At 47.8% G+C, this 63,246-nt stretch overlaps 3 protein-coding genes and 1 non-coding gene across 6 annotated transcripts in view; 3 read left to right on the top strand and 1 right to left on the bottom strand.

Moving 5' to 3' along the window:
- The first annotated feature begins 6,642 nt into the window (after nucleotides 1-6,642).
- On the top strand, nucleotides 6,643-26,644 carry TBC1D25 (TBC1 domain family member 25). Its single transcript, XM_012471673.3, has 6 exons — nucleotides 6,643-6,849; nucleotides 8,250-8,359; nucleotides 11,485-11,639; nucleotides 22,225-22,352; nucleotides 22,489-22,677; nucleotides 22,949-26,644. Exons 1-6 carry the CDS (start codon nucleotides 6,727-6,729, stop codon nucleotides 24,305-24,307), a joined length of 2,064 nt encoding a protein of 687 aa, XP_012327096.1. The 5' UTR covers nucleotides 6,643-6,726; the 3' UTR covers nucleotides 24,308-26,644.
- Nucleotides 25,028-25,128, bottom strand: LOC135270011 (small nucleolar RNA U13). The gene has a single exon (XR_010338239.1). It is a non-coding gene; the product is annotated as a small nucleolar RNA U13 (small nucleolar RNA).
- A 7,859-nt stretch (nucleotides 26,645-34,503) lies between the features above and the next one.
- RBM3 (RNA binding motif protein 3) lies at nucleotides 34,504-38,332 on the top strand. Of its 2 annotated transcripts, XM_012471672.3 has the most exons (7): nucleotides 34,504-34,612; nucleotides 35,205-35,324; nucleotides 35,599-35,705; nucleotides 36,346-36,451; nucleotides 36,541-36,643; nucleotides 37,067-37,150; nucleotides 37,506-38,332. In XM_012471672.3, exons 2-6 carry the CDS (start codon nucleotides 35,222-35,224, stop codon nucleotides 37,125-37,127), a joined length of 480 nt encoding a protein of 159 aa, XP_012327095.1. In that variant the 5' UTR covers nucleotides 34,504-34,612; nucleotides 35,205-35,221; the 3' UTR covers nucleotides 37,128-37,150; nucleotides 37,506-38,332. The 2 variants fall into 2 exon arrangements, with proteins under 2 accessions (XP_012327095.1, XP_012327094.2); XM_012471671.2 differs by lacking the exon at nucleotides 34,504-34,612 and having other exon boundaries at nucleotides 37,067-37,146.
- Nucleotides 38,333-58,405: 20,073 nt separating this feature from the next.
- The window catches only part of WDR13 (WD repeat domain 13), a 12,635-nt gene continuing 7,794 nt past the window's right edge, over nucleotides 58,406-63,246 (top strand). The window contains exons 1-8 of one of the 2 annotated variants that reach the window (XM_012471665.3): nucleotides 58,406-58,509; nucleotides 58,853-58,932; nucleotides 59,521-59,761; nucleotides 60,163-60,272; nucleotides 60,395-60,525; nucleotides 61,434-61,741; nucleotides 62,596-62,776; nucleotides 62,869-63,010. In XM_012471665.3, coding sequence (XP_012327088.1) covers nucleotides 58,892-58,932; nucleotides 59,521-59,761; nucleotides 60,163-60,272; nucleotides 60,395-60,525; nucleotides 61,434-61,741; nucleotides 62,596-62,776; nucleotides 62,869-63,010 — 1,154 coding nt within the window. In that variant the 5' untranslated portion in view covers nucleotides 58,406-58,509; nucleotides 58,853-58,891. Of the gene's footprint in view, nucleotides 58,510-58,803; nucleotides 58,933-59,520; nucleotides 59,762-60,162; nucleotides 60,273-60,394; nucleotides 60,526-61,433; nucleotides 61,742-62,595; nucleotides 62,777-62,868; nucleotides 63,011-63,246 lie in introns of those variants that run through there. The other variant, XM_064364368.1, reaches the window with a different exon arrangement.

Genomic DNA, 63,246 nt, shown 5'->3' with positions numbered 1-63,246 from the left:
GACATACAATTCAGTCAGTAGTATCTCTCTATGCTCACCCCACTTGCTCCCCAATACTTAACCTCACAGACCCCCATCATATGCCCTGATTACTCAGCTCACAGATCCCCCTGCATTGCTGCCACATGGACACCCCAACACCTACCCTGTAGACTTCCCATCACAAACCCTAAGGATCCCTCATCACTCACCCCACAGGCCCCATCATGAACCCTACATATTCACGTCATTCACCTCACAGAGCCACATTACTTATCCAACAGACCCCACCCCTGGATCTTTCAGCTTATTGGCCCCTAGTCACTTCACTCACTGTACAGACTTACTCATCACTGACTCTACAAAGCTCTAATCACTCACCCCACTGACACCCATTGCTAACCCCACAGGTGCCTTCCACTCACCTCACAGATTCTCCATCTCTCATGCCACAAAGCCCCCTCACCTTGCAAGCTAGCACATCAGCACTCCTACAGCCCCCCAGTCATTCACCCACCACACAGATGCTCCCATCACCCCACAGAACCTCATCAGTCATCTACACATCCCCATTCCTCAAAGACCTTCACTTCCCCTATAGACTCGCCCCACAGCCCCCATCATTAACCATACAAAATCTTGTCACTTGCCACTTAGTACCCCATCATTCACTCCCTAGGCTCCCCGTCACCCTACAGACTCCTCCATCACTACCCCACAGATTCCTATCACTCAGTTTATTGTGCCCTGATCATACCTTCCATAGGCCCCATCGCTAACCTCACAAACCCTCATCCTCCCCTGTGTTCATTGGCTCTGGCTTCCATAACAAAATGCCATAGACCAAGTGGCTTAAACAATAAACTTATTTTCTCACAGTTTGGGAGGCTGGAAGGTCCAAGGGTAAGGTGCCATCAGGGTTGGTGTCTGGTGGGGCTTCTCTCCTTGGCTTGCAGATGGCTACCTTATCGCTGTGTCCTCACGTGGCCCTTTGTGCACTGACCCCCAGTGTCTCTGGTAATAGTATGAAATTACGTTCTAAATGAGTTTGCATCAATTTATAGTGTCACAAAGAATATATGTGAATATCTGTTTCCCAAAATCTTTGCCCATCTCAGAGGTAAAAATGTTAAATCATTGTTGTTATAATTTTTACTTTTTGAATACGAAGTGAAATTGAGCACATTTTCTTATATTCACAGGCAATTTTATTTTACTTTCATTTTTAAAAATAATTTTAACTCATATTCAGGGAGTACATGTGCAGGTTTGTCACATGGGTATGTTGCATGACACCAGTCTTGTAAGGACACCAATCCTGTTAAATTCGGGCCCCACCCTTATAACCTCATTTAACCTTAATTAGCTCCTTAAAGGTTCTATCTCAGATATAGTCACATTGGAGGTTAGGGCTTCAACATATGAATTTGGGGAGGAGGACATCATTCAGTTCATAACATTCCCACAGATGCCACAGCTCTCACCTCACAGAGCCCCCAGCACTCCTGCCACACACATTCCATCACTCGGCCTCTTGGCTTCCGATAAGCCACCCCGCAGACATCCCATCACTAATTCTACAGGTCCCCCATCACTCCCCAGACATGCCCCATCAACCCGTAAGATGCCCATCACTCCCTACAAACACATTTGTTCCGTAGATTGCCCATTATTGACCCCACAGAAACCCCATAACTCACCCCACAGACTTAGACCTCATCACTCACCCCCACAGGCCCCTATCACCTCAACATCTTCACCCTGAAGATCCCATGACTCACCCCAGAAGCCCCTCATTAGTCACCCTACCGGCCCCCATCACTGACCCCACAGACCCAGCACTCATCCTACAGATCCTCCTTTACTAACCCTGTAAGCACCCCATAACTCACCTTGCAGAACCCATCACTCAACCGAGTCCATCTCTCATCCCACAGGCCCCTTATCATCATACTACCATTCCATCCCTCAACTCACAGTCCTCCACCATTCACCATGTAACCCCACCACTCACCCACAGATGCCATCATTCAACCCACAGACCCCCATGACTTACCTCATAGTCTACCTATCATGCACCCACAGACCCCCATCTACCCCAGGGATCCCCCATCACTCTCCCCACAGACCTGTCATTCACCTAACAGATACCCCTCACTTACTCTACAGACCCCCATCACTCATCCTGCAGGCTGTCATTACCTTATAAACCCTCAGTCATAAAACAGTTGGGTACTTGAGAAGCTTTGAAGAGATGGAAAAGAATAAATAATAAAACCACAGATACCTGGAGACTGGCTTCAAATGACTCATGTAAGGCTAGGCATGATGGCTCACACCTGTAATCTCAACACTTTGGGAGGCCCAGGAGGGTGGATCACCTGAGGTTCAGGAGTTCAAGACCAGCCTGGCCCACATGGTGCAGCCCATCTGCACTAAAAATACAAAAGAATTAGCTGGGTGTGGTGGCAGGCACCTGTAGTCCCAGCTACTTGGGAGGCTGAGGCAGGAGAATCACTTGAACCCAGGGGGCAGAGGTTGCAGTGAGCTGAGACCGTGACATTGCACTCCAGCCTGGGCAACAAGAATGAAACTCCGTCTCAAAAATAAATAAAAAAGAAAAAAAAGAAATATCAAGGGACCTGTGGACTTCAGTTCAAATCCTGGCTCTGCTTAGGCCTACAGTATATAGCTTTGGAGAAATGCCTCACTGTTACGGTCAAAGCCCTGCATGATCTCACTCTATTCTCACCTTGTCTGCTGTCACTCGCCTATCATTCACTCTACTTAAAGCCATGCTGACCTCCTTGCTCTTCTTCAGACACAACAGGCATAGCTCCAAGTTCCATCCATTGTACTGCCTACTCTCTATGACACTACCCCCTTTGACCTTGAGCTTGAGCTTCTTTCTCCCTGGCTTTCAGTACCGTAATCTGTAAAATACTAAGAATAATAACACCTACCTGCTATGGTTCGAATGTTTGTCCCCTCCAAAACTCATGTTGAAACGAAATCTTTATTTTAACAGTATTAAGAAGGTGGGAAATCCGACTACAATATTTGAGAGATGGGACCTTGGGAGGTAATTAGGATTAGATTAGATGAGGTCATGAGGGTGGGGCATTAGCAGCTTTCTAAAAGGAGAAACAGATCTGAGCTAGCAAGGTCAGCCCCTCACCATGTGATGCCCTGCTCTGCCTCGCCACTCTACAGAGAGGCCCCACCAGCAGAAGGCCCTCACCAGATGTGACCCCTTGACCTTGGACTTCCCAGCCTCCAAACTGTAAGACATAAATTTCATTTCCTTCCTTCCTTCCTTTCTTTCTCTTTCTTTCTTTCTTCCTTCCTTCCTTTCTTTCCTTCTCTCTCTCTCTCTCTCTCTCTTTCTTTCTTTCTTTCAGACAGGGTTTCACTCTGTCACCCAGACTGGAGTGCAATGGCACGATCACAGCTCACTGCAGCCTCAAACTTCTGGGCATAAGCAATCCTCCTGCCTCAGCCTCCTAAGTTGCTAGGACAACAGGCATGCTGCCACGCCCAGCTAATGTTTTAATTTTTTTGTACAGACAGGATCTTGCTATGTTCCCGAGGCTGGTCTTGAACTGGCCTCAAACAATCCTCCCGCCTTAGCCTACCAAATTTCTTTATAAATTACCCAGTCTTGGGCATTTGATTATAGCAACAGAAAAATGGACTAAGATACTACCTCATAGGGTTTTTATGCAGATTATAAGAATTAATTTATGTAGACTGCCTAGCATACACTTTGTATTTGTTGAATGGAAGAATGAATAAACAAAAGAGAAAGTTCTCCCCAGGACTATGGCAAGGACCTCCTTTTTGATCTCCTTGCTTCCAGTATCTTTCCATCCAAGGTTCTCCCCAGGACCAAGATAGAGGCATCTGACCACATCATACCCCTGTCTAAACCTTTGCCCCAGTGCCCTCAGGATCGATTCCAAACTCCAGGCTAATGCTTTGCACATCCCACCCTATGATAAATGAAAAGCAGACTCTTACTCCTTGTTTCCATCAGAAAATCCAGCCATGCTATAGGTGATTTTGACTCTAAGCACGTGGAGCAAGAGAGACATGCCCATAACCCTCTTCTGGCTTTCAGAGAAAATCTCCATTATTTATACCTTCTAAAAATAGAGATATCTATTTAATATTAATACCAAGGCAACATGTTATTTTAAAAGACACCAAAATAGAATTGTAGACTTGCCTAAAAAGTTAACCTTAAGGGTAGCATCCATATGACACAGACACAATAGTTGAAGTGCTAATATCTTACAAGACTCCATTGTTGGAAATAACATTTGTAAGTGCAGCTTGTATTTTGTCCCAATCACACCCATGTTGTGCAATGAAGTGGGAAGAGTGCCCCTTTTTGCATTTTGCCATACATAAAGTTTCTCAGAAGAGTCTAAGATATATTCAGTAAATCAGCCAATATCTAGTAGACATATACTGTTTAAGAACAGGACCAACCTTAACATGTTATGAAGATTAAGTAAGACAAAAGCAAACTTTTGTGGGTTTTTTTTTTTTTTTTTGAATCAGGGTCTCTGTCACCCAGGCTGGAGTGTAGTGGCGTCATCACAGCTCCATTGCAGTCTGGACCTCCCAGGCTCAAGCAGTCCTCCCACCTCAGCCTCCCGAATAGCTAGCAGCACAGGTGCACACCACCACACCCAGCTAATTTTTAAAAAATCGTAGAAACAGGGACTTCCTTTGTTGTCCAGGCTGGTCTCAAACTCCCTGGCTCAAGTGATCCTCCCAACTCAGCCTCCCAAAGTGCTGGGATTACAAGTGTGAGCCACTGTGCCCAACTCAGTTTATTTTTTAAAATTTTTCTTCATTTATTCTTGGCTTTTTCCATTCATTGTTTTGAGCACTATGTGCTCAGCACATTACTAAGCCTTTTGCATGCTCTGCTGGGCATTTCCCATCTGCTGTTCCAGATCCATTATCCACCCTGCTCTGGGACCCCAGGAAGCTGATCTTTTACAGATGGTATCATTTAGGCTCCATTGATTGGTTCATAGTTGAGGCTGGCCACTTCTCTTTTAATGGGTCCCTGGCAGTCAGTACCAACATTTTAGTCAGGTTTCAAAGAAATCTCTAGACCAAGCTGGACAGAGGGCTCTTCCAATGATTTAGTGATTCCCCAAGATCTGAGAATGTGAAACTTGGAAAAGGGACACAAAGACCGGGGGTCCTTTGAGCTGGTTCCATAATGGCAGAGCTTTATAGACATGCTGCTGAGCTCCCTGGGGCTGTCTTGCTTTCTGTCTTCTGAAGGCTTGATTGTTAACTTCTCCCTGGGTTTCAGTTAGAAGCATTAGTGTCCTTCCTGGAGTGGAATTACCTGTAAGTTTTCCTCCTAGCTGTATAACTTGGGAAAGTATGATCTCGTCAAGTTTCAGACAACGGCAAACTAAAAAGCTAGAACTCCAGAGAGCATAAAAGTGTTTTTTTGGGATAAATTATTTAATGAAGTATAACATTCATACAGAAAGTACAAAAATCATCAATGTAGAAAATCTCCATGAATTTTCACAACGTGTAAAGCATTTTCCTTTTTCTTCTTTATCTGACTTTACTAAGTCAAGGCGTAAATTATTAATTTTTTTTGAGACAGGGCCTTGCCCTGTGGTGCAGGTTACTGCAGTGGTGTGATCACGGCTCACTGCAGCCTTGACTTCCTAAGCTCAGCTATCCTGCCGCTTCAGCCTCCGGAGTAGCTGGGATTGCAGGTGTGCGCCATTACGTCCAGCTAATTGTTTAATTTTTTTGTTAGAGACGGGGTCTTGCTGTGTTGCCCAGGCTGGTCTAGAACTCCTGGGCTCAAGCGATCCGCTCGTCTCGGCCTCCCAAAGTGTTGAGATTATAAGGCGTGAGCCCCTGCGCCCTGCCGAGTATATTTTTTAAAACACTTTGATCGGGGGCGGTGCTCACACCTGTAATCCCAACACTTTGGGAGGCCAAGACGGGCAGATCACTTGAGGTCAGGAGTTCGAGACCAGCCTGTGCAACATGGCTAAATCTGGTCTTTATAAGAAATACACAAATTGGCTGGGTGTGGTGGCGCGCACCTGTAGTCCCAGCTACTCGGGAGGCTGAGGCGGGAGGATCGCTTGGTCATAGCTCACTTTGAGGCTACAGTGAGCTGTGATCGCGCCATTGCACTCCAGCTTGGGTAACAGAGCGAGACCTTGCCTCAAAAAAAAAAAGGATTTTTTTCCGTTCAGTGGATTCATTTAAAGCGAGGGCCAACGATATTTGAAATATATGACATCATCTGTCAGCAGAGGCGTGAGGCAACGTGAGGCGGGGTGTGGGGTCTGACGTCATCACGCAGCAGCTTCCTTTCCCCGCCCATTTCTCTTGGCGAACGAGGTGTCAGTTTAACATACAGAAGTAGACTGTCAAAACAACCAAACCATGGGCCTGGGGGAGGCGGGGCCTCAGTAGGCGTCTGCTCGCTAGCTGAAATAAAGCAAAACGCCCTACTTTTGGCGGGTGGGACTCCGGGCAACGGGACTGCTGGCAACAGCATTCTAGGCGCAGGCGCAGAGACCTCAAGGCAGGGCTGGGTAGGCGGGGCGGGGAGGAGGGTCGCGCCGTGCCCTTTGCGCCTGCGCCCTAGCGTGAGGTGGGGCGGCGGGCTTCAGTACAGTAGGGTGCGTGCCGGGTTGGGGGCCGACTGTCTGCCGTCACCCTGAGACGGGCGGCGACGGGATGGCGGCAGCCTCCGGGGCCTCGGACTTGTCTGGCTCCGGAGCGCCCCCGCCCGGCGTGGGAGCTCAGGCGGCGGCGGCCGCTGAGGAGGAGGAGCGAGAGGTGGTGCGGGTCCGAGTCAAGGTGAGGCTGGCGGAGAGTCAGCCCAGCAGCTGGGGCATCCCAGGGGATGGGGAGGCGGTGGCTGTCATAGGATGGAGGGCGGGACCTGAGATTTGGGACAAAACCTGAGCGGCGAAGCTTGAGGGTTAAGTGATGGTGGCGAGGGGGAGGGAGGGCCTGAGAGCCTGGGAACCTTAGCGATGTACCCTGGGGCATGGGACTGAAAATGGAGAGACAGGGGTCTATGGGAAGAATGGGTGGAGCTTGTGGACAGAGGGGAGGGGCTATGGGGCGGGAGGAGGAGCCGCAGTAGTTGAGGGTGGGGTTCTGAGGTATGAGAAGATGCTGGCTGTGGAGTTAGTCAACTCGTTCAGTGTTGAGAGTGCACTTATGAGCAAGTCCCCACTTTGATGAGCTGATGGGCTCGTGGGAGGAGACAAAGAAATGAGATGCTTCGAACACTGAAATAATTAAAAAGGTTATGAACTAGGGAGTCACTTTAGCCAAGGTTATACAGGAAAATCCCCAGAGTATTGAAGGAGCAGAGACCTGAATAAAAGTAGTCAGCTATGTGCATTTTAGAAGGGAAGAGTATTCTAGGCAGTGGGAATAGCAAGGGCAAAGGCTAGGGGATGGGAATGAGCTTGGCATGTTTCCGTAGGTTCCTGATTGCTGGAGTGGAAAGAAGGAGGGGAAGAGTGGTAGGAGGTGAATAAGAGAGCTAAGACAGAGGCAGATCACCAAAGGCCTTTGGTGCGATGTTGAAGAAGAACGCTGTTGCAATAGTTCCAGCAAACGATGGCTCCAACCAACCAGTGGCACTGGCAGTGATGAGAAGAGGGCCCACACATCACTTCAGTGTAATAGAGCTCTAAGGTAGAAGTTTGACATTCAGAAAAAAGATGATGCCTGAGCTGGGAGTGAACCACGTGAAGAAAGTGGGAGGGATGTTCCAGATAGGGGGATCAGCACAGTCATTGGCCTGAAGTCAGGATGGGTTCAAGGTAACTTCTAACAGCTTGGTACTACCAGAGTGTAAAGTTCAAAAAAAACTGGTGAGATGCTGGCTGGGGCCCTGTAGGCCCACCTGCTGGGACCCTAGGGTTGCCATTGAAGAGATTTAAGCAGGGGAGTGTTGTAGGTAGATATGCTAGATTGGTTGCAGCATCATAGAGGACTGATTTAACAGCAACCAGACTGGACATGGTGATTCTGGCAACCATAGTTGAAGGGATATAGAAGAGGGATTGGGGGCCTGAACCATTGCAGTAGCCTCCTCCTCACTGGACACTGTGGTCCAGAACACCTGCCTTGATCTGGCCCCTGGCACCTCTCTGACTTTACCTTCTACCACTCTACACCTCACTCTTCAGCATGGTGATGAGGCTCCTAGTGGCTTACCCCATGTCTTCTCTCCCTAGAAATGTGAGAACTTCTTGGCGCCGGAGTTCCGCTCTTTTGCTGTAGATCCCCAGATCACCTCACTCGACGTGTTGCAGCACATCCTCATCCGAGCCTTTGATTTGAGTGGGTGAGTGGGAAGATGCTGGGGACTGGCCAGTAGGCCACCCACCTCTACAGTGGTTGTCTGGCCTTTGTTTGGTAGGGTTTTTGTTTATTTTGCTACTACAAATAATCCCACAGTGAACAGCCACATATGCATGTCTTGGAGTACAGTAGTCTCCTTTTATCTGTGGTTTTGCTTTCTGCAGTTTCAGTTACCCGTGGTCAACCTCAGTCTGCAAATATTACATACAATAAAATATTTTGAGAGAGAGACCACATTCATATTACTTTTATTACAGTTTACTGACAGTCCCCAACTTACAATAACTGGACTTAGGATTTTTCAACTTTACAATGGTGCAAAAGTGATATGCATTCGCTAGAAACTACTGTGAGCGCCCAGCCATTCTGCTTTTCACTTTCAGTAGTGTTCAATAAATTACAAGACATATTCAATACTATTATGTGTGTTAGATGATTTTGCCCAACTGTAGGCCGATGTAAGTGTTCTGAGCACATTTAAGGTAGGCGAGGCTAACTTCTGATGTTTGGTAGGTTACATATGTTAAGTGCATTTTCTTTTTTTTGAGATGGAGTCTCGCTATCACCCAGGCTGGAGTGCAGTGACACGATCTCAGCTTACTGCAGCCTCCACCTCCTGGGTTCAAGCAATTCTCCTGCCGCAGCCTCCCAAGTAGCTGGGACTACAGGCATGCACCACTACGCCCAGATAATTTTTTTTTTTTTTTGAGACAGAGTTTTGCTCTTATCCCCCAGGCTGCAGTGAGATGGCGTGACCTCGGCTCACTGCAACCTCTGCTTCCTGGGTTCAAGTGATTCTCCTGCCTCAGCCTCCTGAGTAGCTGGGATTACAGGCACCCACCACCACACTTAGCTAATTTTTGTATTTTTAGTAGAGACAGGGTTTCACCATATTGACCAGGCTAGTCTTGAACCCCTGACCTCAAGTTATCTGTCCACCTTAGCCTCCCAAAGTGCTAGGATTATAGTTATAAGGCACCGCAGCCAGCCCCAGATAATTTTTTGAACTTCTCTTTTTTTTTTTTTTTTTTTTTTTTTTTTGAGACAGTCTTACTCTGTTACCCAGGCTGGAGTACAGTGGCCTGATCTTGGCTCACTGAAGCCTCTGCCTCCTGGGTTCAAGCAATTCTCATGCCTCAGCCTCCTGAGTAGCTGGGATTACAGGTGTGCACCACCACACGCAGCTAATTTTCACCATGTTGGTCAGGCTGGTCTCAAACTCCTGACCTCAAGTGATCTACCCACCTTGGCCTCCCAAAATGTTGGGATTACAGGCGTGAGCCTCTGTGCCTGGCCAATTTTTTGTATCTTTAGTAGAGACGGGGTTTCACCACGTTGCCCAGGGCAGTCTCAAAGTCCTGAGCTCGAGTGATCTGCCCACCTCAGCCTCCCAAAGTGCTGGGGTTACAGATGAGCCACTTCGCCCAGCCAAATGCATTGTCAAGTTACAGTATTTCCAATTTATGATGCGTTTATTGGTATATGACTGTCATAAATCAAAAAGCATTTGTAGTGTCATAATTGTTCTATTATTGTTAATCTCTTACTGTGCCTAATTTATCAATTAAACTTTATCATAGGTATGTATATATATGAAAAAAACATAGTATATATAGGGCTTGGTACTATTTGCAGTTTCAGGCATCCACTGTGGGGTCTTGGAATGTATCCCCTGCAGATAAAGAGGGACTACTGTATTTGGAAACGTCCAGTCATGGAATAAATTCCTAGCAGTAGTATTGTTGGGTAAAAGGGTATTTGCTTTATAAAGTTTTAATGGGGCCGGGCGCGGTGGCTCACGCCTGTAATCCCAGCACTTTGGGAGGCCAGGGCGGGTGGATCACGAGGTCAAGAGATCGAGACCATCCTGGTCAACATGGTGAAACCCCCGCCTCTACTAAAAATACAAAAAAAAAAAAAATTAGCTGGGCATGGTGGCGCGTGCCTGTAATCCCAGCTACTCAGGAGGCTGAGGCAGGAGAATTGCCTGAACCCAGGAGGCGGAGGTTGCGGTGAGCCGAGATCGCGCCATTGCACTACAGCCTGGGTAACAAGAGCGAAACTCCGTCTCAAAAAAATAAATAAATAAATAAAGTTTTAATGGGTGTTTCCAAAATGCTTTCCAGACATGTTTTACCAATTTATGATCTCACCAGCGGCACATAAAATGCCTGTCTCCCTCACACCCTCACAAATACTAGCTACCGTAAAACTGCAAAATTTGCCAACCTGATAGCTGAAAAGTGGTGTCTCTTGGGGTTAGATGTGATGGTCATTTTGTTGTAGTGGTGGTTCTGGAGGAATACCTGCCCATGGTGAGAAATTCAAACTGTACAAAATTGTTGGGTATTTAGGATGCTTCTGTGGTTATGGTGAGTATCACGCAACAAACTTCTTTGCATAGTTGCACAAGTATAGCTGAAGAATAAATTCTTGTTATTTGACTTTTTTTTTTTTACTTTCTTACATAAACATTTTTGTTGTGAAAAATAACAAAGATTGCTTTATTTTTGTATGTAGTGAAAAGGTTGCTTTCTTCCTACTTCTATCCCCCATCTACCCTGTTACTGTCCCCATAGGGGACCAACTTTTTTTTTTATTTTTGAGATGGAGTCTTGCTCTGTCACCCAGCCTGGAGTGCCATGGGACGATCTTGGCTCACTGCAACCTCCATCTCCCGGGTTCAAGTGATTCTCCTGCCTCAGCCTCCTGAGTAGCTGGGAATACACTTGCACCACCACACCCGGCTAATTTTTTTGTATTTTTAGTGCAGACAGGGTTTCACCATGTTGGCCAGGCTGGTCTCAAACTCCTAACCTCAGGTGATCCACCCACCTTGGCCTCCCAAAGTGCAGAGATTATAGGCATGAGCCACCGCACCCAGCCAACATTTACCAGTTTCCAGTGTGACCTCCAATGTGTGTTTGTGTAACAAAGTGGGTATAAATGACCTCACCTCAGGCTGCCCATAATCCTTGGCACAGTCCCTTGCACATAGTAGGAAGTTGTTTTCAACACCATCTATATTACCTTCCTTGTTTTGGAAACTGTCCCTGAGGCCTCCAGGGCACCAGTGGCCCTGAGAGCTCCCTCGTATCCTCTGTCCAGGAAGAAGAACTTTGGCATCAGCTACCTGGGCCGGGACCGGCTAGGACAGGAAGCTTACCTCTCACTCCTATCTGACTGGGACCTCAGCACAGCCTTTGCTACTGCCTCCAAACCTTACCTGCAATTGCGTGTAGATATTCGGCCCTCAGAGGACAGTGAGTACCCAGTGCCCCCGGGAGCATTGCTCTGGGTTCCCCATAGGGTGATGCCACCCCTCACAATACACTCTCTCACAGTGGGATGGGCAGCAAGTTATCCTAGGTATAGATCCTGGCTCAGCCACTAGGCCTCAGTTTCTTCACTTGTAAAGAGAAAGCCGTATCTTAGAACCATTGTTAGGATTATATGGGGAAGTTCATATAAAATGCCTGGAACAGTGCATGACTGCATAATGAAGGCTCAGAAAGTGTTAGTTCTAATAATGATAATTATATTGTATTATACTATTATAACATATAACCTAGTAATGTATGTTTTAATTATGTATAATACAAATTTATAATATATAACAGTATAGCTTTAGCATCATGTATTTCCGTTATAATACCTAAATGTAACAATGCATGTTATAATAATGCTATGTGTGTTTATTCATTCACTCATTCTGCACCCATATTCATTTGTTTGTGTTCTTGCTCACTCATTCATTTGTTCCCTTGATCTCTCAGCCACTTTTTCTCTTCTCATCTTTGTTCCTCCACTCTTGCCTATTCTGGTCCCTGCGAGCACACAGATAAATTAAGACATGGTCTCAACATTTGATTACAGACCATACATTAGATAATTGTATTGTGTCGGTATTAAATTTCCTGGGTGCGTGCCATAGTCATTTTGTGCTACTATAACAGACTACCACAGACTGAGGAATTTGTAAGAAGAGAAGTTAATTTCTTACAGTTCAGAAGACTGGGAAGTCCAAGATCAAGGTGCTGGCAGGTTGTGTGTCTGGTGAGGGCTTTCTTGCTGTGTCCTCACATGACAGAAGAGCAGAAGAGAGTGAACACACACCCTCAACCTCTTTTAAGACCCCTAATCCACCAGATGTGGTAGCTCACGCCTGTAAGCCCAGCACTTTGGGAGGCTGAGGTGGGCAGATCACCTGAAGTCAGGAGTTTGAGACCATCCTGACCAACATGGTGAAACCCTGTCTCTGCTAAAAAAATATAAAAATCAGCCAGGTGTAGTGGCACATACCTGTAATCCCAGCTACTCGGGAGGCTGAGGCATGAGAATCACTTGAACCTGGGAGGTAGAGGTTGCAGTGAGCCAAGATCGTGCCACTGCACTCCAGCTTGGGTGACAGAGCGAGACTTCATCTCAAAAACAAAAAAGAGCCCTAATCCCATCCATGGGAGCTCTGCCCTCATTACTTAATCACCTCTTAAAGGCCTCACCTCTTAATATGATCACATTGGTAATTAAATTGCAACACATGAATCTGGGGGGACACATTCAAACCATAGCAGTGTGGTACTGGTATCATATCTACTGAAGGAAAATGTCCTTGTTCTTGGAAAAAACACAGTTAAATATGAAGGGGTAAAATGTCATGGTGTCTGCAAATAAGTTGGCAAAAATAATATGCTTATATATAGAGAGAGATAAAGCAAATGTGGCCCCAAAAAATGTTAATAGGGGATCTAGATGAAGTATGTATGGGTGTTCAGTGCATTCTTTTGTTATAGGGTATGAAATTTTTTTTTTTTTTTGAAACGGAGTCTTGCTGTTGCCCAGGCTAGAGTGCAGTGGCACAATTTCAGCTCACTGCAACCTCTGCCTTCCAGATTCAAGCACTTCTCCTGCCTCAGCCTCCCAAGTAGCTGGGATTACAGGTGCCTGCTACTGCACCCGGCTAATTTTTGTATTTTTAGTAGAGATGGGGTTTCACTATGTTGGCCAGGCTGGTCTCGAACTCCTGACCTCGTGATCCACCCGCCTTGGCCTCCCAAAGTGCTGGGATTACAGGCATGAGCCACCGCACCCAGTCTTGAAATTGTTTTAAATATTTGTGGAGTGGAAGATGTGATTCCCAGCCTCAAGGAGCTCACGTGCCCATTTGGGATGATTGGGGCACTTTATTGATGTCATAATGACATATAAATAGCTAATGTGTATTGAACACTTAGGGCCATTCTGTGCACATAATATTTTTTCATCTAATTGTGAAACTAATCCTATAGGGTAGGGACAATAATTTTCCCCATATTATAGATGAGGAAACTGAGGCTCAGAGAGGTGACAGGACTCATCCCAGTCATACAGACAATAAGTGGAAGAGCAGGATTTGAACCCAGGCAGTGGCTGAACTGGCTCGTTCTTAACCATTTAACTCTACAACATTTTGGACTTGTTAAAATTGGCAGCTTTGCAAAAAAAGAGACAGATGAGAGAGAGAAACAAGGGTCAGAGGGAAAGATAGTGACAGAGATGGGCAGGAAGCCAAATAGGAAAAGATAGGTAGTCAGACACATGGGAACCTCTGCCACTGAGTAGCCATCTGCTTATATCAGTCACTTAACTAATTACCTGGGCCTTGTTTTCCTCACCTGTAAAAAAGACACAATAACACTATTTCAGTAAAAAAAATCAAATCTGCGTGGCTGATAAACATGTGGAGAAAATCCCAAGTTCATGAGAACTGGGACTAATGCCAATAAAGCAGAGAGACAGACACCCAGGAGTCTGGCAGGAATACATCTTTAAAAGGTTATCTTTTTAGGCCACACACAGTGGTTCGTGCCTGTAATCCCAGCAGTTTGGGAGGCTGAGGCAGGCAGATCACCTGAGGTCAGGAGTTTGAGACCAGCCTGGCCAACATGGTGAAACCCTGTCTCTACTAAAAATACAAAAAATTAGCTGGGCATGGTGGCGGGCGCCTGTGAACTTCGCTACTTGGAAGGCTGAGGCAGGAGAATTGCTTGAACCCAGGAAGCAGAGGTTGCAGATCTCAAGACTGCACTCCAGCCTGGGCGACAGAGCTAGACTCTCTCAAAACAAAAACGAAAAACAAACAAAACATTTTTTTGTTTTTTTGGATTTTTTGAGACAGTCTCGCTCTGTCGCCCAGGCTGGAGTACAGTGGCGCAATCTCAGCTCACTGCAACCTCCGCCTCCTGGGTTCAAGCGATTCCCCTGCCTCAGCCTCCCGAGTAGCTGGGACTACAGGTGTGGACCACCATGCCCAGCTAATTGTTTTTTGTATTTTAGTAGTGATAGGGTTTCACCATGTTGGCCAGGATGGTCTCAATCTCTTGACCTCGTGATCAGCTCACCTTGGCCTCCCAAAGTGCTGGGATTACAGGCAGGAGCCACCATGCCCAGCTAATTGTTTTTTGTATTTCAGTAGAGACGGGGTTTCACCATGTTGGGCAGGATGGTCTCAATCTCCTGACCTTGTGATAGGCCTGCCTCGGCCTCCCAAAGTGCTGGGATTACAGGCATGAGACACCGCGCCCACCCAAAAAGTTATCTTTTTAAAGAGGATGAGCAGCTGGGCATGGTGGCTCACACCTGTAATCCCAGCACTTTGGGAGGCTGAGGTGGTCAGATCACCTGAGGTCAGGAGTTCAAGACCAACCTGGCCAACACGGTGAAACCCTGTCTCTACTAAAAATACAAAAATTAGCCAGGCGTGGTGGTGGACACCTATAGTCCCAGCTACTCGTGAGGCTGAGGCAGGAGAATCACTTGAACCTGGTAGGCAGAGGTTGCAGTGAGCTGAGATCATGCCACTGCACTCCAACCTGGGCAACAGAGCGAGACTCCATCTCAAAATAAATAAACAAATAAAGAGGATGAGCTTTCCAGTTTTTAATGAATTAGTTCCTTTCCTACTGTTTTCAGAAGCCCTCTGTCTTATTTACCAAATTCCTGCACATACATGGGTCTGTTTCTGAATTCCTGATTCTCTTATGTTGATCTTTTTTTAAAATTCTGAGCCAATTCTATCCTTTTTTTGTATACATATAAAGATGGGGTTTCACCATGGTGGCCAGGCTGGTTTTGAACTTCTGACCTCAGGTGATCCACCCACCTCGGCCTCCCAAAGTGCTAGGATTACAGGTGTGAGCCACCACACCCGGCCTTTTTTTTTTTTTAATTCTATGCTTTTTTAATCATTATAGTTATTTATTTATTTATTTATTTTGAGACAGGATCTCATTCTGTCATCCTGGCTGGAATGCAGTGGCCCGATCTCAGCTAACTGCAGCCTCCACTTCCCAGGCTCAAGCAATCGTCCCACCTCAGCCTCCTGAGTAGCTAGGACTACAGGGGCATGCCACCACGCCCAGCTAATTTTTGTATTTTTTGTAGAGACAGGGTTTCGCCATGTTGGCCAAGTTTCATCTTGTACTTTGGAACATCTTCCCCATCTATAAGCTTATACAAATAGCCTATCTTTTTTTCTGCTATGCTTATTGTTTTCTTTTTTACGTATAAATCTTTACTCTGGCTAGGCACGGTGGCTCACGCCTGTAATCCCAGCACTTTGGGAGGCCAAGGCAGGTGGATGCCTTGAGGTCAGGAGTTCGAGATCAGCCTGGCCAACATGGTGAAACCCCGTCTCTACTAAAAATACAAAAATTAGCCAGGCATGATAGCACACGCCTGTAACTCAGCTGCTCGGGAGGCTGAGGCAGAGAATCGCTTTAACTCAGGAGGCAGAGGCTGCAGTGAGCTGAGATCATGCCACTGCACTCCAGCCTGGGCAGCAGAGCGAGACTCCGTCTCAAAAAAAAAAAAAAAATCTTACTCTGTCAGCATTGTGATAAATAGACCTAGCTTTAAAAAAATCCAGATAGTCAATTATGCCAGCTTTATTTATTTATTTATGTATGAGACAAAGTTTCACTCGTCACCCAGACTGGAGTGCAATTGTGTGATCTTGGCTCACTGCAACCTCTACCTCCCAGATTCAAGCAATTCTCCTGCCTCAGCCTCCCAAGTAGTTGGGATTACAGGTGCCCACCACCATGCCTGGCTAATTTTTGTATTTTTAGTAGAGATGGTGTTTCGCCATGTTGGTCAGGCTGATCTCGAACTCCTGACCTTAGATGATACACCCGCCTCAGCCTCCCAAAGTTCTGGGATTACAGGCATGAGCCACTGTGCCTGGCCTGCCAGCATCATTTATTAAATAACACGTTTTCTGCAGTGATTCGAAATGCCACGTTTCTCATATATACAGTTCCCACATATACATGCTTGGATTTATTTCTGGGCTTTCTGTTGCATTCTACCAAAGGCTCTATTTGTCTACTGCTATGCTAACACCATGTTATTTTTATGACAGTGATTTTGTGGTCAATTTTAATAAGCTTTTGCCATCCTCCCACTGTTCTTTTTCTTAGCTATTCTTAAATGTGAATTCTTCTATAGAAACCTTAAGGTAATTTTATCCAGTTTCAGGAAAAACCCCCATTCAATTTCTGACTACCATTGCACTGAGTTTATATATTAATTTAGGATTTGGGAAGTTTGACAATTTTTTGATAAGGAAATGTTGTGTGTATCACAAATACTATGTAATACCAGAAGCAGGGGCTAGGCCCACAGCCCATAATGAAATACTTAGATATTTCTTCAGGGAAATGTGTGCATTTTCACACTATGTGGGTTATATAAAGACTATATATAGTTTCCTGTCAGTTCAGATCAGGTTTTGCTACTAGGTGAGTTTGCGCTTGTAGACACTCTTTGCCTGTTTTTTTTTTTTTTTTTTTCTGAGACAGAGTCTTGCACTGTTGTCCTGGAGGGCAGTGGTGCCATCTCGGCTCACTGCAAACTCAGCCTCCCAAATAGCTAGGATTACAGAAGCCTGTCACCATGCCTGGCTAATTTTTTTTGTATTTTTAGTAGAGATGAGGTTTTACTATGTTGGCCAGGCTGGTCTCGAACTCCTGGCCTCTCAATCCGCCTGCCTCAGCCTCCCAAAGTGCTGGAATTACAGGCATGAGCCACCATGCCTGGCTTCTTTGACTGTTTTATTAATGGGATGGGGGGGTTGGTTTTTATCAGTATAAAATGTCTCTTTTCATGTGAAATGCTTTTGGCCTTGAGTGGTGCTTTTTCTGACATTCCCATGGCTACTATTGTTTTCTGTTTGTGTTTGCCAGGTATACCTTTAGGATTCTTTAATTTTTAATCTTTTTGTGTCACCTTGTTTCAGGTATATCTCTCATACATCTCATAAAAACCTCATAGCAGAATTTATGCTTTTTAAGACAATTGACAGTGAAATATATATATATATTTTTGACACATAGTCTTGCTCTGTCACCCAGGCTGGAGTGTGGTGGCACGATCTTGGCTCACTGCAGCCTCTGCCTCCCAGGTTCAAGTAGTTCTCCTGCCTCAACCTCCCAAGTAGCTGGGATTACAGGCACACACCACCATGCACATCTAATTTTTGTATTTTTAGTAGAGACAAGGTTTTACTATGTTGGCCAGGCTGGTCTTGAACTCTTGACCTCAGGTGATCCACCAGCCTTGGTCTCCCAAAGTGCTGGGATTATAGGCATGAGCCACTGCACCTCACCCCAACAGTGAAATCTTTAGACCACTTTTTCTCCTTTAATCTTTCCCACCCTTTCTGGCCTTTAAAATGGAGTTTTGGAACACTTCTAATTCTTAATCATTTTCTGGTCCCTAACCCTTAACTTCTAGGTTTTGCTTAGACAGCTTTAATTTTTTTTTTCTTTTCTTTTTTTTTTTTTTGAGATGGAGTCTTGCTCTGTTGCCCAGGCTGGAGTGCAGTGGCATGATCTTGGAGTGCAGTGGCATGATCACTGCAACCTCCTCCTCCCAGGTTCAAACAATTCTCCTGCCTCAGCCTCCAGAGTTGCTGGGATAACAGAAGCATGCCACCACACCCAGCTAATTTTTTATATTTTTGGAGACAGGGTTTCACTATGTTGGCCAGGCTGGTCTCGAACTCCTGACTTCAAGTGATCCACCTCCCTCAGCTTTCCAAAGGGCTGAGAGTATAGGTGTGAGCCACCACGCCCAACCAATTTTTTTTTTTAATTCCAGGTTATCATTCTATTTTCTTACTAACCCACTAAGTAACTTATGTTTCAGGAATCCTAATGTAACATATATTACAAACCCCAATCGTTATCTTTGTCATTTTAATGATAAATATTAAAAAACCAGGGCCCTCCACCATTTACCTTCCTCTTTGTCTCTCCCTATCTTGAGCCCTTCTAGTCATGCAGGAGTCATTTGCTCAGACAACTTCTTTGTTCTCCTCCAAAAGGGTGCATGGGTTAGATGTACTCTAATGGTCAAAAATGTTTTTCTTTGGCTGAATAGATCTGTACTGTCTTGGCTGGGGGCAGGGCCCTTGGATCTCAGGCCTTTCTTCTTAGTGCTCCACAGGTGCTGTGAGCCACTGTTTGACTGCTTCCAGGGTTATGGAGCAGAAGTCTGTTGCTTGTCTGACCTTTCTATTGTAAGCAGCCATTCTTTGTCTCTGAAAGCTGCAAGAGTTTTTCTTTTTCTTTACTTTTCTTTCTTTCTTTCTTTTTTTTTTTTTTTTTTTGAGGCAGGTGTCTGTTGCCCAGGCTGGAGTATAGTAGCGTGATCTCGGTTCACTGCAACGCCTGCCTCCCAGGTTCAAACGGTCCTCCCACCCACCTCAGCCTCCTGAGTAGCTGGGACTACAGGTGTGCATCACCATGCCCTGCTAATTTTTATATTTTTGGGTAGAGACAGGGTTTTACCATGTTGCCCAGGCTGGTTTTGAACTCCTGGGCTCAAGTAATCCACCTGCCTTGGCCTCCTAAAGCTCTGGGATTAAGCTGGGCACGGTGGCTTATGCCTGTAATCCCAGCACTTTGGGAGGCTGAGGTGGGCAGATCATTTGAGGTCAGGAGTTCAAGACCAGCCTGGCCAACATGGTGAAACCCCGTCTCTACTAAAAATACAAAAATTAGCCAGGTGTGGTGGCGCACACTTGTAGTCCCAGCTACTCAGGAGGCTGAGGCAGGAGAATCAGTTGAACCCGGGAAGCAGAGGTTCCAGTAGCTGAGATTGCGCCACTGCACTGCAGCCTGGGTGATAGAGCAAGACTCCACCTCAAAAAAAAAAAAAATCCTGGAATTACAGGCATGAGCCATTGTGCCCAGGCTAAGAGTTTTTCTTTATTCTTAGAATTTGGACATTTTGGGCTGGACACGATTGTTCACGCCTGTAATCCCAGCACTTTGGGAGGCCAAGGTAGGCAGATCACTTGAGCTCAGGAGTTCAAGACAAGCCTGGCCAATGTGGTGAAACCCTGTCTCTACTAAAAATACAAAAATTAGCCAGGCATGGTGGTGCACCCCTATAATCCCAGCTACTCGGGAGGCTGAGGCAGGAGAATGGCTTGAACCCAGGAGGTGGAGGTTGCAGTGAGCCGAGATCATGCTATTGCACTCCAGCCAGGTGACAGAGCAAGACCATCTCAAAAAAAAAAAAAGAGAGAATTTGAGCATTTCGCCAATGTATGAATAGGGATTGGGGGGGCTGTTGTGTGTTGCTTGTTAGTTAACCCTATCTAAGACTTGGCGAGCCATTCCTTCATCTCAGAGAAATTTTCCTTCATACTTGTTCAGTTGTAACATCTCCACCTGATCCCTTTTCTCCCCTTTCATTTCCTATTATTTCTATACTAGGTCTCCTGGACTTGGCATCCAGGTCTCTCTTCTTTTTCACTCAAATCATCAAGGCTTAGCTCCATGCCTTGCAGTGGTTCTTCTGTTTGGACTTTTAGACCGTTACTGATTTTTCGTAATGTGACCTTCATTTTACCTGTTGAGTGTTTTAGTGCTCTGATTGATGTTTTAGAAAGACCATTCTGGCAGCTGTTGGGAGAGATTGGAGAGGAATACAGAGGAAGTGGGGACTGGTTAGGAGGCAGTTTCAGGTGAGAGATATGGTGGCTGAGACAGGGTGAGAAGATGGAGATGAGAGAACAGGTGGGATGGAAAAGAGCTTTACATGCAGAGGCCATAGGACTTGGCAGTGGTTTGGACCTGGGAGTTAAGAGAGTGGGAGGGGGTGGCCAGGCGTGGTGGCTCATGCCTGTAATCCAAGCACTTTGGAGGCTGAGGTGGGTGGATCACCTGAGGTCAGGAGTTCAAGACCAGCCTGACCAACATGGTGAAACCCCGTCTTGAAAAAAAAAAAAAAGAGAGAGGGAAGGGGGCAAAGATGTCTGTCAGGTTTCTGGTCTATTAAACAACTAAACAGGTAGAGATGCTATTTGTTGAGATGAGGAGCAGGGGGGGGCTATGTCTAGAGTGGATCTTGGGCTCCTCTCTTTGGACCCCTTAGGTTTGCAGTGCCCCATGAGGCATCCAGGGAAAAGCAGCGACATCCAGACGTGGCCTACAGTTTGCTTACCCGCTCAGCTCTGTGGGAGAATTGGGCTCCATGGGAATGCTGCTTAAGGATGGTATTTGCTTGCAAATGACAGTGGCTTAAACAAATAGAAGTTGATTGATTTCACAGAATGGAGTTTGAAAGTTAGCCACTTGGTCCGGGCACAGTGGCTCACGCCTGTAATCCTAGCACTTTGGGAGGCCAAGGCGGGTGGATAACCTGAGGTCAGGAGTTCAAGATCAGCCTGGTCAACATGGTGAAACCCCATCTCTACTAAAAATACAAAAAATTAGCCAGGCATGGTGGCAGGCACCTGTAATCCCAGCTACTCAGGTGGCTGAGGCAGGAGAATTGCTTGAACCCAGGAGGCAGAGGTTACAGTGAGCCAAGATTGCACCACTGCACTCCATCCTGAGCCACAGAGAGAGACTCTGTCTCAAAAAAAAAAAAAAAAAAAAAAAACTTACACGGCGTACCTGTTCCACTGTTGCACAAATATTTTATTTCTAAAGTACGTCTGGGCTGTAGACTAGGGTGAATGAGGTTCAGATCCCAGCCCTACCATTTCCTGGGCGTAGAATCTTTGTCACTTATTATTTGCTCCAAACCTTTTTGTCATCGTCTGTAAAATGAGAATGGTAACATTAGTGTACACTGTTTGTGGGAGGAGGACTGGCAGGAATATGAGAGTAGGAGTTGGAGCTCTTGAGCTTTGGGCCTGGCCTTCAAATTTCCACTCTTTCACTCACTAGCTAAGGGGCCTTGGCCAAATGCCTTATCCCAACTGTGTCTGTTTCCTCATAGAGAGTCACAGTAATAGTAGTGCTCCACCAATAGGATTGAAGTATTGCATGAGTCACTATTTCCAAAGAATTCAGAACAGTTCCTGACACACAGCACTATGGAGTGTTAGCTAGTATTATTTCTTATATTATTGTTGAGCGCTTGTCCTAGTGCTTGGCACATCGTAACTGCTCAATAAATATTACTTTATATCATTAAAATATTAGAGGCTGCCCAGTCATTTCCTGAGATACCTACTACAAACGAATTGTTCATGGTTGGTTGGTTTGTTTGTTTTTTAGATGGAGTCTAGCTTTGTTGCCAGGCTAGAGTGCAGTGGCACTGTGTTGGTCAGTCTGGTCTCGAACTCCTGACCTCAGGTGATCTGCCAGCCTCAGCCTCCCAAAGTGCTGGAATTACAGGTGTGAGCCACCACACCCGGCCTTGATTTTGTTTTTTACATGATTTGGATGATATAGGAAGAGGGACTGGGAGTCGTTGGTGGCCCGGCTTCAGTAGAAGGAGAGGAAGCCAGCCCTGAGGTCTGGGTTCTCATCCCCATTCTCATAGCACTTTGTTCTGTCTGCCCAGGCCCATTGCTGGAAGACTGGGACATAATCAGCCCCAAAGATGTCATTGGCTCTGACGTGTTGCTGGCTGAGAAACGGTCATCACTGACGACTGCTGCCCTGCCCTTTACACAGTCCATCCTCACTCAGGTGTTTTCAGGGACTCTGGGGACCCAGCTGTGGTTGGAGGGCAGGGCCTACCTGGCACCCTGGTTCTGAGCATGCTGGTTGGCATCTGCCCCTAGTCCACGTAGCTGATGGTGGCCTCCCTCCCTCCTTCTCATAGGTGGGCCGTACCTTGTCTAAGGTCCAACAAGTGCTGAGCTGGTCATATGGGGAAGATGTCAAGCCCTTCAAGCCACCCTTAAGCGATGCTGAGTTTCACACGTACCTGAACCATGAGGGCCAGCTCTCCCGACCTGAGGAGTTGCGCCTGCGGATCTATCATGGTGGTGTGGAGCCCTCACTGCGAAAGGTGAGCATCCTCAGTCATCTGTTGAGTCCATCACTGCTGTACTCATTCACAGCTCCTGAGACACATGCAGTCAGCCACACTGCTGTGGGTGGGGGTGGAGATGTTCCAAGGTAGGAAGCTGTCTTTCAGGAGGGGCGAGCAGTCAGAGGCCTAGCAGACTTATCAGAAGGAAGACAGAGGCCCAAGGCGGGGTGGGTGGGTGGTGACTGATAGACACTGGGGCGTGGCTCATCTGGAGAACTCCAGCCTTATTCCTTTCACCCCTGGCCAGGTGGTGTGGCGGTACCTGTTAAACGTGTATCCAGATGGACTGACAGGCCGAGAGCGGATGGACTACATGAAACGCAAGAGCCGCGAATATGAGCAGCTCAAGAGCGAGTGGGCCCAGCGAGCAAGCCCTGAGGACCTGGAATTCATCCGCAGTACAGTCCTCAAGGATGTGCTGCGCACTGACCGGGCCCACCCCTACTATGCAGGGCCCGAGGATGGCCCACATCTACGGGCGCTGCACGACCTGCTCACCACCTATGCCGTTACCCACCCACAGGTGTCCTACTGCCAGGGCATGAGTGACCTTGCCTCGCCCATCCTTGCTGTCATGGACCACGAGGGCCATGCCTTCGTCTGCTTTTGTGGCATCATGAAGCGTCTGGCCGCCAACTTCCACCCTGACGGCCGCGCCATGGCTACCAAGTTTGCACACCTGAAGCTGTTGCTGCGACACGCTGACCCTGACTTTTACCAATACCTACAAGAGGCAGGCGCTGATGACCTCTTCTTCTGTTACCGCTGGCTGCTGCTGGAGCTCAAGCGTGAGTTCGCCTTTGACGACGCCCTCCGCATGCTTGAGGTCACCTGGAGTTCACTGCCCCCTGATCCTCCTGAACATGAGGTAGAGCTGGTTGGACCCCCCAGCCAAGCAGACACTGGTTTTGGTGGCCACAGGGGGTGGCCCGTGAGACAGAGGCACATGCTGAGGCCTGCCGGTGGAGGAGGTAGTACCTTTGAAGATGCTGTTGACCACCTGGCCACAGCCAGCCAGGGACCTGGTGGTGGGGGGCGTCTCCTGAGACAAGCCAGCTTGGATGGTCTCCAGCAACTCAGGGATAACATGGGCTCCAGGAGGGGCCCTCTGGTCCAGCTGCCCCATCCAGCTGCCCTTATCAGCTCCAAGTCCCTCTCCGAGCCTTTATTGAACTCCCCAGATCCACTGCTCTCCTCCTTTTCCCACCCTGATTCCCCATCTTCCTCATCTCCACCATCCACCCAGGAGGCCTCTCCCACTGGTGATATGGCTGTAGGATCCCCCGTGATGCAAGAGGTAGGCTCCCCGAAAGACCCAGGGAAGTCCCTGCCACCCGTACCACCAATGGGCCTGCCCCCGCCCCAGGAGTTTGGCCGGGGAAACCCATTCATGCTGTTCCTCTGCCTGGCCATCCTGCTGGAACACCGCGACCACATCATGCGTAATGGGCTGGATTATAACGAGCTGGCCATGCACTTTGACCGCCTCGTGCGAAAACACCACCTAGGGCGCGTCCTGCGCCGGGCCAGGGCTCTCTTTGCTGATTACCTGCAGTCAGAGGTGTGGGACTCGGAGGAGGGGGCTGAGGCCACAGCTGCATCTTGATCAGGCTTTCTCTGGCCCTCCATTGGCCCCACCAGATCTCCATTCTTTGCCATGAGGGCCAACACATGATACCCCACCTCCCTGCCTGCCAGCCCTAGACCTGTTGGAGCGTAGAGCCCTTCCTCCCCAGGTCTAAGTATGTGGGGCTCTGCTTCAGCACTGCCCCACAGAGGCCATGGCCTCTTTATTCTGTTTCCGTTGTTTTGTTTTTAACAACTATACTTTGCACACATAAAGGTCACTGTGTGGTCTGTGTGTTTCTCTGCCCCCTCCCTGGGTTTTGCTGTAGATGGAGTCCTCAGGGGCCCTTTACCTGATGGAGGGGAAATACTTCACTTGGTGGAGGGAGGCTCTGGCTTCCCTGCTGTGGTGGGAAGAGTGGATGCTGCGAATCGGTTCCCGAAGATGAGCTCAAGTCAGGCACTGCTTGAGGAAGGCCTGAGTCTGTTTTTTGGTACATCCATCTGCCTGTAAGGGTCTGTATTATGTCTGTGAATATGTTTTCAGGACAGCCCCCCTGGATGAAAGATAAGAGTTCCTGGCTCAAACAAGGGCAAGATTCATTACTGAGATTGGGAAGTATGGGCTACTTAGAAACGTTAGACCAGCCACCCCTGGCATTCCACACGTCACCATTTCTAGGATCTTGACCTCTCTGTGAGGTTTATGCGCCAATGCTGGCAGCCCTGGGCAGGGGCCCTGGCCTCCTTTTGTTTTCCACTTCAGACAGGTAACTGCGGACATTAACAAGGTTTGAGGGAGGCATGTCTCACACGTGAGTGTGAAAGCCCACTCATCACATTGTTGAATTACAAAAGGATCTAGGGCTCCTATTCTTGTCACTTGCTTTGGAGCCAGTTTGAAGGACTGTGGCCTAGCCATGCCTAGGGCCCTAAACTGGGATTCCAGCTCATGGTACCTGTCTTAACTATTTCAGCAATAGAAACCACTTATTTACCTTCTCCATCTCACTAATAAGGACAAACATCAAGCACTGATAAAGCTCAGGCCTTAATAGAAGTCACTTAGTTATTTGGAGGATAATGATCAAAAAAAGGTCCTTTTTCCCACTGACATTCTCAGAGGGTGGGACTCTCTCACAGGCCAGGTGCTGTCATCTACAAAGGATGGGTGAAATAACTGGGGTCCTCAGGTCATGGTCTAGCCACGCCAGCTTCTCCCAAGTACCAATCAGGCTTGACCCTGCTTAGCTTCAGAGATCAGACAACATCCAGCATATTCAGGATGGTATGGCTGTGGACCGGGCTGGGTTCTGGCCAGAAGGTGTTGCACTAGGCAATGCTGCCAGAGATGAGGAGGCATCAGGGCAGTCATCCCCTCTGCTGTTTGCACCAAGAATACCATAGAAAGCTGAGGATGACCCTTAAAAGGCTCCCGTCACCCCCAGTGTTGGGGGGAAGTTGACTATTCCTCAAATGAAAGCCCAGTCATTTGAAGAGCAAGACATGACTATTCTGTGTCTAGGGAGCTCAAGCATTGGGGGTCTAATGAGTGCATTTTGTGGATATGAGTTCAGACTCCCCAAAGGACCACCCAACCGATGGGAGTGTCTGGCTTTCCAAGGTCCTGAAATGTCTGTCAGTAAACAGCCGATACCCTCTGGGATGCATTCTGTGATTAATGGAGTCACAGAATTTAATGGAATCACAGAATGCATAATCACAGAATGCCAATTCTGTGGCTAGTAGTTTGGGACTTCTCCGGGACAGAAGAGTCCTTACTGTGATTAGGAGGCTCAGATACCCTGAAGGGCAGAAACCTCCAATATTCCTCTAGGATACTTGGGGTTTATGGTTTCTGCAAAGATGGCAGACAGCAAAGCTACTGATTCTTTTGCCTAAAACCAACTCTGGAGAAACTAGAGAGGGAAACATGGGTTCTAGAAACTGCAGCATAGCAATGAGAGCCCCACGGGGAAATGGAAGGCTGTCTTTAACTGGTGTGTGTTTTGAGTGGTGGGGATGGCCAGAGGCAGCAAATAGAGAATAGGATAAGTTAGGGAAAAAGAGATTTAAGTTCTGGCTCTCACCTCTCCCCTATATTGCCTTGGGGAGGTCTTTGCCCCTTCATTGCAGAAATCATCCATACCACTGGTACACATGTCTAGGGGGCTAGGATCAGGGCAGCAGGGCCCTGCAGGGGAAAGAAATAAGCAGCCAGAGGAAATCAGTCCTCCACCTCTCCCCCTTCAGACACCTGGGCTGGTGGATTGGACCTAAGGAGACTGCCACCTGTTTTTTCGGTTTTGTTTTTTGAGATAGAGTCTTGCTCTGTAGCCCAGGCTGGAGTGCAGTGGCACAATCTCGGCTTACTGCAACCTCCGCCTCCCGGGTTCAAGTGATTCTCCTGTCTCAGCCTCCCAAGTAGCTGGGATTACAGGTGCATGCCACTATGCCTGGCTAATTTTTGTATATTAGTAGAGACGGGGTTTCACCTCGTTGGTCAGGCTAGTCTCGAACTCCTGACCTCAGGTGATCCATCCGCCTCGGCCTCCCAAAGTGGTGGGATTACAGGCGTGAGCCACCACACCAGGCCAAGACTGCCACTTCTTAAAGCAGTTTTCCGCCAATGATTTAAAGATGAACCCCCTACTAGGGGAATTGTCAGGTGTCCAAAGAGCAAGTGAGCGGGATAACTGTGCTTCTGTGGTGTCTGCAGCTGTCCACCCTCTGGTTCCTCTCTCATGCATCCTTTTACCCCTGGAGCTCCAGGTCATTGAGCTGACTCGAGTTGGGCCTTCAGCCTTTCCTTAGTATGTTCTATCAGCCAGGAGGGCAGATAACTTCAGGGGCATGTAAGTTCACCGCCAAAATAACCAAACACCAGGGCAGTATGACTTCCACCAAGGAAAAATAAACTGGACATTCTCTAGTGCTGGATAACAAATTACCCCAAACTTAGCCACTTAAAACATAACAGGGCTGAACACAGTAGCTCACACCTGTAATCCCAGCACTTTGAGAGGCCAAGGCAGGCAGATGATGAGGTCAGGAGTTAAAGACCAGCCTGGCCAACATAGTGAAACCCCATCTCTACTAAAAATACAAAAATTAGCCAGGCATGGTGGCACATGCCTGTAGTCCCAGCTACTCGGGAGGCTGAGGCAGGAGAATTGCTTGAACCCGGGATGCGGAGGTTGTGGTGAGCTGAGATCACGCCACTGCACTCCAGCCTGGGCAACAGAGCGAGACTGTGTCGCAAAAAAAAAAAAAAAAAAAGTCACAGTTTCTAGGCCAGGCGCAGTGGCTCAGACCCGTAATCCCAGCACTTTGAGAGGCCGAGGCGGGCAGATCACCTGAAGTCAGGAGTTCAAGACCAGCCTGACCAACATTGTGAAACCCCATCTTTACTAAAAATACAAAAAAATTAGCCAGGTGTGGTACGACATGCCTGTGATTCCAGCTACTTGGGAGGCTGAGGCAGGAGAATCACTTGAACCTTGCGGGCAGAAGTTGCAGTGAGCCAAAATTGTGACACTGCACTCTAGTCTGGGGGACAGAGACTCTATCTTAAAAAAGAAAAAACCCTACAGTTTCTGAGGGTCAGCAATCTGGAAGCAGCTTAGCTGGGTGGTTTTGACTCCGGGTCTCTCAAATTGGCAGCCAGGACTGCAGTCAGCTGAAGGCTTCACTTGGCTGACAGACCCCCTTCCAACATGGCCCACTCACAGGGCTGTTGGCAAGAGGCTTCAGTTTCTCACCACCTGAGCATCTCCGTGGGGCTCCTCACAACATGTCATCCTAACGAGCAGGTGAGACCATGACCAAGACGAAAGCCATAATGTCTATCAAAACCTCAGAAAAGACATACCATCACTTCTGCTGTATTTTGTTGGTCACATAGACCAACCCTAGTATAACATGGGAGGGGACTATACAGGGCGTGAATACCAGGAGGCAGGAATCATGACTATATTGGAAACTGGCTCCTGTACTGGGTAACGTATAATATCTGAAGCAGAAGTATTGAGACAGATGAAACATTTTAAGTAAGCATAATAAAAACTATTAGAATATAAAACAGGAACTAGAGATTATAAAAAGGACCCCCAAGAAATGTTAGGTGTGAGTATGATGGTAGAAAAAAAGCAAAACAGCCCAGTGCGGTGGCTCACACCTGTAATCCCAGCACTTTGGGAGGCCGAGGCAGGAGCATCACTTGAGCTCTAGAGTCTGAGACCAGCCTGGGCAACGTGGCAAAACCCCGTCTCTACATAAAATACAAAACATTGGCCGAATGTGGTGGTGCACCCCTATGGCCCTGGCTAATTGGGAAGCTGAGGTGGGAGGATCGCTTGAGTCCAGGAGGTTGAAGCTGCAGTGAGCTGAGACTGTACTACTGCACTCCAACCTGAGCGACAAGAGCAAGACCTTGTCTCAAAAAAAAAAAAAAAAACAAAACTGTAAATGGAGAATATGGAATGAGATGTCCCAATAGTAATTGCAAAAGTATTTGAAACACAGAGACCCTCATTGGATTAAAAAAAGTCCAACAGGATACACAAACAAAGATTTAGAAATGTTGAAAATGAAAGGATGAAGAAAGGATATAGCACACTAAAAGCCCAAAGAAAGCTGAGATGGCCATCCTAATAGCTAAGAAAATAGGCTGAGTGCAGTGGCTCTTGCCTGTAATCCCAGCACTTTAGGAGGCCGAGGCAGACAGATCACTTGAGGCCAGGAGTTCAAGACCAGCCTGGCCAACATGGTGCAACCCTGTCTCTACTAAAAACACAAAACTTAGCCTAGCATGGTGGCACGTGCCTATAGTCCCAGCTACTCAGAAGGCTGAGGTAGGAGAATCGTCTGAACCTGGGAGGCAGAAGTTGCAGTGAGCTGAGATTGCGCCACTGCACTCCAGACTGGGTGACAGATGGAGACTCTCAAAAAGAAAAAAAGTTGGTAAAAGAGCTGAGGAACAAACCCAAAGGACTGAGTCATAGAGGAAATAATATAAGGAAGGAAAAAGATACAATAGAGAATTGTAAAGTGATAATAAAGATTAACAAAATAGGCCGGGCGCAGTGGCTCACGCCTGTAATCTTAACACTTTGGGAGGCGAAGGTGGGCAGATCACTTGAGGCCAGGAGTTCGAGACCAGCCTAGCCAAAATGGTGAAACCCTGTCTCTACTAAAAATACAAAAATTAGCCAGGCGTGGTGGTGCATGCCTATAGTCCCAGGTACTCCGGAGGATGAGGCAGGAGAATTGCTTGAACTCGGGAGGCAGAGGTTGCAGTGAGCCAAGATTGCAAGATTGCACCACTGCACTTCAGCCTGGGTGACAGAGTAAGACTCTGTCTCAAAAAAAAAAAAAAGCTAGGGGCAGTGTCTCAGGCCTGTAATCCCAGCACTTTGGGAGGCTGAGGCGGGCAGATCACTTGAAGGTCAGGAATTTGAGACCAGCCTGGCCAAAATGGTGAAACCCTGCCTCTACTAAAAATACAAAAATTAGCCAGGCATGGTGGCAGGTGCCTGTAGTTCCAGCTACTCGGGAGGCTAAGGTAGGAGAATTTCTTGAACCTGGGAGGCAGAGGTTGCAGTGAGCTGAGATTGCACCACTGCACTCCAGCCTGAAGTGAAACTTCATCTCAAAAAAAAACAAAAAAGATGGTACTTTGAAAATAATTAATAATAATAGACCTTTGCCGAGACTGATTTAAAACAATGCAAAATGCATAATAAAGGAAAATTATAGACACGAAAAGGCTAAAAATTGTAAACTAATGCACTTGAAAACAGATGAAAAGCAAAAATTTCGGGAAACATTAAAATGTGCTCAAATGAATGCAAAAAGAAATAGAAAGCTTGGCCGGGCGTGGTGGCTCACGCCTGTAATCTCAGCACTTTGGGAGGCAGAGGCAGGCGGATCACCTGAGGTCAGGAGTTCAAGACCAGCCTGGCCATCAGGGTGAAACCCCATCTTTAAAAAAAAAAAAAAGAAAGAAAAGAAAGAAATAGAAAGCTTGAATGTAACCAGAATATAACTACATTTTAGGAAAAATTAAAATGATAATCCGGGTGCAGTGGCTCACACCTGTAATCCCAGCACTTTGGGAGGCTGAGGTGGGTGAATCACCTGAGGTCGGGAGTTCAAGACCAGCCTAACCAACATGGAGAAACCTATCTCTAGTAAAAATACAAAATTAGCCAGTTGTGGTGGCGCATGCCTGTAATCCCAGCTACTCGGGAGGCTGAGGCAGGAGAATCGCTTGAACCTGGGAGGTGGAGGTTGTGGTGAGCCGAGATTGCGCCATTGCATTCCAGCCTAGGCAACAAGAGTCAGACTCCATCTCAAAAAACAACAAAAAAAAGATAATCAAAGATACCCCTCTTATTGTAACAAACAGCCTCAGGCCCAGCCCCAGATGGTTTTGCAGATTATAGTTCTATCAAACTTTCAAGGAACTGTAATTCCCATCTTATACAAATTGTTCCAGAAAATAGGAAAAGATAAGAAGTTGTACAGTTCCTTTTATGAGGGTAAAATAGTCTTGCTTCTAAAACCAGATAAGGAAAATACTAAACAATAAAGGTATAGACCCACTGAACTTATGAATATAGATGCAAAAATTCTAACAAAATATTGGCTACCTGAATTCAATAGTGCGTTTTTTAAAAAATCACAAGTAGGTTTTATCCCAGTAATGCAATTGATCCAAATTAGAAAATTAGTGAATGCAATTAACCACATTAATAAAGGAGAAAATTATATGATCTCAAAGCAGAAAAGGATTTGATAAGGTTCAGTGCCTGCTTATGATATTTAAAAGGGGGCTGGGCATGGTGGCTCATGCCTGCAATCCCCATACTTTGGGATGCTGAGGCAGGTAGATCACTTGAGCCCAGGAGTTTTAGACCAGGCTGGGCAACATTGCATAACCCTATCTCTACAAAAAAAAAAAAAAAAAAAAAAAAAAAAAAACTATTTGCAAACAAAATAAAAGAAGTAGAAGAGAACTTCTTTAACTTCATAAAGGTTACATGGCAAAATCTTACAGCAAAAATGCTTAATAGAGAATTTTTAAATGCATTTCCCTTTAAGATCAGGAACAAGGCAAGGATGTTCACTCAATACTATTCTTTAATATAAAACCAGCTAATGCTATAAGGAAAAAGAAGTGAGGTGTACATTGTAGAAGGAATTGGTAGAACTCATTGGCAAATGATTTGAGTGACTACCTTAAAGAACCAACAGAATGACCAAAACAACTAATAGGACTAATAAGAGAGTTCAGCAAGGTTTCCCAACACAAAATCAACCTGTAAGAATCAAAAGTATGTCTGTACAGCAACAATAACCAACAAAAAAATAAAGTAAGAGTGAATTTAATAAAAAAGACTTCTGGCCGGGTGTGGTGGCTCACGCCTGTAATGCCAGCACTCTGGGAGGCCAAGGCGGGTGGATCACCTGAGGTCAGGAGTTCGAGACCAGCCTGACCAATATGATGAAACCCTCTCTCTACTAAAAATACAAAAATTAGCCAGTTGTGGTGGCATGTGCCTGTAATCCCAGATACTCAGGAGGCTGAGACAGGAGAATTGCTTGATCCCAGGAGGTGGAGGTAGCAGTGAGCCAAGATCGCACCATTGCACTCCAGCCTGGGTGACGAGTGAAACTCCATCTTAAAAAAATAATAATAATTTAAACTCTAACAATAGAAATCAATGATCTGAATAATAAGAGAGACATTTCATGCTCTTTGCTGGAAAGATTTTGGTAATATATAAGTTATTTTTAGCAAATTATCCCAAAACTTAGTGGCTTAAAACAATGAATATTTATTATCTCACACAGTTTTGGAGAGTCAGGATTCTGAAAGTGGCTTAACTGGGTGGTTCTGACTCAGAGCCTCTCATGAGGCTGCAATCAGGATGTTGGCCAGGATTGCAGTTATCTGAAGGCTTCGATTCACCTTTAAAGAAGGCTTGTTCAGCTGGGCGCGGTGGCTCACGCTTGTAATCCCTTTGGATTACTTTGGGAGGCTGAGGCAGTCGGATCACCTGAGGTCAGGAGTTCAAGACCAGCCTGACCAATATGGTGAAACCCTGTCTTTGGAAAAAAAAAAAAAAAAAAGAAGAAGGCTTGCTCACATGGCTGTTGGCAAGAGGCCTTAGTTTCTTGCCACCTGGATCCCTCCATAGGGCTGCTCATAACATACCAGCTAATGTCCCACAAAGTGAGCAATCTGCATGAAGAGAGTAGGAAGCAGACGTGCCTTTTACAACCTGGTCTTGGAAATGACACACTATCACGTCTCATTCTGTGCTTTACAATTGAGTCACTAAGTCCAGCACACGTGCAAATGGAAGGGATTTAGGCTCCCAGTCTTGATGAGTGCACTATCAGAGTGTGGGCATATCTTAAAACCTCCACAGTTAATGTTAGTAAGATGTTATTTCTCCCAAAATGTATACATTCGATGCAATCTCAATAAAACTTCCATTACTTTTTAAAAAAATGTTTTGAAACAGAGTCTCACTTTGTCACCCAGGCTGGAGTGCAGTGGCATGATCATAGCTCACTGCAGGCTCCAGCTCCAAGATTGTGCCACTGCACTCCAGCCTGGGTGACAGAGAGAGATTCAACTAAATTTGAGAGCAAAACTATAAAGTTAATAAAAGAAACTGTAGGATAGTATCTTGTGACCTGGGAGAAGAGAATGATTTATATAAAAGCACAGACTATAAGGAAAACAAAGATTATATCAAAATTATGGATCTTTATTCAACTAAGGTTACTGTTTACAAAGTTAATAACACAAATGCCAGAGCTGGAGAGTCTGTTTCCAACACCTAAGGGATTAATAATTAGACTATGTGAAGAACCCCCGACAATCAACAGGAAGATACATATGAGAATCGGCCCAACAGGAATATGGATGTCTCGTATTCTGTATGTTAGCAAATTTGGTCTGTGTTGGGCAAATTCATTCTATGGATAAGAAATTTAGTCTCTGAGGGCAAACTAACCTATTCTTTGCTGATGAGACGCTCAGAAATGAAAAATCTGTCAAATCTGTTTATTGTAATGGTAGCCCAGACACTGAAGACCAAATTGTGGGCAGTGGGCTTAGACACCACTTGCTTGGGATAAGTCTATTGTGTATTGCGAAAGTCCCTTCTGTGAATCAAGGTCTCAGTTACTTTCGAAGAGAACAAAAATTGCTCTATGGATTAGGATTTACCTCTCAAGATCTTAGCATCCTGTTTTGTAAAAGGCATCTCAGGCAGTCTACTGGTGGGAAAATTAAGGGGCTGGCTTCAAGGGGGAGTCAGACAAGGATGAGGGCTGAAGTCAGAGATGAGACGGAATGATGCCAGGGAAAAGGGTCCCATGACAGGTGGCTAGATGTTGAGCACAGAGGAGAAAAAGTAATAAGAGTTAGAGTCAAACCTGAAAACGTAGGGTCTGACATCATGGACTGTGAAGGGTGATGACATCAGTGACGCTGGGGGAATACAACGTTGGGCGTTTGAAGGATATGAGGTTAAGGAACTAGAAGATGGGCCGGGCGTGGTGGCTCACGCCTGTAATCCCAGCAGTCTGGGAGGCCGAGGCGAGCGGATCACGAGGTCAAAAGATCGAGACCATCCTGGCCAACATGGTGAAACCCGTCTCTACTAAAAACATCAAAATTAGCTGGGCGTGGTTGCGCGCGTCTGTAGTCCCAGCTACAAGCTGAGGCAGGAGAATCGCATGGGGAGGCGGAGGTTGCAATGAGCCGAGATCGCGCCACTGCACCCCAGCCTGGCGACAGAGCGAGACTCTGTCTCAAAAAAAAAAAAAAAAAAAAAAAAGAATTAGAAGGTGAAGGAGGTTGACATCAGAGAATGGCAGGGACCTAGAGAAAAACAACTGCGATGGTGAGGAAAACATCAGATCCAGCGGGGGAAATGATGGTAAGGACGGGAGGACGATGTCAGGGACAGCAAGTAGTATAAGAGTGAGAAGGTTTCTGTGTGGAAGGGATGAAGACGCTCAGCCGGTTGTTGGGGGTGGATGCTGACGTTTAGGGTGCATCAGTTTTGCAAAAGTCGACACCATTTCCGGAAACGCGCAGAGAGCATTGCCCCCTTTGCTTTGCCGTCCCTTCCTCTCCCCACCACTACGCCCCTTCTGGCCTCAGCCAATCAGCACGCACGCCGGGACGCACAGGGTGAACGCTCTGTGACGTCCTCGCTACGCACGCTTTATCAGTCGTCTTCCCGCGCAGTTCTGTCCTTGTTTTCTCTGCTCTTCAGACGTCTCTGTGTGTTCGGCTTCTTTACATTTTAGTTTCCAGGTAAGCCGCGTATGTCCTGCGGAACGGCGGCTCCTAGCCACATATGCGCCGCGCCGCCCGAGACCAGGGGATAGCGAGTAGGGAGAATAAAGGCCGGTGACACGTAGGTTTGGCTTTCTCTGGGGCGGGCGGGTCCCGTGCTCGGAGGTGAAACGTTTCGGTTGGTGGAAGGCTGGCGCGCCGTATTTGAGTGTGAGGCGTACCGGGAGGGCCTGGTGGCGGCGGTGGTGTCAGTAACCACGCGACAGCCTACACTTGATTTCGTTTTCTCACGTGGCGTCCGCCATCTTGTTCTGCCGGCATCGAGGGAAGGCAAAGATGCTCTGGGCTTGCGCAGTGGCACAAAATGACGGGTGTGGCGGCTGTGAATGTGTGAGGGTGCGCGATGGTGGTTCCCTAATGATGGCGGCGCTGAGCCAGCCCCGCAGATTACCACCTTATTGGCCTCCTTTCTCAGCCTCTCTCTACTTACCCATATTTTGTTCCTCTTTTTGTCTATTTTCTGTGTTTTTCTCTGCCTTATCTTTCGCTATTTTCTCACTTCTCCATTTTTTCTTCCTTTCTGCCACCATTTTTCATGTTCTTCCTACAGGACTTGAATTCGCTGCCATGTCCTCTGAAGAAGGAAAGCTTTTCGTAGGGGGGCTCAACTTTAACACCGATGAGCAGGCACTGGAAGACCACTTTAGCAGCTTCGGGCCTATCTCTGAGGGTGAGACGGGACAGATTGACAATGGGGGTTGCTGACAAAGTCTGGAACCCTTGCGTTTCAAAGAATATTCAGTAAAAAAGCAGAACCCCAATCCTCCAAATTCTTTTTTTTCCTAAACTTATGGTGTCGACTAAGGCTGAGGAAAACGTCTTCGGAATTGGTGGGAGGGCTCCTTTTTCCCTACCTACTGCCATTCCCTTTTCAGGCCACCCTTTGTTACTTAACCTTTGTGGTGCTGACTGGTCCACATTGTTCCATTTTCTCTTCCTCACAGTGGTCGTTGTCAAGGACCGGGAGACTCAGCGGTCCAGGGGTTTTGGTTTCATCACTTTCACCAACCCAGAGCATGCTTCAGTTGCCATGCGAGCCATGAACGGAGAGGTGGGGCATCCTGTCTGCAGAGGGCCCTTGCCCCCATCTGCAGCTTCCTTCATTCTGTTTTTCCCCTCTGTCTGCTCGGGGCAGCGTGGCCACCAAGCCCCGCAGTGCCCACTCAGGAGCATGACTGCCTTTTGTTCTAGGGGGTGGAGGGCAGCGGCATACAGAGCCTGGCCGCCTGGGAGGCGACGACTGGTCCTGCATGAGGCCGAGAAGCCACCTGTGGATGGTTGACCTGCCTTGGGCTTAGGTAGTAGAGTCTGCAGACCTGTGGGCCTGGCCGGGAGAGGACCTCGTGAGTCTTCTGACATGGACTCTGAAGCCTCAAACCAAGAGAGGTGTCTGTCTATCCCTGATAGTGGGGCAGCTTAGAGGAGTGGGGAGGAGAACTCAGCCTGAGTTCAGTCAAGATGTAAGTAGTAGCAAAGGGAACATGGTGCTTTCAGGTCATTTTATGTGGGATTCTGTAGCTTCTGATGAATCCATGCTGGGGTAAAGGAGCTTATTCTGGAACGTGGCACTCAGAACCTGTTGCCCAGCAGGAATTTTTGGGCTCTTTTGCCCACTTTGCCCATGCCTGCTCTTCCCTCACCACTGCCCTGATGGACTGTCAACCCATCCTCCTTGTGTCTCCCACACGTAGTCCCTGGATGGTCGTCAGATCCGTGTGGATCACGCGGGCAAGTCTGCTCGGGGAACTAGAGGAGGTGCCTTTGGGGCCCATGGGCGTGGTCGCAGCTACTCTAGAGGTGAGTGCAGTGACAAGTTTGATCATGAGGTGAGAGGGAGAATTGCCTGTGTGTGGATAACTGCCATTTAAATATTTTTTCTTCTGTAGGTGGTGGGGACCAGGGCTATGGGAGTGGCAGGTATTATGACAATCGACCTGGAGGGTATGGATATGGATATGGACGTTCCACTTCCAGAGACTATAATGGCAGGTGGGTAGCCAAGGGGTTGGGGTGTTTTGCTGTTGCTTTCCTCTCCTTAAGAACTCAGTGCCTGGGTGTTCATACATACCACACCTTGTTGTTACTAATGTATGCTTAAAGTGTATGAAGTATTTTGAGTTAATTGTGTGGTCATATAGTTGCAAGATGATAAAGTGTACTATATATGTTAGTTGTGCTGTGTGGGTTAGTTATATAACTATATTGTTTTAACATAATATTTAATATACTGCACATAAATTGTATGCTGTAAAACTTTAAGCATATGTGACATATACTTAACATACTCTGTTTTTGATATCTAAGGTTTATGTTATGGTACATACTATAAAATGTGACACATAAAATTAATCTCAGTGGTGTTTAATGCAGTCCTGGAAATCTTCTGTGTTTTTGTTTTTTGTTTTCTTTCAGAAACCAGGGTGGTTACGACCGCTACTCAGGAGGAAATTATAGAGACAATTATGACAACTGAAATGAGACATGCACATAATGTAGGTGAGACTTGGATATCGGCATTGAATGAACCTGTTTGTCACACTCTGTCATGACCCTCTCACCTTTTCTGGCAGGACTACTCTGCATTTCTTCTGCCCTCATACCTCACTCAGCCAACCTACCAAACACCATTCCTAGGCTTTCCTTGCTCTCAGGTGCATGTCAGAGCTAGTCTGCTAGGGGGTGGGATCTGAAAACCCATCTCTTATAATTCTCTACTCTTGTGTGTGATGGAGGAAATGAAGGGGTGTCCCTGTTGTCCAACCCTCAACATCTTTGTGAGCTCTAGGAGGTGAGCATGTTGTTAGCCTCTTCCTTCATGACATCATAATTCTTCCCCTCTTGCTGTTCTCAGATACACAAGGAATAATTTTTGATCCAGGATCGTCCTTCCAAATGGCTGTATTTATAAAGGTTTTTGGAGCTACACTGAAACATCTTATTTTACAGTATATCAACCTGTTGTTTTTAAATTGAGCTGCCAAGGTAGCCAAAGACCTTTTAGACACCTCTATCTTTTAAAAAAAATTTTCTGCCTGTTTAAAGACAAGTTACATTTGTAGAGCCTGAGTATTTTTCTTTTTACCAGTTTTTTAGTTTGAACTCTCAGGATTATTGGATCTAGCAATAACTGGCAAGTTGGGCCAGATTGATTTCAAAAAATTAATATGTATCCAGGGACATTTTGAAAACCTGTACACAGTGTTTATTGTGGTTAGGAAGCAATTTTCAAATGTACCTATAAGAAATGTGCATCAAGCCAGCCTGACCAACATGGTGAAACCCTGTTTCTACTAAAAATACAAAAATTAGCTGGGTGTGGTGGTGCGCGCCTGTAATCCCAGCTACTCAGGGGGCTGAGGCAGGAGAATCACTTGGACCCAGGTGGCAGAGGTTGCAGTGAGCCAAGATTGTGCTACTGCCCTCCAACCTGAAAGAGCGAGACTCTGTCTCAAATAAAAAAAAAAAAAAAAAAAGAAATGTGCATCAAGAGCATGATTATCCAGGGGTGTTTTCTAATTCAGATTGCTGACCTGATTATATAGAAGAGTTGCTTTAAAATGTTTGCAAATGTCTTTTTTTTTTTTTAAATACTGGAAGAAAAAAATATTCTGTTGTGTCTCATATAGTGTTTAGGATGTCATTTACAGAGCTTATTAAAAAGATGAACCTGCAAATAGACTGCTTTTTTCTTATTTGGACCACTTTGCAAATTAAAAATGGCAGAGGTGGGCGGATCACCTGAGGTCAGGAGTTCAAGACAGACTAGCCAACATGTCTCTACTAAAAATACAAAAGTTAGCTGAGTGTGGTGGTGGGCATGGGTAATCCCAGCTACTCAGGCTGAGGCAGGAGAAGCACTTGAATCCAGGAGGTGGAGATTGCAGTGAGCTGAGATCGTACTCCTGCCTGGGTGACAGCAAGACTCCTCAAAAAAACAGTAAACAACAAAAAAAAACGGGCACATCAGTGGGAGGGAGGCTTGCAGAATACTTGGTTGGTGCGTGGGCACGGACTGCCAGAAGGTTAGGTGTACATTGAGGCCTGAGGTTTGGTGGGTACAGGTGAAATCTTAACAGCTAGAATTGGGTTTCCTAAGCTGGTCTCTTAGTCCCATTGTCTAATCATTGTTTGGGCCTGAATCTCCCTAGCTTCCCTGAGCATTAGTTGGGCTCCCTAAGGATTGTTCTGAGAATGTAAGCATCTAATCTCATGGTGTGAGCTAAATCCTATCATAAATAGTGGTACCAGTTCATTTCTTCCCCTGAAATGATGGGGGTTGGGGACAGGTGCACTGAACTCATCTTTGTGTATGAGGGCCATAAGAGAGGCCTGGTTTGAAAACAATGCTAAGAGATCAGATGCCAAGATTTATGTTAGGGCTCTAATACTTCCCAGCTGTTTGACCTTGGGTGAGTCATTTAACTTCAGCCTCATGCAATTTTACATTTTCTGTGGAGGGTTAGGTTAATCGGCATATAAAGCCACTGAGAAGAATTGGCAAAGCTCAGTCATGGGGATTTGATCTTGGAGTGTGTGTGTGTCTTGAGGGGTAAGGTGGTGGTGATTTTGTAACTCTAGCTGGTCTTTTAGTTCCTCAGTTCTCCCTTTAGTCATGGTTCTTTCTAGTGGCTGTACTGGGGTCCCATGGGTATTATCCCTTCATTGGTTCTAGTTTGGAAGATACAAATCCTCGTGTTCATGGCTTTCACCTGGTTAATATTGAGACAAGTTACCACCAAGTTGCAAACTCCAGGACATTATTGTCCTTAGCTGCCTGTTCCACCCTCATGCGTTGTGGAGCCCTGTATTATGAGTTCCAGTCCTGGAGGCCTGCTTCCTGAGTTTCCCAGCTAGTTGTGACAGGCCTCAACATCCCTTCTTCCTCTAACCCAAACAGTCATGAATCTGCTTTGGCAGGTGGATGGAGACTCGGGAACTTCAACTTCAGCCACTGAGCCAGGCCCGGGTTATGCGGCATTGTAGCTAACCCCACCAGGTGGGTACTTGGTCTGAAGAGGCATCCTGTTCTGGGCCTTTGGGGAGCTAAGACGGTGGGAGCTGGCAGGAGGACCGCCGTGAATGCCTCATAGGTCGGGGGATTGGAGGGGGTCCTCTGCTCCCTGCCTCTCAAGATGACAGTGTACCTCTTACCCAGTGTCAGCTGAGGTATGATCCATAGTAATATTCCTGCAACAAAATGACTCCCTAAATAAAGACTAAAAATGGCCTTATAGGCCTGTTGTATAACAGCTTGTCAACCTATTCTGCTCTGCTGTGTTTACAATGTGCTTTGTGATCATCCAGCCCAGGGAGTCCCAGTCTCTTGCTATCTGCTCTAAGGAAAGGAGCCCACGGTTTTCTGTAGTGCTATAGTCCCTAATAAAGTTCCAGATTTGAGGTCAACCCCCCACAAAGTGCTTGTTGGTCTCCCACTTTGGTTTGTCTTCAGCATTCAGCTAATGCACATGTTTGTCAAGAACCCACTGAGACTAGAAACCCACCCCCCAGCCACTTAAGGTACCTTGAGAACATGTATCCCAAGACCTGCAAAGACCAAACACATGGCCTGTGAGTACTTTCACTTTCAAGCCCTGGATCTTGCCTACAAAAATCTTTCTAAACCATTCAGCAAATCTCTTAGATTGGCTTTTGGTTTTCATTTAGGCTTTCAAGTCCTAAGCCCCACCCCTCTTACCCCACATAGGCAGAGATCACTTTTTAGATCCTTGCATTCTAGTTTAATTTCTTCTCTGCCTCAATTCCAACATCCATAAAATGGAAATAATACCCATCTCACACCGGTTAGGAGAATTTTTTTTTTTTTTTTTTTTTGAGACAGAGTTTCGCACTTGTTACCCAGTCTGGAGTGCAATGGCGCGATCTAGGCTCACCACGACCTCCGCCTCCTGGGTTCAGGCAATTCTCCTGCCTCAGCCTCCTGAGTAGCTGGGGTTACAGGCACGCGCCACCATGCCCAGCTAATTTTTTGTATTAGTAGAGACGGGGTTTCACCATGTTGACCAGGATGGTCTCGATCTCTTGACCTCATGATCCACCCGCCTCGGCCTCCCAAAGTGCTGGGATTACAGGCTTGAGCCAAGAATTTTTTATATATTTTTTTTGAGACGCAGTTTTGTTCTTTTTGCCCAGGTTGGAATGCCTTGGCGTGATCTCGGCTTACCACAACCTCTGCCTCCCAGGTTCAAGTGATTCTCCTGCCTCAGCCTCCCAAGAGGCTGGGATTACAGGCATGTGCCACCATACTTGGCTAATGTATTTTTAGTAGAGATGGGGTTTCTCCATGTTGGTCAGGCTGGTCTTGAACTCCACACCTCAGGTGATCTGCCCACCTTGGCCTTCCAAAGTGCTGGGATTACAGGCGTGAACAACCACACCTGGCCATTTTTTTGTGTGTTTTGTTTTTAGAGACTGTGTCTCTTCCAGGCTGGAGTGCAGTGGCGTGATTTCAGCTCACTTAAACCTCCGCCTTCTGGGTTCAAGCAATTCTCACGTCTCATCCTCCCAGGTAGCTGGGATTACAGATGCCTGCCACCATGCCCAGCTAATATTTATATTAGAGATGGGGTTTCACTATGTTGGCCAGGCTGGTCTCAAATTCCTGATCTCAGGTGATCCACCTGCCTTGGCCCCCCAAAGTGCTGGGATTACAGGTGTCAGTCACTGTGCCTGGCCTAGGGGTTAGGAGTATTAAAATGTTTAGAACAGGACCAAGTCCATTACATGGTTCCACAACCTTGTTCCATATTCTGGATGGGGGGTCGTGGGGGGTGGAGGTGTAGAACTTGTAAAAAGCTTTTTAAAATAAGTCGTGAATACTTCAGGTATATATTTTTTAAAAAGCATATTGGACGACAGCCAGTGTTCTACCATTCTTACCTGCTTGTCAAGACAAAACCTGCCCAAGTCCCTGCCCAACTGCATTCCAAGTGTTTTCAAATTTGGTAGTAAGACCTGACCTGAGGTTGCTTACAACCTTTACTCAGTGGGAATATGCATACAGTTTACTACAGGAATATTTGTGTTCACTTAGAGTAGCTGCCATGGATCTGTGGGGGATGGGTCTTTTCTAAATTGTTAAAACCAGTTCATCTCATTACTAATAAACATTTCTAATATGCTGTGAGTCTGTTCTTTTTTAAATAGATATATCCATTTACTCATTGTTCCCATGAAAAAGCCTTGTATGCAAACCTCCAAGTGCTCAAGGAACAAGGCAGACAAAAATTGTTGGTAAAGGTTGCCTTACTGGGGGGACGTAGAAGCATGACGTGAGGCTGAGTGTGGTGGCTTACACCTGTAATCCCAGCACTCTGAGGGGCCAAGGTGACTGGATCCCCTGAGGTCAAGAGTTTGAGGCCAGCATGGTGAAGCCCCGCCTCTACTAAAAATATAAAAATTAATCGAATGTAGTGGTGTATGCCTGTACTCATAGCTACTTGGGAGGCTGAGGCATGAGAATGGCTTGAACCCAGTAGGTGGAGGTTGCAGTGTGCCCAGATCGAGCCACTGCACTCCAGCCTGGGTGACAGAGCAAAACTGTCTCAAAAATAAGCATGGCCTTGGGTGGCAGCAAGATAAATCTCCATGCTGTCGCTCTCCAACCCAGTGCTTACATACCATAGGGAAAGAGTGTGCCAGCAAGATGAAGGCAACTACAGAACAGGCAAGAATGCTATATGCATCATCATCTAATTTGTGCAATTATGTAAAAGTTGACAAGCTTTTAAACTAGGGATGGCAAAGGAGGAATCGGAGGCATTTGCAGGACTGGTGCTAATCAGAAGTAAACATGGTGGATTGGCATCCAAGATGGAGTAACTTTTGTCTCCACATTCTTGCTGAAGACTGGAAAATTATCATGTGAGTCTGTCTTGTAAAAGGTAATCGAGCATACCCTACTCAACCATTTGGGGCCGGGTGTGGTGGCCCACGCCTGTAATCCCAGCACTTTGGAAGGCCGAGGCAGGTGGATCACCTGAGGTCAGATGTTCAAGACCAGCCTGGATAATATGGTGAAACCCCATCTCTACAAAAAATACATAAATTAGCTAGGCATGATGACAGGTACCTGTAATCCCAGCTACTCAGTAGGCTGAGGTGGGATAATTGCTTGAACCTGGGAGGCAGAGGTTGCAGTGAGCCGGGATCGGGCCATTGCACTCCAGTCTGGGTGACAGAGCGAGACTCCACCTCAAAAAAAAAATACACCATTTGATAAGAAAGTGGAGTCCTAGTGGGGGGAGTTCAGTGTCAGCCTGCATTGAAATCATCCAAAGTTCATGGGACTTGGTTGCCTTGTGTGCTAGCTTGGTATCCAAAGTGCACAGTGCATGAAACATGAAGAATTTGCAACTTAACGTCAGCTTATATGTTGATATCCTAAGTTTGTCTACAATGAGGCTTAACTCATACAAAAACCTTTACTTAGGGAATGTGTCTACTTGAGAAAGCAACTTCACCTACTCATCATCCAGCTGTTTTCCTTGCTAATTATTATAGATAACATGAAAACATTTTTTAGAGTTTACCCATATTCTTCAAATTATCCCACACAAAACTGCTTAGAAAGAATGTGTTAAACTATATTGATTTTTTTTTAAGCCAGCCAAATTTAGCAGTGGGGGGTTGTATACCAACTTTAGTGACACTAATGTTAATAAGTTCTGATAACCCACTACCATCGGACCAGCCTATTGATGATTTAAAGACAAGCACAACATAAAGATAGAATCTTTCTCTATTTCGGGAGAAATGATTTACTGTGAATTTAACCTTTTAATGTCTTTGGTGTCAATTGTGGGTGAACAGGATGGCTGCTTCCTGTCTCGTTCAATGATCCTCACCCTGATCTTATTCAGACGGCGTCTCTCCCATGTACGGCACCATAGTCTCTACAGTGGGAGCTTTAAAAGGGCCCCCTTGGTGGCTCACGCCTGTAATCCCAGCACTTTGGGAGGCCGAGGCGGGTGGATTGCGAGGTCAAGAGATCGAGACCATCCTGGTCAACATGGTGAAACCCCGTCTCTACTAAAAATACAAAAATTAGCTGGGCATGGTGGCGCATGCCTGTAGTCCCAGCTACTCAGGAGGCTGAGGCAGGAGAATCACTTGAACCCAGGAGATGGAGGTTGCGGTGAGCCGAGATCGCGCCATTGCACTCCAGCCTGGGTGACAGAGTGAGACTCTGTCTCAAAAAAAAAAAAAGGGAGGGGGCCCCTTGTTTCCCTGCATTCTGACTTCTGCAGTGTCCTTGTCCACTTTCTCATAGCAGTGGCCCCAAAGGACATATTTCTGTTTCAGGTGATCACATTCAGGACAAATGTCTATACTGTTCTTCTTATTGAGAAACAGCTTCACTCTGTCTTCCAGGCTAGAGTGCAGTGGTGAGATCTCGGCTCACTGCAACCTCCACCTCCCAGGTTCGAGCAATTCTCCTGCCTCAGCCTCCTGAGTAGCTGGGATTACAGTCGTGCACCATTATGCCCAGCTAATTTTTTTTGGATTAGGGTTCACCATGTTGGTCAGGCTGGTCTTGAGCTCCTGCCCTCAAGTGATCCACCTGCCTCGGCCTCCCGCAGTACAGGATTACAGGTGTGAGCCATGGTACCTAGCCTTTGTTTTCGTTTTATTTTGTTTTTTTCCTGAAGTCTCTCTCTGTCACACCTAGGCTGGAGTGCAATGGCGTGATCTCAGCTCACTGCAACCTCCGCTTCCCGGGTTCAAGCAATTTTCCTACCTCAGCCTCCCAAGTAGCTGGAATTACAGATGCCTACTACGACGCCCAGCTAATTTTTGTACTTTTAGTACAGACAGGGTTTTGCCATGTTGGCCAGGCTGCTCTTGAACTCCTGACCCTCAGGTGATCCACCCACCTCAGCCTCCCAAAGTGCTGGGATCACAGGCATGAATCACTGTGCTTGGCCCTTTCCTCATTTTTATACTGACCATCCTAATAAACATGAGTTGATATCTCATTGTGGTTTTGATTTGCATTTTCCTGATGATTAGTCATGTTGAGCCCCTTTTTGTATACCTGGTGACCATTTGTATGTTTTCTTTGGAGAAATATCTATTCAGGTCCTTTGGCTATTTTAAAATTAGTTTATTTGGGGGTTTTGCTAATTGAGTTAATATGAGTTCCTTATATATTTTGGATATTAATCACTTATAAATGGTTTGAAAATATTTTCTTCCATTTCATAGGTTGCCTTTTCATTTTGTAGATTGTTTTTCCTTTGCTATGCAGAAATTTTTTAGTTTGATGTAGTCCCACTTGTTTATGTTTTCGAAAGGGAGTCTTTCCCAGGCTGGAGTGCAGTGGCACAATTTTGGCTGACTGCAACCTCTGCCTCCCAGGTTCAAGCGATTCTCCTGCCTTAGCCTCCTGAGTAGCTGAACTACAGGCATGCACCACCATGCCTGGCTAATTTTTATTAGAGATGGGGTTTCACCATGTTGGCCACGCTGGTCCCAAACTCCTGAGCTCAGGCAATCTGCCCACCTCGGCCTCCCAAAATGCTGGGATTACAGGCATGAGCCACCACACCTGGCTGTTTATTTTTGCTTTTGTTGTCTGTGCTTTTAGTTTCACGTCCAAAGAATCATTGAAAAGACCAACCTTGAGGAGCTTTCCCCCTTTGTTTTCTTCTAGGACTTTTATGATTTCAGGTCTTATGTTTAAGTCTTTAATCCATTTTTCATTTTTTTATGTGGTGTAAGAGAAGGATCCATTTTTCCCAGCACCATTTATTGAAGACTGTCTTTCCCCCATTTCGTATTCATGGCACCTCTGTTAAAGATTAGTTGATACTGGCCAGGTGCGGTGGCTCACGCCTGTAATCCCAGTACTTTGGGAGGCTGAGGCAGGCAGATCACGAGGTCAGGAGTTCAAGACCAGCCTGGCCAACATAGTGAAACCTGTCTCTACTTTAAAAAAAAAAAATAGGCTGGGCGAGGTGGCTTATGCCTGTAATCTCAACACTTTGGGAGGCTGAAGCAGGTGGATCATGAGGTCAGGAGATCGAGACCATCCTGGCTAACATCGTGAAACCCTGTCTCTACTAAAAATACAAAAAATAGCCGGGCATGGTGGCAAGGGCATGTAATCCCAGCTACTCAGGAGGCTGAGGCAGGAGAATCACTTGAACCCAGGAGGCAAAGGTTGTAGTGAGCCGAGATCGCACCACTGCACTTCAGCCTGGGCGACAGAACAAGACTCCATCTCTCCCTCTCTTTTTTTTTTTTTTTCCCCAGGTACACTGATCTTGGAACAAGACTCCATCTCAAAAAAAAAAAAAAATTAGCCAGGCATGGTGGCACATGCCTGTAATCCCAGCTACTTAGGAGGCTGTGGCAGGAGAATTGCTTGAACCCAAGAGGTGGAGGTCGCATTGAGCTGAGGTTGTGCCACTGCATTCCCGCTTGGGCCACAGAGCAAGACTCCATCTCGGGGTGAGGGGTGATTAGTTGATAATGTTTTGTTTTTGTTTTTGTTTTTTTGAGACGGAGTCTAGGTCTGTCACCAGGAGTACAGTGGCGTGATCTTGGCTCACTGCAACCTCCACCTCCTGAGGGTTCAAGCGATTCTCCTACCTCAGCCTCCCGAGTAGTTGGGATTACAGGCATGAGCCCCCAAGCCCAGCTGATTTTTGTATTTTTTTTTAGTAGAGATGGGGTTTCACCATGTTGGCCAGAATGGTCTCAACCTCCTGACCTCGTGATCTCCCCACATCAGCCTCCCAAAGTGCTGGGATTATAGGTGTGAGGCAATGCGTCTGGCCTCCTTTTTTTTTTTTTTCTTTTGAGACAGAGTTCCACTCTTGCTGCCCAGGCTGGAGAACAATGGCGTGCTCTCGGCTCACCACAACCTCTGCCTCCTGAGTGCAAGCAATTCTCCTGCCTCAGCCTCCCGAGTAGCTGGGATTACAGGCATGTGCCACCACACCTGGCTAATTTCATATTTTTAGTAGAGACGGAGTTTCTCCATGTTGGTCAGGCTGGTCTCGAACTCCCGACCTCAGGTGATCTGCCTGCCTTGGCCTCCCAAAGTGCTGAGATTACAGGTGTGAGCCACTGCACCTAGCCCATTTTCTTTTTTTTTTTAAAGAAGACATGGAGTGTCCGTCACTCAGACTACAGTGCAGTGGTGCCATCACGGTTCACAGCAGCCTCGGGCTAACGTTATCTTCCAGCCTCAGCCTCCCAAGTAGCTTAGACTACAGGTATGTGCCACCATACCTAGCTGATTTGCTTATTTTTTTGTAGAGACGAGGTCTTGCTATGTTTCCCAGGCTGATCATGAATTCCTCGGCTCAAGCAATCCTCCCACCTTGGTTTCCCAAAGTGCTGGGATTATAGGCATGAGCCACCACACCCAGCTGGAATTGTTTTAATTTCCTTTCCAGATAGTTTGTTGTTAGTGTACAGGAACATAAGTTTTTTGTTTTGATTTTTTGAGATAGAGTCTTGCTCTGTCACTCAGGCTGGAGTTCAGTGGCACGATCTCAGCTCACTGCAACCTCCGCCTCCCTAGTTCATGCAATTCTTCTATCTTAGACTGCCAAGTAGCTGGGATTACAGGTGCCTACCACCACACTCGGCTAATTTTTGTATTTTTAGTAGAGACAGGGTTTCACCATGTTGGCCAGGCTGGTGTTTTGTTTGTTTGAGACACAGTCTTGCTCTGTCCCACAGGCTGAAGTGCAGGGGTGTGATCTCAGCTCACTGCAACCTCCGCCTCCTGGGTTCAAGTGATTCTCATGCCTCAACCTCCCAAGTTGCTGAGATTAGAGGCGCATGCTACCATGCCTAGCTAATTTTTGCATTTTTAGTAGAGACGGAGTTTCACCATGTTGGCCAGACTGGTCTTGAACTCTTGGCCTCAAGTGATTTGCCCACCTCAGCCGCCCAAAGTGCCGGGATTACAGGCGTGAGCCACCATGCCTGACCAGGAACACAACAATTTTTGTATGTTGATTTTATCTCTTGCAAATTTACTGGGTTCTTTAAGAGTTTCTTTTTTGGAGTCTATAGGGTTTTTTATATATAAAATCATGTAGGCTGGGCACCATGCCTGATGCCTGTAATCTCAGCCTTTGAGTTTGAAACCAGCCTGACCAACATGGTGAAACCTGGTCTCTACTAAAAACACAAAAAATTAGCTGGGTGTGGTGGTGGGCACCTGTAATCCTAGCTACTTGAGAGGCTGAGATGGGAGGATTGCCTGAACCCGGTAGGTGGAGGTTGCACTGCAGCCAGGGTGACAGAGCATGAGTCAATCTCAAAAAAAAAAAAAAAGATCATATCATGTGCAAACAGACAATTTTTCCTTTCTGACTTGGATGCCATTTCTTTTTCTTGCTTAATTTCTCTAGCAAAGACTTCCAGTACTATGTTAAATAGAAGTGATGAGTGGGCATCCTTGTCTTGTTTCTGATCTTGGGGAAATCGTTTTTCTTTTCTTTTTTTTTGAGATGGAGTTTCGCTGTTGTTACCCAGGCTGGAGTGCAATGGCGCGATCTCGGCTCACCGCAACCTCCGCCTCCTGGGTTCAGGCAATTCTCCTGCCTCAGCCTCCTGAATAGCTGGGATTACAGGCACGCGCCACCATGCCCAGCTAATGTTTTGTATTTTTAGTAGAGACGGGGTTTCACCATGTTGACCAGGATGGTCTCGATCTCTTGACCTTGTGATCCACCTGCCTCAGCCTCCCAAAGTGCTGGGATTACAGGCGTGAGCCACCGCGCCCGGCCACAATTACATTTTCATTGGCTAGAGTCACCCTATGGTCCTATCAAAGACTAGGTCTTATTCTTTTTTGTTTGTTTGTTTTTTGAGATGGAGTTTTGCTCTTGTTGCCCAGGCTGGAGTGCAATGGCGCAGTCTCAGCTCACCACAACCTCCTCCTCCCGGGTTCAAGTAATTCTCCTGCCTCAGCCTCCCAAGTAGCTGGGATTACAGGCATGTGCCACCACGCCTGGCTAATTTTGTATTTTTAGTAGAGATGGGGGTTTCTCCATGTTGTTCAGGCTGGTCTTGAACTCCAGACCTCAGGTGATCTGCCCACTTTGGCCTCCCACAGTGCTGAGATTATAGGTGTGAGCCACCGGGCCCAGCTAGTCTTATTCATTCTTTCTATTTTTTGTACCCATTAACCATCCCCACCTCCCTCTACCCCCACTATCATTTATCTGACTTTGGTATCAGGGTAATGCTGGTCTCATTAAATGAGTCTAGAAGTGTTCCCTCTTCTTCCATTTTTTTTTTCTTTTTTTGAGACAGTGTCTCACTCTGCCACCCCGGCTGCGGTTTGATCTCGGCTGTCACTGCAACCTCCATCTCCCAGGTTCAAGTGATTCTCCTGCCTAAGCCTCCTGAGTAGCTGGGATTACAGGCACACGCACCATGCCTGGCTAATTCTTGTATTTTTAGTAGGGATAGGGTTTCACCTTGTTGGCCAGGATGGTCTTGAACTCCTGAGCTCAGGTGATCTGCCCACTTTGGCCTCCCACAGTGCTGGGATTACAGGTGTGAGCCACCGCTCCTGGCCCTCCTTTTCAATTTTTTGAAATAATTTGTGAAGGATTGGTATTCCTTCTTTAAATGCTTGGCAGGTATCACTATGAAGCTATCTTGGTCCTAGGCTTTTCTTTGTTGGGAGATTTTTGATGAATGATTTAATCTCCTTACTTGTTATCAGTCTGTTTAGACTTTCTATTCCTAATTTGGTCTTGGTAGGGTGTATATTTCTAGGAATGTGTCCATTTTTTCTAGGTTATCTAATTTGTGTATTAATTGTTCATAGTAGTCCTTGTTTTGTTTTGTTTTGTTTTTTGAGACAGAGCCTTGCTCTGTCGCCCAAGCTGGAGTACAGTGGATCTCAGTACACTGCAACCTCTGCATCCCAGGTTCAACCAATTCTAACTCAGCCTCCTGAGTAGCTGGGACTACAGGCACGTGCCACCATGCCCAGCTAATTTTTTGTATTTTTAGTAGAGACAGGGTTTCACCGTGTTAGCCAGGATGATCTCGAGCTCCTGACCTCGTGATCCACCCACCTTGGCCTCCCAAAGTGCTGGGATACAGACGTGCGCCACCTCGCCTGGCCAGAAGTATATTGTTTAATTTCCACATATTTGCAAATGTTCTGGTTTTCCTCCTTTTATTGATTTCTACTTTCATACCATTGTGGTCAGAAAGACTCTTGATAGGATTTCATTCTTCTTAAACTTGTCAAAACTTGTTTTGTGAAGGTTCATTGTACCAATACTATTATTTTGTGTAAGTTTGAAATTTTCCATAAAAAGACTGAAAAAGAAAACTATTAGGGGTGTGGTTTGTTCCACTTCCACATTGGTGCGGGCGGTGTGGACCCTCAGGCGTTTTCTGCAGGCTCACTGTATCCCCCACAGCCCTCTCCTTAGTTACGGGCGTTTCTACTCCGAGGGCCTCCAGATTCCTTTCTATAATTGCTAGCTTCTACTTCCTGATGTCTGACATTCATTAATAAAGTTGATATTTGGCAGGGTGCGGTGGCTCACACCTGTAATTTAATCCCAGCACTTTGGGAGGCCGAGAAGGGTGGATCACCTCAGGTGGGGAGTTCAAGACCAGCCTGGCCAACATGATGAAACTCCGTCTACTAAAAAGACAAAAATTAGCCAGGCCTGGTGGCGTGTGCCTGTAATCCCAGCTACTCAGGGGGCTGAGGCATGCATCACTTGAACCCAGGAGGTGAAGGCTGCAGTGAGCCGAGATTGCACCACTGCACTCCAGCCTGGGCGACAGAGTGAGACTCTGTCTCAAAAACAAAATAAAATAATAAAAATAAAATATTGCTTATACCCATTACTGGAGATAGTGGGAAAAAAAAAGAAAAAGAAAATAAATAAATAAAGTTGACATTTTCCAGACACGGGCTCCGGAACCCTACTTGCTTCCCCTACTGTCACAGCCCTCAGGACCCCTCTGGCTTTCTCAGGCAGAAAGACCATCCTTTTGCTGAGCATCAGAAGTCCTGCCTTCTCTCCTCTAGAACCCAGGACCTCTTTTAACCACTTGTCTCCTCACCTGTTAAATGGATAATAAAGGTAGCCCATTCAATGAGTTAACACATGGAAACACCTAGATAAGTGTGTAGTAGTTGGCACAGAGACACTAAATGTTAGCATGTGTTGTGTGTGCCACATAATAATAATAGGGACATCACAGCAGATAGGACATGTCTTTCCCTCAGGAATCACGCATTGGTGGGGTCCACCTACAATAAGCTAAAACATGGCTGCGTAATGTAAAGTTAGGGAGTGGGAAGCATCAGGGGAAATAAAGCAGGGTGCGAGTGGAGAGTGAGATGGGCTGGTTTACACACGGCAGTCAGGGAAGGTGACTCTGAAAAGGTGCCTTTTAACACAGACTTGATGTTCGAGGAAGAGCAGGCAAGGAGGATATCTAGCGATCTCGTTCGTGGGAATGGTTCCGCCACGGCACTCTGGCTCCCTTGCACGTCTCCACACGGGCCACGTAGGTAAGCTGATGTAAGTCTTGGCAGAATGCCCTGTAATCCTCGGAACTCAGAGCACGGAAGGTTTGTGGGGAGCTCTCACGAGGCCATTTCCCATTCACCTCTCTCTCTACCAAGGAGCCTGTTGTGAGTCAGTGTTCTCCCCACCTCCTGAGGTTCTGGTGGGGTTTCAGGCTTTCTACCCCTCACCTCTGGGCTATAGAACTGCTTAGCTGAAGCATGAAATTAGCTCATCAGCAACAAGGTATCTTGCCACCTGGGGTGTGGTCATCTCGCCCCTTTCATTTCGATGTTGCCCGGCCCAAGGGACATAAGCCAGAATCTGTGTCTGTCCTTGCTTTCGTTGTCCATGTAAGTAGCATCCGAATGTAACAAGGGCTCGTTACATATCCGGCCAAACCTGTCAGCCTTACCTTGCTTCAACATCTGAAAGAGGAGAATTAAAGGCAGAGGGAAAAGCAAGCTGGAGCAAAGGCCCTGAGGCGGGAGCTTGCTTGGTGTGTGGGGAACAGCAAGAAGGCCAGCGGGGCAGGGGCAGAGTGAGCCAGGGGCTGGTGGTGGGCGGTGAGGTCAGGGAGGGCCTGGAGGGCCTTGAGGGCCACAGAGAGGACTTTGGCTTTTTCTCTGAGAGAGATGAGAGCCACTGCAGGGCGACTCCGAGCAGAGGAGGGCCCTGGGCTGACTCGGGTTGCAATAGGATCCTTCCGGCTGCCATGAGGACAGATTGAGGGGAGGGGGCAAGGACGGCAGTGGTGAGGAGGCTGCTGCCATTGTCTAGGCCATCGATGGTGGCGGTGGCAGCGGACTCGGAGAGGGCAGGTCAGATTCGGGCATATTCTGAAGGTGGAACTCACAGGGTTTGCTGCCAGATCAAAGTAGGGCGGGATGACAAAGTACTTGTTAGGAATCCACACTAGACGAGCTCACAAAAAGTAACTTGACTGTTGGTGTTAGTGTCGTGGTTAAGAGCTGGGATTCAGAGCCAAGTGGCCTACATATAAATGCAGTTCCATTGCTTACTGGCTGTGTGACCGCGGGCAGGTCACTTCCTCTCTTTGCTTTCATTTCCTCACCTTTGAGATGGGATGGCAATATTATCTACTTCACAAAGCTGCTGCTGAAAGGATTACACAGGTTTTTTTTATTAATGTAAAGTGCTTCTGGCTGGGCACAGTGGCTCACGCCTGTAATCCCAGCACTTTGGGAGGCCAAAGCGGTGGATCATTTGAGGTCAGGAGCTCAAGACCAGCCTGGCTAACAAGGAGAAACCCCATCTCTACTAAAAATACAAAAATTAGCCAGGTGTGATGGTGCATGCCTGTAATCCCAGCTACTTGGGAGGCCGAAGCAGGATAACCGCTTGAACTCGGGAGGTGGAGGTTGCAGTGAGCTGAGATTGCGCCACTGCACTCCAGCCTGAATGACAGTGAGACTCTGTCTCAAAAAAATAATAATAAGTTAAAATGAATAAATAAAGTACTTCAAAGAGTGCCTGGCATAAATAAAGTGCTTGTTATTAGTGACATGACAGTAGGATGAGAAGAAGTGTCAGGGAAGTGAGTCATAGCAGAGAGCATTCCAAATACCAGGAACACTTTGTACAGTTTTCAAAGGATGTGACAGGAAGCCAACGGGGCTGGAACACAACCTGATGGAGTAAGAGTGCCAAGGGGTGAGGGTGGAGAGGAAGCCTAGGAGGAGATCAACTCCTCACAGCAGCTGGACACCATTGCAGACCTTGATGCATGTAGCAGTCCTGGAGGTCGGAATAGATCACAGGAACAGAACTACATCTGGGACTTAGTGCTGGGGGTGCACAGAGCTGGGAGAGGGATGGGGCATTATTGTCAACAATGCTGGCTGGTTACCAGGGGTTGGCGGTTTCCAGTGTCCAGGATAAGAAACAGTCCAGTTTGAACATTAGGACAAATACGTAATGCATGCAGGGCTTAAAACCTAGATGACAGGTGCCACAAACCACCATGGCACCTGTATACCTATGTAACAAACCTGCATGTTCTACACATGTATCCCAGAACTTTTTTTTTTTCTGAAACGGAGTCTCACGCTGTTGCCTAGGCTGGAGCGCAGTGGCGCAATCTCAGCTCATCACAACCTCCGCCTCCTGGGTTCAAGCGATTCTCCTGCCTCAGCCTCCTGAGTAGCTGGGATCACAGGCACATACTACCACGCCCGGCTAATTTTTTGTATTTTTAGTAGAGACAGGGTTTCAGTGCTGCCCAGGCTGGTCTCAATCTCCTGACTTCGTGATCCACCCGCTTCGGCCTCCCAAAGTGCTACGATTACAGGCGTGAGCCATCGTGGTGCGGCCTGCCCAGAACTTAAAGTGAAAAAAAAAACAAAAAACACCCAGAAACAGTCCAGTTCAACTTCCCACTGGAGTCCAAATACCAGTTCTAATATTGTCTACATCTGTGGCCATGGGCAGTAAATCCCCTCTAGAGTTCGTTTTCCTTATCTTCAAAATGGGGCTTAAGTGTCACAACTACCTCCTTAGGTTTGTGATAGTACCCATAAGATCAGTATGGTCAGCACTCAGTAATGCAGGCTGTCACCACAACCAGGTGGGACCTATCCCAGGACAGCAAGGGTGGCTTGACATTTGAAAAGCATGAGATGTAGTTCAACATATTAGCAGGAAAGAAAGAGAATCAAAGGCTATAATCACCTGGGACTGTGATATCAGACCCAAGGGCTAAACCCTCCCAGACCTGCAGTCTAGCCCTGAATGCCTCAGTGGGCAAGCTGAATTGAGATCTTAAGACCAGAGTGACCCTATTCCTAACCCCTGTGAAGTGATTTCTGCTGCCTCTGAATCCGTGGCTGATGGGCTTCAATGGTCACCTTATCCTCATGCTCAGCAGTCCAAGGCTTTGTGCACTCTGGTTTCAGTTCAAATTTATTTTTCACACCTGCCCCTCAGCAACAATAATCAAACTACCTTTTTTTCTTTTTTGAGACAGAGTCTCATTCTGTTACCCAGGCTGGAGTGCAGTGGCGTGATCTCGGCTCACTGCAACCTTCACCTCCCAGGTTCAAGTGATTCTCCTGCCTCAGCCTCCTCAGTAGCTGGGATAACAGGCAATGGCCCCCATGCCTGGCTAATTTTTCTACTTTTAGTAGAGACGGAGTTTCACCATGTTGGCCAGACTGGTCTCAAACTCCTGGCCTCAAGTGATCCCCCTGCCTTGGCCTCCCAAAGTGCTGGAATTATAGGCATGAGCTGCCGAGCCCGCCCAAACTACTGTTTCATTTACAGTAAGTTTACCAATTTCTTACATTGTTTTCTTACTGTTGATCTTGGCAGTTAGAATGGTAGCTCCAGGGGCTGAAGCAGTATCTGTCAGAAGGCTGGCTTGCTAGTTCAATGTGCTGGGGTCCACTCAGTGCTCTGTTGAGGTATCTTCCAACGGCAGAAATCAGGTTTCTGACTTAGGCCATAGAGAGTTGTCTCCAACCCCCATTTGGGGGTTGTGAGAACTTTGGCTTCAGAGGCAAATGTCTTCCCATCAGGAAATGATGAAAGTTATGACCTCATATCCCAACCCCCAGTCGCCCCATTTAGGAAGAAACTTCAGGGATGAGATAAGTGAATGAGGATTCCTTGTCTCCACTCCAATTACACCACAGCTCCGTGGCTCCTCCCATTTCTCTCTCTGGCCTTGATTCTCAGCACACCTGTCCCGTGAACCACCTACACTTTCCCTCAAATCATGCTCTACTTTGTCCCCTGAAGTTGGGGCCCAACTTGAGGTTTGATTTCAGCCTGGGGTAGCAATGAAAAGCAGACACAGCCAATGTGGTCAACTGTGTTCTTTTGCTTTTTTTTTTTTTTTTTTTTTGAGACAGGGTCTCACTCTGTTGCCAAGGCTGGAGTGCAGTGGTGTGATCACGGTTCACTGCAGCCTCAACTTTGCAGGCTCAAGTGATCCTCCCACCTCAGCCTCCTGAGTAGCTGGGACTACAGGTGTGCACCATCATGCCTGGTTAATTTTTTAATATTTTGTAGAGACAGGGTCTCACCATGTTGTCAGGCAGATCTCAAACTCTGGGGCTCAAGCAGTCCTCCTGCCTCATCCCAAAATGTTGGGATTACAGGTGTGAGGTACCGCACCCAGCCTTTCCTTTGCATTTCTAAACTCTGGGAGCCAGATAGGCAGGGAGTGCATAAAGGAAGGACGAGTCTGGAAAAAAGACAGCCCCTGCCTGTTTCTTCCACCATCACAGTCGCTGTTGTGATGAGTATCATCTTCAAACAACTCAGGCTTACCTGTCTTTTCTGTCCAAATCTGGTTTTGTTGTTCATTTGACTGGGACCTTCAACATCATTCTGACAGTAAAATAGCCCTGGATTCTGTTAGAGTGAACGGGGCTTGTGGTCCCCCATGGGTTTGAGCTTTTTTTCTAGTGTCATGATTGTAACCAAAGTCATTCACAATCTCTACTTGATACCCCCAGGCCTGAGACCCTCCTTTCCCCAACACACTGACCTGCCATTCACACAGATAAATCTGCGTCTTCTTCTCCAAGCTCTCAACTGAAAATGCCTTCTTTCATCAGATTGTTGTTCAAATCCCATTTTTAGGCCAGGCGTAGTGGCTCATGCCTTTAATCCCAGCACTTTGGGAGGCCGAGGTGGACAGATCACCTGAGGTCAGGAGTCCGAGACCAGCCTAGCCAACATGGTGAACCTTGTCTCTACTAAAAATAGAAAAAAATAGCCAGGTGTGGTGGGCCCCTGTAATCCCAGCTACTCAGGAGGCTGAGTCGGGAGAATTGCTTGAACCCAGGAGGTGGAGGTTGCAGTGAACCGAGGTCATGCCACTGCACTGCAGCCTGGGCAACGAGCAAAACTTAATCTCAAAAACAAAAACAAAAGCCATTTTTAATCTGATGACAGCAGACAAATGTTAAAACAATTGAAACAGGTTGGGCGCAGTGGCTCATGCCTGTAATCCCAGGACTTTGGGAGGCCAAGGTGGGTGGATCAGTTGAGGTCAAGAGTTCAAGACCAGCCTGGCCAACATGGCGAAACTATCTTTACTAAAAAACACAAAAATTAGCCAAGCGTGGTAGTGCACGATTGTAGTCCCAACTACTTGGGAGGCTAAGGCACAAGAATCACTTGAGCCAGGAGGCAGAGGTTCCCACGTTGACCAGGCTGGTCTCTGACTCCTGGCCTCAAGTGATCTGCCCCCCTCGGCCTCCCAAAGTGCTGGGATTACAGGTGTGAGCCACAGTGCCCAGCTAACAACCCTTTCATTCGTTTGTTTTGTCTAATACAGCCTTACAGGAAGAGGTTTTAAAAATAATTTTTACAATTTTAACATGTGAATATTGAAAAATGACAACAAAATAATTCATTCCAACGGTGAAACTGAATTTCCCAGGGATCCCTGACTCGATTTCTGGACTCTCCTGTGATTTCATTCCATCATGTTTCTTTGGAAGCAGAGTGGTAGGATGAAGGGGCAGGGCTCTGTTGAGGGAAGGTGGAAGTGAATGGGAAAGGCATTTATCACAACATTCTTTACGGTGAAAAAAGAACACGGAAATAAACCCAATGCCTGTCACAAATAGGGTTTCAGAGCTGGGTGCAGTGGTTCATGCCTGTAAATCCCAGCTACTTGGGAGGCTGAGGTGGGAGGATGCCTCAAGGCCATGAGTTCGAGACCAGCCTGGGCAATATATCAAGACCCCCCCCGCCCCCGCCAATCTCTCTCTTTTTTTTAAACAGGGTCTCACTCTTAACATCCAAGCCGGAGTACAGTGGCATGGCTCACTGCAGCCTCAACCTCCCAGGCTCAAGCAATCCTCCCAACTTAGCCTCCCGAGCAGCTGGCACTATGAGCGCACGCCACCACACACAGCTAATTAATTTTTGTAGAGATGTAGTCTCACTGTGTCGCCCAGGCTGGTCTCAAACTCCTAGATTCAAGTGATATTCTTGCCTTGGCCTCCCAAAGTGTTGGGATTACAGGTGTGAGTCATCATGCCCAGCTCACCCCATGTCTCTCTCTTTTCTAATCATTTATCTATTTTTGAGATGGAGTTTCACTCTTGTTGCCCAGGCTGGAGTACAATGGCACAATCTTGGCTCACTGCAACCTCTGCCTCCAGGGTTCTCCTTGCCTCAGCCTCCTGAGTAGCTGTGATTACAGGCACCCGCCACCACACCCCACTAATTTTTTGTATTTTTAGTGGAGACGGGGTTTCACCATGTTGGCCAGGCTGGTCTCGAACTCCTAACCTCAGGCGATCTACCCTCCTCAGCCTCCCAAAGTGCTGGGATTACAGGTGTGAGCCACCACAGCTGGCCTCTTTTATTTATTTTTTTAGAGACAGGGTCTTGCTCTGTTGCCCAGGCTGGAGTGTAGTGGCACGATCACAGCTCATTGCAGCCTTAACCTCCCGGGCTGAAGCAATTCTTCTGCCTCGGCCTCCCAAGTAGCTGGGACTGCAGGCATGCACCACCATGTCAGACTAATTTTTGGTAGAGATGGGGTCTCATTTTGTTCCTCAGGCTGGTCTCTACCTCCTGGGCTCAAGTGATCCTCCCACCTTGGCCTCCCAAAGTGCTGGGATTACAGGTGTGAGCCACCGCACCTGGCCCTATACCACTTTTAAAAGTCATGTTTCTTTTAGAAACGGGGTTTCACCATGTTGGCCAGGATGGTCTCCATCTCCTGACCTTGTGATCCACCTGCCTCCACCTCCCAAAGTGCTGGGATTACAAGAGTGAGCTACCGTGCCTGGCCCTATACCAGTTTTTAAAAGTTGTGTTTCTTTTTCTTTCTTTCTTTCTTTTTTTTTAAGAGACAGGGTTTCACCATGTTGGCCAGGATGGTCTTGATCTCCTGACCTCGTGATCCACCCGCCTCGGCCTCCCAAAGCGCTGGGATTACAGGCGTGAGCCCCCGCACCCGGCCACCTTCTTTTTTTTATAATGTTGTATTTCTGATTTCTAGGGAATGATTCGCAAACTCACCCCTGACACTATGTCCCTTGGACATTATCCTTGTATAAACAAAAAGTGCCATTAACGAGTGGATGGAAGTCAAGGGGTGGAGCCTCCGTCCTTGTGCCTGAAGCGAATGTCCCTCAATGCGCCTGCGAGACTCCCACGCCCTGGGAAGGATGCCTATCGATTCGCTCTGGGCTCGGCAGCTCTCTCTGATAGCAGGCGGCCATCTTGCCTGGAGCCTGAGGAAGGGAGGAGAGACAGAAGGAACCGGCGACAGTGGTCTCAGGGCCGCCCCGGGGGGGGCCTCAAGAACCGGAGGCAGCCCCGGAGGTGGTCCCCGATCCCGGGCTATGCTCTTGGACCTGAGAAGGGAAGGCGGAGGGCGGCGGGGACAAGATGGGTGGGAAATGTCAAGCAAGGAATGCTAGGCGGGGGAGGGGCGTTGCTATGGCGACCGAGGAGGGGCGGTGTCTGTTCTGAATCGCAGTGTGTCAACCGGGCGTTGCCCAGGAAGGGCAGGGCTAGGGTGATGGCCATGGTAACAGCCGGGTGGGAGTTCGTGACATCTCCAGCGCGGAGGGACTCGATGTCTATGGCAGTGGTCGCCTAGCGGAAGGGACGGAACTAGATCCCTTCGCTCGGGACGCTCACATTCCAGGCCCTTGTCCTGCAGGCTCCCGCGGGCGGAGGCGCCAGAGGAGGAGGCCAGGGAATGGCCGCGGTGTGGCAGCAAGTCTTAGCAGTGGACGCGAGGTGAGGCGTAGGGTGGAAGCCCATGGGAGCGGAACTTACTGTGGTGCATGCGCAATGGCGATAAGTGAGGCTGGGCGGAGATTTTGCCTTCTGTGGCTGCGTAGGCTTGCCGGAGGTGAGCATGCGCAGTAGCGGAGGCGGGCACGTCCGCCGTGAGTTTCTGGGCCGGAGAGGGTTCTAAACAGCATGCTGGGAAAATGTGGTCAGATGTGGACATGCACAAAGAGGCTGCCTGTGGGAGGGAGGTGGGGCTCAGGCTGGTGACATCCTATCCCCTATGAGTGTCTCTTAGATTTTTTTTTTTTTTAACATCATCACTTCCCTGTTCTGACCCCATCACCACCCAACGCTGACCCCCATAATGTCAGTGTGATTTCTGTTGCCGTGGTAGACTGACCCCAATTATTGTCTGCGCTGACCCAGTCACGCCTACCACAGGACCAAGAGGTCCCCCATCACCACTGCTAGTCATTATTACCACCTCAGCCCCAGTCACTGCCACACACCTCACTCTCCTGCCCTGTCCCCCGAGCTGATTGATTCCCTCTGTCCTGTGCCTGCTGCCTGCCCTGCATCCTGATCCTGCAGGTACAACGCGTACCGCACACCAACGTTTCCACAGTTTCGGACGCAGTATATCCGCCGGCGCAGCCAGCTGCTGCGGGAGAATGCAAAGGCTGGGCACCCCCCAGCACTGCGTCGGCAGTACCTGAGGCTTCGGGGGCAGCTGCTGGGCCAGCGCTACGGGCCCCTCTCCGAGCCGGGCAGTGCTCGTGCCTATAGCAACAGCATCGTCCGCAGTAGCCGCACTACCCTTGACCGCATGGAGGTGAGCTCCTGGCCACATTCGCCCCCTGGGCATACCCTGCCTGCATATATTCGTTCTGCAGACTTTCATCAAGCACCTGCTCTGTGCTGGGCACTGTTCTGCATCAGCAGAGGACAAAAAGATAATACGCCAAGTAAATCAATGAACAGACAATAAACTTGGTAAACAGGTCAATAAACATAGAGCAAGCCATGTTTGGAGTATCTGTTGAGCAGGGGGAGGGCAGGAACAGCAGAACTCGTAAAGAAGCCACTGCAGTAGTGCAGGCGGGCAGCGGTGGTGGTGGCAGGGGACACGGTGAGAAGTGATCTGGCTCTAGGTAGATTTTCAGGGCTCCACACCTCAAAGGATCTCAGGGGCTTTTTGCAGAATGCACCCACTCTGACCCTCTCCATTTGCAGGACTTTGAGGATGATCCTCGGGCCCTGGGGGCCCGTGGGCACCGCCGTTCTGTCAGCCGAGGCTCCTACCAGCTACAAGCACAGATGAACCGTGCCGTCTATGAGGACAGGTATGCTCCAGAGGTAGCTGAGGGGGGTGTGGTTGCAAGGAGGAGAGGGGCCCTGGGGCAATGGCAGACTGAACACTCTCACATCTACCTCTTGTCACCCCTCACTTCCTATTGGGGCCCAGGCCCCCTGGCAGCGTGGTGCCCACGTCAGTGGCAGAGGCAAGCCGGGCCATGGCCGGGGACACATCACTGAGCGAGAACTATGCCTTTGCAGGCATGTACCATGTTTTTGACCAGCACGTGGATGAAGCAGGTGAGTCAGTGGGTGGCGGGTTCTATCACCAAGTGTTTGCCCAAACTGTGACAACCAACCAAGACATCCTTTTCTGAATACCAGGCCCCTGGTACACCTCTGAAGGAGGAATTTGCATCCACAAAGCCTTCTGCAGACTGAAAAGCCCACTGCACAGTGGTCTGCAGAGTCTCAGTGCTTTCTCTACTGTAAAGAGCCTCAGAAGCCTAAGAGAGCCCTTTGTAGCAGGGAGCCTGGGTTTGTGAGTCACTTGGAAGAGTTCTAAGATGGGCTGGATGAGGTGGCTCACGCCTGTAATCCCAGCACTTTGGGAGACCGAGGCGGGCAGATCACGAGGTCAAGAGATTGAGACCATCGTGGTTAACACAGTGAAACCCCGTCTCTACTAAAAATACAAAAAATTAGCCGGGCGTGGTGGCAAGGGCCTGTAGTCCCAGCTACTCAGGAGTCTGAGGCAGGAGAATCACTTGAGCCTGGGAGGTGGAGGTTGCAGTGAGCCAAGATTGTACCACTGCACTCCAGCGTGGGTGACAGAGCGAGAAGCAAGACTCCGTTTCAAAAAAATGACTTTGCTGATGAGAAATCCCCTTGCAGAGGGCAGAGTGGGCTACAGTGTCAAGGGTTTTGCAAACGGCCAAGACCTCGATTGTAAATTGTTTGCTAAGACAGCTTTTTCATATTGCAGAAGACTTTTGCAATCTGCAAAGGAGCTGCTAACACTTAGGGAGCTTTGGCAGAGGGCCTTCTGGGGTTACAGTTCCCTTTGTCAGCCAAGGAAAGCCCTTTGCTGAGGCCACTGTGCCTCATGCAGTGGGGCCCCAGGCCCTGGCACACACATCAGAGCCTTTTAGAGAGAAAAGTACCCAGTGTGTGTACAGACTCCCACAAATGGCTTCTTGGCATTGCAGTTCCACGAGTGCGCTTCGCCAATGATGACCGGCACCGCCTGGCCTGCTGCTCACTCGACGGCAGCATCTCCCTGTGCCAGCTGGTGCCCGCCCCGCCCACAGTGCTTCGTGTCCTACGGGGCCACACCCGTGGTGTCTCCGACTTCGCCTGGTCCCTCTCCAATGACATCCTCGTGTCCACCTCACTTGATGCTACCATGCGCATCTGGGCCTCTGAGGATGGCCGCTGCATCCGGGAGATCCCTGACCCCGATGGTGCTGAACTGCTCTGCTGTACCTTCCAGCCTGTCAACAACAACCTCACCGTGGTCAGGCTCCAGGGCACCCATTCACCAAGGGCGGGCGGACTGGGTCAGGAAGGCCATCTGAGGGAGTGAAAGTATAAGGAGGGGCAGCCAGGGGGGCCTAGGACCCCCGCCAATCTCATCACAGCAGTCCTAGTGTGGTCAGACTTAAAAGGGAAGCAGATCATAAGACCATTCTTGGTCTGAGATGGCCTTGCTGTGGTAAACTTCAGGGAGCACTGGCCAGGGCAGGGTCCTGGCTCTGGGACCCCTTTGGTCACATCAGCTGCAGTCCTACAGCTTTCTAACTGCGGGGGTAGGCTACCTCTGAGGAGCAGGTCGATGAGGCTGAGCCTCATCTGGTCTATCAATGGCAGCCCCACCATGGTCAGACTCCAGGGTAGATTCGTCAGAGAGCAGGGGAAGAACATTAAAAAGTCTGGCATGGCCCAGGGTGGGGTGGGGTGAAGTGCAGAGGAACTGACCAAGAGTGAGCTTGTGGGCCAGGATCCTCCCCGTGTCAGCAACAGCCCCACAAGTTCCAGAAAGGCGCAGCCAGGGAGCGAGCAGGGGAAAGCTGGGATCACAGGCCTGGGCAGGCCCCGTGGTTCTCACACTGCAGGAGGACTGGCCAGGGGACAGCATGATGGCTCTGAAGACCCTTTAGTCCCATCAATCTTACTCCGGGCAGATTGCAAGAGGGGCTGGCTAGGGAGGTGGATTCATGCTTGATCACCTTCTTGTTTACCTGCCACAGCCCCACTGTGAATAGACTCTTAATGGGGACCAGCCAGTCCCATCAACGGTAGTCTCACTGTGTTCAGACTCGAGGAGGGACTGGCTGGGAGCAGAATGATGGTCTGTGCATTCTCCCACAGGTGGGGAATGCCAAGCACAACGTGCATGTCATGAACATCTCCACGGGCAAGAAAGTGAAGGGGGGCTCCAGCAAGCTGACGGGCCGTGTCCTTGCTCTGTCCTTTGATGCCCCTGGCCGGCTGCTCTGGGCGGGTGATGACCGTGGCAGTATCTTCTCCTTCCTCTTCGACATGGCCACGGGTAGGCAGACAGCAGTCCTGCATCTGGGTGCTTGCCCTCCCAGGGCATAGCCCTCACCCTCCCCTTTGCCTTCCCTCCCTCTGCTGCTGCAGGGAAGCTGACCAAAGCCAAGCGTCTGGTGGTGCATGAGGGGAGTCCTGTGACCAGCATCTCAGCCCGGTCCTGGGTCAGCCGCGAGGCCCGGGACCCCTCGCTGCTCATCAATGCTTGCCTCAACAAGTTGCTGCTCTACAGGTGGGTCCCCCACAGGGCCTCCTGGAGATGGAGGGCCTGCCTCCTCCAGCACACTGGGACAGTAGCCCATCTCCTCCATCAGGTTAATTTCATTGAGGGAGCAGTAGTAGCAGTAACACTAATAGCAGTAGTGAGCGTGCACGTTTACAGCCATCACTGTGGCCAGGCCCTGTTTGAAGCAGTTTCTGTGTATCACTGCATTCAGTCCTTGCACCGACCTGTGAGGTAGGTGCTGT

Source organism: Aotus nancymaae, unplaced genomic scaffold (assembly GCF_030222135.1).
Source record: "Aotus nancymaae isolate 86718 unplaced genomic scaffold, 86718_ANA_hifiasm-v0.15.2.pri h1tg000058l, whole genome shotgun sequence".
NCBI lineage: Eukaryota > Metazoa > Chordata > Mammalia > Primates > Aotidae > Aotus > Aotus nancymaae.
This window is presented reverse-complemented; position numbering and strand designations above follow the sequence as displayed.

Bases quoted from the DNA above. Each gene is read 5' to 3' on its own strand.
- TBC1D25 (XM_012471673.3), top strand. From the start codon at position 6,727: ATGGCGGCAGCCTCCGGGGCCTCGGACTTGTCTGGCTCCGGAGCGCCC. The intron at 8,360-11,484 runs GTGAGTGGGAAG...TCCTCTGTCCAG, and splicing joins CGAGCCTTTGATTTGAGTGG to GAAGAAGAACTTTGGCATCA. The intron at 11,640-22,224 runs GTGAGTACCCAG...CTGTCTGCCCAG, and splicing joins TATTCGGCCCTCAGAGGACA to GCCCATTGCTGGAAGACTGG.
- RBM3 (XM_012471672.3), top strand. From the start codon at position 35,222: ATGTCCTCTGAAGAAGGAAAGCTTTTCGTAGGGGGGCTCAACTTTAAC. The intron at 36,452-36,540 runs GTGAGTGCAGTG...TTTCTTCTGTAG, and splicing joins TGGTCGCAGCTACTCTAGAG to GTGGTGGGGACCAGGGCTAT. The intron at 36,644-37,066 runs GTGGGTAGCCAA...GTTTTCTTTCAG, and splicing joins TCCAGAGACTATAATGGCAG to AAACCAGGGTGGTTACGACC.